The following is a 72,089-nucleotide window of genomic DNA, read 5'->3' on the forward strand; positions in this document are numbered from 1 at the left end:
TACCTGAAATGCATGGCAGGTGTCCAGACCAAGCAGCCTCGCAGCCCCACACGCAACTCTGGCTATATTTGCGTGCATGTGGGCGAGGTACTGCAGTAGGAGTGGCCTTGACAGAGACGCTGTAGAAATATTACTCCCTCGCCTTCCGATATTTTCCGACTGGTATTTCCCGCCGTCAGTTATTTCCCGCCTCCACGCCTGATATTTCCCGCCCCATTGCCTGATATTTCCCGCCCCATTGCCTGATATTTCCCGCCCACAGGCCTGATATTTCCCGCCCACAAGCCTGATATTTCCCGCCCACATGCCTGATATTTCTCGCCCCCAAGCCTGATATTACCCGCCCCCCAGCAATATTAAGGTGTATTGTGTAAAAATAAATCGCTTAGGAAAAGGTGTCACGTAGTCCATGTCAAAAACGAAATGAAACAAGTATTGTACAACGCATGCTAAGTTGCACTGTAAAAATAAATCACTTAATATAAATTGCCACGAGGGCCATATTGATAATAAGACAAGGATAACATGCAAGGCAATGATCAGACACACCATGTAAAATTAAATCGCCTAGGCAAATGTGTTAAGGAAGTCTACCACTCCAGCGAGAATACGACTCACTGTCTTAAGGTGCTACCAAGGCAAGGTCTATCGCGTCTGTCACCTTGAGAGAGAGAGAGAGAGAGAGAGAGTGTAAGAGAAAGACAGACAGACAGACAGACAGAATAATCAAATGAATGCCTTTTTTTACCTCCAGGTGTTTGCTGAATAATTAAGGGAAAATAATGGAATCTTCATCATTAAGATTTTCTCGTATCAGATGGTCAAGAAAACTGAAGGATATTTTTAAAACGGGATGGCAATTATTGTCCCCTTCAATCACCTATATAAAAATGAAGGCACGATGAGAGATGTAAATTCCCTCACTCCTCACTCCTCCTCACTCCTCCTCACTCCTTTCTACTCATCCACATCCTTTCCATTTCATCCTCTTCCTTTCCATACTCCACTTCCCCCTTCCCTCCCTTCCATTTATATGTTGCCTTCCCCATCCACACCTCACACCTCCTTTCCTCTTCTGCTCCCCTCACCCACATCCTCCCCACTTCTTTTTTTTCCTCACTCCATTTCCCCTGTTCCTCATTTCCATTTCTCCCCTTTCCCTCATCACCCCGATCCTCACATCCTCCTTTCACATTCCCTTCCTCTTTTTCTTCCCTCCCAGGTCTCGTTTGTCCCTCCTCCTTTCCTCACTTCCACTTCCCCCCTTTCTTTCCCCTCCCCCTCCCCCTTTCTTTCTCCTCCCCTTCCTCCTTTCCTTCCTCTCCTTTTCCTCCCTCCCACCCCAGCATCACCATAAACCTACGCCTTTCTCACTCACGATGGGACTAGAGTGTAAACAAGGTGAAGTCGTTAGGTAAACATAGGTGGAGACGGCAGCTGAAAAGGGTACAGGTGGAGTGATTTTTACAGGTGTACATTCATCAAAATTCATACATATTAACTTTTATACAGTTCTATACATTTGGGCACTTATACACACTCACATACACGTTCATACACATCCCTTGTCACATGAGAAGGGAAGGATGGGGAGGGATGAGAAGGGAAGGGAAAGGGAAGGATGGGGAGGGATGAGAAGGGAAAGGAAAGGGAAGGATGGGGAGGGATGAGAAGGGAAGGGAAAGGGAAGGATGGGGAAGGATGAGAAGGGAAGGGAAAGGGAAGGATGGAAAGGCAAGGGAAGAGGAGGGATGGGAAGGGACGGGGAAGGATGGGAACTGAGGGAGAAGAAAGGGAAAGAAGGAAGGAGAAAGGACAGTCACATACACATACACACTGAAAGATACAAAGCCACATACACACACAATCACATACACATTCACACATACACAAACTCATACACAGTATACATTATGCACTTCTACACAATCACAAATTCACACATACACTCAGTCACATACACAATTACACTTCGTCACAGTTTATATTGACCATGCCATGACCTTGACCTTTGACCTATTATTCTAAAAAAAACGGTTGATCAGTTCCTTGGCTGATCCTCAACCCTTCCACCAAGCTTGATCCAAATCGTCCAAACCAGTTCAAGGCTGTTTTAGTCATTTTGTTCACATACAGACAGACGAATTGAATTTTTACATTGACCTGTGATCTTGAAGTTTGACTTACTGTTCTCAAAATCAAATGTCCTCTTTCTTGCCTTACCCTCAACTAGCCCACCAAGTTTGGTCTAAATCGGAGAAAAACTGTGTAAGATGACCTCACATCAAACTTCAACCAAGCCCTGTGACCGTGACCTTTGACCTTCAGGGTAATCCTTCAGCTCTTCCATCAAGTTTAGTTAAAATCATGAGCAGTTTGGAAAACAAATCGCTTGGGGAAAGGTGCTAGGGAGCCTCCTTACCCGACGAGAATAGGGGTCATAGTTATCGATATATTCAGCTCAGGCTTTTCTTCTGTCTGACTTTCAGACTGGTACTCCTCTCAGAAATTTACCGACTGCAACTGTCTTCCTTCACTTCCTCTGTTTACCAAGCTCCACTAAGCACCATCTTTGTATCTCTGTGCTCTTAGCAGCGTCGTTTCACTGAACACTGTTTTATGTGATTGTTAGAGCACCAGAAACAAGTACTCAGAATTCAGTGACTCCAGACACCACCTGTCAATTCCATATTTTAACCCCTTTCATGTATTCCATCAATTTCGCTCGATTTCAGTGTATTCTGTCCATACTTGCTTGCCTCTCTTCCTGTGCTTGTTCTTGACTCAACCTGCTCTTCATGCCACCTGTATGTGTTATTCATTGACCTGTTATTCATTCTACCTGAGTGTGTTCTTCATTTTACGTGTCATTCATTCTACCTGTGTTTATCCTTCATTCTACCTGTGTTTGTCCTTCATTCCATTTCACTGGAAGTTTGGTGTAGTTGTGTGTGTGTGTGTGTGTGTGTGTGTGTGTGTGTATTTATGTATGTGTATGTGTATATGTGTGTCAAGGAACGTCAACCCCCACAGAACACCCCCTTTCAGTCAAGTATAGCTCGACCTGCTGTTGTCTCTGACTATAAACAACTCAGAGAAGATGCCAGAGTCTCTAGCTGAGGTTTGTGTTAATGGACGCTAGTCACCGCTGCATAAATTTTACTCTTCCACTTACTACTGCTCCACCCCACCCCTCACACATCACATCTGCCACATCACAACACCCAAACCACGATAATCGTAGCCACACTCGTCACACCTGCATTAATATTACACTGCCACTTAATATTGCATCATTCCACCCCTCACACATCACCTCTGTCCCATCACAACACCAAAACCACTATAATCTTAGCCACCCTCGTCACCACTGCGTTAATATTACAGGCCCATTTAAATCTTCTTTTCTCCGCTCCTCACACCTGACACATCACAACACCAAAACATTATAATCCTAGCCTCTCGCTCAGATAACCATTTTTGTTTTTCGTACTTGCTTTATGCTAACGATTCAAATATGAGATGTATCCAAGTGATGGAAAAGAAGGTGAACTTTGTATCTGATTTCTCCAGGTCAAACAGCCCCTCACGACCTCTATAAAACCATCAAGAGAGAGAAGGAATGAGAGACGTAATGGTAGTGAAAGGACTAATGGCGCCTGCTCGGTGCTGGCTAAACACTGCCCTAGCATCTAATTCTCCTTCACCCAACCCTCACTTCTGACACAACAGCAAAGCGACTGTAATCTTAATGGAGACTGATTTTGATCCTTGTGCTGGACGAATATATCTAACGGTAGCCTAATATATTCAGAAAAACAATATATATTTTAAATTTAGCTAACATCAGACGCGTCACCTGAGGGAAGACCTCTAGAGGTGAAAGAAACACCTTCACTTACCTCACTGTTGAAATCAAGTTATACGAAGGCCTACAAAAATTATAAGACTTCCTCTCTTTTCTTCCTTTCCCTTCCCCTTTCCTTCCCTTCTTTTCCATTCCCTTTCTCTTCCCTTCCTTCCTTTCCTTCCCATTCTTTCCTTCCCATCCCTCCCTTCCCTTCCATCTCCATCCCATCCCTTCCATTCCCTGCACACCCTGTCGCCCCCAGCCTGTGTTTTTCCCCACTCGTTAGGTCCAAGCTGAGATAAGCACATGTAGTTATTCCCAAAATCATTCTATTAACTAATGTCACTAGCCTTACCTCGAGAAACCATTGTTAAAAATAACGTGATTCGGGATGAAGGATATTTATCATTGCCTGTGTATGTTATTCTTATTTGTCAATGCTGTTAACAAGTGATTTTATTCATTTTCTTGGAGCAGCCTGGGTTTGGTTAAGGAAGCTCCCTAACACCTCCTCCTTAGCTATTTATTTTTGGATATGGTTGGTTAGAATCCCTCTGTACTTTATAAATGCAGAGTATGGCAATGTTAGAAGGGTTTATGCAATACAGAAGAGGACAGCAAAGTTTAATAAGCAAAATAAATCGCTTAGGAAAAGATGTTAATGACTGACAAGAATATGGACCATAGCCTTCACGAGTCCATCCTATACTTTAAGTCCTAAGTCCAGTATAATCATCAACTTTATTTCCAAGGGGTAGAAACAGAATGCTACTCAAGGAAGAGAGACTGGTACCCCTCTTCTCATCTGTAGGAACTGATTTTCATGGAGTCCTGAGCCTTTACACTCCTAATGGGGTAAAGAAAAATTTGGTGTTAGATGAATGAATGTAGATTATTAATATATATGTGTATATTTCATAAATTGGAGCCTCTGTGGTACAGTGGTAAAGCGTGCGTTTTCGTACACTGAAGAACGAGGGTTCGCGCCCCTCCAGGGTAATAAACTTTGGGAGCGTTCTTCTGGCCACGTACTGCTTGGCGGACATCAGGGGTGCTGTGGTTGAACCAGTGTCGCATACTATAAAGTATGCTTGCAGCCAGTCGGCTTGCGCGGGCCGATGACACTTGGTTCACAGACTACACACACATCCAAAGCCACTCCAGCACTACAATTACACTTACAAGCACTTCACACCCTACATACAATCTCTACCAGACAGCCTAAGCCACATTGTAGAGATACATTGGCTGTATCGTCCCCACTTCGGTAGGGATAGGCCGGTCCTGCAGTGGATACTCAAACGGCTGATGAGATGAGATGAGGTATTTCATAAAATAAAAGTATGTATGTATGTATGTGTTTATGTATGTATGTATGTATATATGTATGTATGTAGTATGGATGTATGTAAGTAGTCTGTATGTATGGATGTATATAGTATGTTTGTATGAATGTATGTATGTATGAAAGTATGTATATTTCCTCAATTAAAAACAGATGTGTATGTATATATGTATCTTCTGTGTACCTTTGCCAGTGTGTAGCCTGTGTATGTATTTATGTATGTATGTATGTACGTATGTATGTATGTATGTGTGTGTGTATGTCGTTAATTAACCTGTGTGTTGTGTATTGGACGCTATGAACCAGCTTTAGTATTCATGGTTGCAAAGTCTGTGCCAGAGTTAATAAAAATTGGATTTATACCCCTGCCATTCCCCACTCCTTTCCCTTCCCTCCCCTACCCCTTCCTCTCCATCCCTCCATCCCCCAACTTTAAACTCCCCCTTCTCTGACCCCTACCCCTCCCTTCCCTCCCTCCCTCCCTCTCTCTCTTTTCACCTTCACCTTTCTCTCTGTTGTGTTATTCTCTTCTACCTCCAATCCCCCTCTCCCTCCCCCCACTCTTGTCTTTGACCCCCACCTCCACCGCTAATCCCTCACCTCCTTCATTTCTCCCCCCTCCTTCTCCTTATCCCCCTCCTTCACCCCCTCCCCATCCTCTAATCCCCCCCTCCCTATATTCATTTACTTCTATGCCATCCTCCTCTTTGACTCAACCTCCCCCCTCACATCCTACCCCACAGTCCTTCACCCCTCCTATATCCCCTCCCCTTCACCTCTCCTTCACGTTTCCCCTCCACCTCTTTTCCTTCTCTCACCCCTCGCCTTCCATTAACTTCTCTTTACTCATGTTATTCCCCTCATTGATCTTTCCCCTCCTTCAAGTCCTCTCCTTCCCCTCACCCATTCCCCATATCTTTCTGCTCCTCTACCTCCCCCTCCCACTCAAACCCTCCTCCTCCACCTCCATCCTCTCCCCTGCCTCACTTCATCTTTCTCTCCCACTTCTTTATCTCCTTCAAAGAAAACAAAAAACAAGAACAAGAGCATAAGAAAGCAACCGTCTTACAATCCGCCTTGAGCCAAATATTTTCTTTCTCCTTGGTTGTCCTCCTCAGGTGAATATCCAGTTAACCTGTCGATTTTCTTGTTAACTCACCTGGTTCTTGAAACAGAGACTCAGGTGTTCTGTGGATTCATAGTTGTGTGTGTGTGTGTGTGTGTGTGTGTGTGTGTGTGTGTGTGTGTGTGTGTGTGTGTGTGTGTGTGTGTGTGTGTGTGTGTGTGTGTGTGTGTGTGTGTGTGTGTGTGTGTGTCTGTGTGTCTGTGTCTGTATATCTGTATGTGTATTTGTGTGTGTGTATTTCTTCAACGCAAAAAATATCATACTACCCAATATCGCCCTCATTGCAACCTTGACCCCCCTGCTTCGTCACCTCGTCACGCAGCGTCACACAGCACCAAGAGCTGTCAAATGCGCGTCACCTAGGAGGCATTTTGCGTCACATGTATTTCCTAGAAGATAAATTTTTGCTAACAGTCCCAAGCAAACGGTGTGTCATGACTTTCGTTTTTACATTTGTCCTTGAACGTGAGAGGGTGTCCTTCCTTCATCATCATCATCATCATCACCCTCATCATCACCAACTTGTTAATGATCCTTTTCCTCCTCATCACCCTCATCTTCATCTTGTTAATGATTCTCTTCCCCTTCCTCCTCCTCCTCCTCATCTTCATCCTCACGCTCCTCATCAACATCAGCATCAGTATCTAGACCTCTTTTCTCACCTAAGGATAATGCTCAGCTTAGAAAGACTTATGCGCAGTTTGTCAGTTGTCCTTCACCTGTGGGCCTGTGACGCACCTGGCTGATACCTGGTTTACAAACAGGAAGGTGTGTATATTGTGAGTACTCGCTCTGACCCTGTTGCTCACTCACACATCGTCATATTGCGCTCATACTGTAAACTCTCACGTTCACTCTACACCTTCACTCCCACCACCCAAGCTCCATCCTCACACTCCACCTCCATCCTCACACTCCACCTCCATCCTCACACTCCACCTCCATTCTCACACCTCACCTCCATCCTCACACCCCACCTCCATCCTCACACTCCACCTCCATCCTCACACCCCACCTCCATCCTCACACTCCACCTCCATCCTCACACTCCACCTCCATCCTCACACTCCACCTCCATCCTCACACTCCAACCTCCTCCATCCTCACCCTCAAACTTCACTTCCACCTTCACATTCCACTCTTATACACCCGAAAGAAAGTATCACAATATAAAGATGTTAACTAATAAAAGAGTAGTAGTAGTAGTAGTAGGAGTAGGAGTAGCGGGTATATAATTTTAGGAACTCACAATAGTAGTAGTATTAGTATAAGTAGTATAAGTAGTGCAAATTTCTTATAACCAACATTAGTAGTTGTGGTAATAGTGGTAGTAGTGTGTTTATGTTGTTGTTGTTGTATTTGTAGTTGTTGTTGTAGCCCCAGGTTCATCTGAAAGTGAACCCCGTGGACTGCAGGCTGAAGTTTCCCCTCTCCTGAAGCCCACCATCGTCCTTTTGGGGGAACAGGGGGGAAAGTGAGGGACGTTTGCATAACCAGACAACTCCAACGCTCAGTTATATCAGTGCCATCACTTGAAGGCTCCCCTCATTAGCACTTAGTAAAGGAGTGAAAATAGTGATTGAAAGAAAGTAAATGTAGGAAATATAAAAAGGAGTTTAAATACAAGAATGGTCACTTATTAAAACTTAGAGAGAGAGAGAAAGAGAAAGAGAGATGCAGGTACTAGGCACTCTAGCATGTTATATTCCTCTGTAACAACCAGGAACACACCTGTCCTAGTCCTTATGTCCGGGGTACAAATTTTCATGAGCTTAGTAGGCTGTCTAGAACTTCCGCTTAGTGACGTGTGTGTGTGTGTGTGTGTGTGTGTGTGTGTGTGTGTGTGTGTGTGTGTGTGTGTGTGTGTGTGTGTGTGTTATTTCAAACAGGTAGCATGCATATCAGAGGACAATATTTACGTGATATATGCATAGATAAACCGGTAAATGAAAGGTATTAGGGAACTTCCATTAACAGGCAAGAATGGGGTTCTAGGAAACACGACACCCCATTATCTCCATCCCCATTATCTCTCTCAGCAATGAATTAATCTCTAAATCTCTGGACGTAACTAAGAAATAATCCCCATCTTAGGAGAGGCACTATAACTTACGAAATGATTGCATAGTCTTCGCAGTCTTCAAAAAAAATCTTACTCAAACCAGAACAGTAAGAGGGTTTAAGAAATACAGGAACTGGTTATAACTTTTGCTTTACGGTGATTAGTAATAGAAGACTGAGCATTTATAGGTAGTGGTAGTGGTTGTGGTAGTGGTTCTGGTAGCAGTGGTAGCAGTGGTTGAGCTGGAAAGAGTGGTAGTAGTGGCAGTGGTGGTTGAGCTAGGCGAGGTGGTTAAAATAGAAGTGGTAGATTATTTTGTAAAGTTGAACGAACTAGAGATGGAGCAGGTGGTAGTGGTGGTAGCAGAAGTTGTAGTGGTGGAAATGGAAGTGGTAATGGTGCTGGTATTGGTAGTTATAGTAGTGGAAGTGATACGGATGTGGTGGCGGTGGAAGAGTCAGTAGAGGTGGTGGTGGAGCCTGCCTCTTCCCCCCCTGAGCCTCAATAATTCCACCCCTCGGTCATGCAGTCAGGCTCACACAGCGACACTTCCGGGCAGGTGAGGTACGGGGTCATGCTCTCTACCTGTCCAATGAATTCCACCTTCCTCGATATTGCCACACTCGATATTCTTCCACTCACACTTAAAATCCTGCCACTCACACGATATTCTGCCACTCACACTTAATATCCTACCATTCACACTGAATATTCTGCAATTCACACGATATTTTGTCATTCACACTTAATATTCGGTCATTCACACTCAATATTCTGCCACTCACACTTAATATCCTACCATTCACACTCAATATTCTGCCATTCACACTCAATATTCTGCCATTCACACTTAATATCCTGCCATTCACACTTAATATCCTGCCATTCACACTTAATATTCTACCATTCACACTTATATATATATTCTGCCATTCACACTCAATATTCTGCCATTCACACTTAATATTCTGCCATTCACACTTAATATTCTGCCATTCACACTTAATATTCTGCCATTCACACTTAATATTCTGCCATTCACACTTAATGTTCTGGTATTCACACTTAATATTCTGGTATTCACACTCAATATTCTACCATTCACACTTATATATATATTCTGCCATTCACACTCAATATTCTGCCATTCACACTTAATATTCTGCCATTCACACTTAATATTCTGCCATTCACACTTAATATTCTGCCATTCACACTTAATATTCTGCCACTCACGCTTAATACTCTGCCATTCACACTTAATATTCTGCCACTCACACTTAATATTCTGCCATTCATACTTAATATTCTGGCATTCACACTCAATATTCTGCCACTCACACTTAATATTCTGCCACTCACACTTAATATTCTGCCACTCACGCTTAATACTCTGCCACTCACACTTGATATTCTGCCACTCACACTTAATATTCTGCCATTCATACTTAATATTCTGGCATTCACACTCGATATTCTGCCACTCACACTTAATATCCTGCCACTCACACGATATTCTGCCACTCACACTTAATATCCTACCATTCACACTCAATATTCTGCCATTCACATAATATTTTGTCATTCACACTTAATATTCGGTCATTCACACTCAATATTCTGCCACTCACACTTAATATCCTACCATTCACACTCAATATTCTGCCATTCACACTCAATATTCTGCCATTCACACTTAATATCCTGCCATTCACACTTAATATCCTGCCATTCACACTTAATATTCTACCATTCACACTTATATATATATTCTGCCATTCACACTCAATATTCTGCCATTCACACTTAATATTCTGCCATTCACACTTAATATTCTGCCACTCACACTTAATATCCTACCATTCACACTCAATATTCTGCCATTCACACTCAATATTCTGCCATTCACACTTAATATCCTGCCATTCACACTTAATATCCTGCCATTCACACTTAATATTCTACCATTCACACTTATATATATATTCTGCCATTCACACTCAATATTCTGCCATTCACACTTAATATTCTGCCATTCACACTTAATATTCTGCCATTCACACTTAATATTCTGCCATTCACACTTAATATTCTGCCACTCACGCTTAATACTCTGCCATTCACACTTAATATTCTGCCACTCACACTTAATATTCTGCCATTCATACTTAATATTCTGGCATTCACACTCAATATTCTGCCACTCACACTTAATATTCTGCCACTCACACTTAATATTCTGCCACTCACACTTAATACTCTGCCACTCACACTTGATATTCTGACTCACACACACACACACACACACACACACACACACACACACACACACACACACACTCACACTATGCACGGACATTTGCGCTGCGATATTTCTCTGTATTCCCCTGATAATATTTTTCACTTATACTACGACGCGTCACACCGGTGCTGGAAAAGACGAAGATGAAGAAGGTGAATCCCTTTTTAGGAGTCAGGCTTCTCAACAGCACTCTCAGGCGGGGAACTCCTTTAGTTATATATAAAGACTAATGAAGAACAAACACAGGTAGAATGAAGGGCAAACACTGATAGAATGAAGAACAAATAGAGGTAGAATGAAGAACAAACACAGCTAGAATGAAGAACAAACACAGCTAGAATGAAGAACAAACATAGGTAGAATGAAGAACAAACACAGCTAGAATGAAGAACAAACACAGCTAGAATGAAGAACAAACACAGCTAGAATGAAGAACAAACACAGCTAGAATGAAGGGCAAACACAGCTAGAATGAAGGACAAACACAGCTAGAATGAAGAACAAACATAGGTAGAATGAAGAACAAACACAGGTAGAATGAAGAACAAACACAGGTAGAATGAAGAACAAACACAGGTAGAACGAAGGACAAACACAGGTAGAATGAAAAACAAACACAGGTAGAATGAAGGACAAACACAGGTAGAATGAAGGACAAAACACAGGTAGAATGAAGGACAAACACAGGTAGAATGAAGAACAAACACAGGTAGAATGAAGAACAAACACAGGTAGAATGAAGAACAAACACAGGTAGAATGAAGAACAAACACAGGTAGAATGAAGAACAAACACAGGTAGAATGAAGAACAAACACACGTAGAATGAAGAACAAACACACGTAGAATGAAGAACAAACACAGGTAGAATGAAGAACAAACACTCCTTTCTACTTCCTTCTTCCTCTTTTGCACTTTCTTTCCTTATTTCTGGACGCTTCTTGGCCCTGTCCTTACTAGGGAAAAAGGTCGTGATGATGATGATGATGATGATGATGATGATGACGATGGTGATGATGATGATGATGATGATGAGGAGGAGGAGGAGGAGGATGACAGTGGTGGTAGGAAAGAAGATCATGATAACGGTGGTGATGATGGTGGTGGTAATGATGGTGGTGGTGATGGTGATGGTGGTGGATATGATAGTGCAATCTTTACTCTTTCAATGTCGATAAAGTTGCATCAGTGACATACACAAGGTTATAAAGTTGCAACAGACAGAATAAGTCGCAAAGGAAGAGGTGCTGCGAAGGATTAAATGCCAATAAAAATACGTTTATTAAAAGGTAGAAAGGAAGTGAGAAGATGGGCGTGTGTAAGGAAGTGTGTAGATGGGTTGGTAAGATGTGTAGTGGGGGTGTTGTGATGAATGAGTAGGTGAGGGTTGTGTATTGGTGAGTCAGGTGTGTGTTGGTGAGTAGGAGTGTGCATTAGTGGGGGAGTGTGTATTTGTGAGTCAGTGTGTATGTGTAGAGGTGTATTTGGTGTGTATATACTGATGGGTAGGTGGGTGGGGTGGGATGGGCCGGGTGCCAAAGATGTACACGTGAACATGACGTAACGCACATTAATCTCCCTCTACACACACACACACACACACACACAAACCAAACCCATCTAAACCAAGCCGAACCTAAGCCAGTCAACAGTAACCCAACCCAACACATCCCATCCTAACCTTACCGCCTTCACTCATCCTTCCAACCAAACAACCTCAATTCTTCCTAACCAACCCTACCAATCCTAACGTAACCCAGCCTAACCTAACCTAACCTATCTTCCCTCCTACCCACCCTGCTTCCCCTGGTGACCCTAGCCGCCCTGATACCCTGGGATAGTTCCGGAAGTTGGCCATGTGCCTGTACCCCTGATTCCACCCCTGCCCCCCTTTTCTCCTCCCCCCCACTCCCCTGCCTCTCCTCACTTCCCTGCCTTCCCACCTTTTCCCCCATCTCATTCCCTGCCCCTCCCTTTTCCACTCCTCCTCTCCCTGTCTTCTCACTTCTTCTTCCTCCCATGCCACCTCCTACCCCTCTGCTCCCCTGTCCCCTACTCCCCTGCCCTGCCTTCCCACTACTTCACCCTATGCCACCCTCTGCCCCAATCCCCCTACCCTGCCAGATAACTCCCTCTTCCTCCCCTTTCCCTTCCCCCACCTTGCACCCTTCCACTCCCTTCCCTAATGCTCTCTCTTCCTCCCTCCACTCCCCTCCCCTCCCCTCCCTAACGCCCTCTCCTCCTCCTCTCCCCTCCCCGATGCCCTCCCCTCCTCTCTCTGGCTCTTCACCTACTCCCTCGCTTTTTACGTTTTTTGGGGGTGTGGGGAGGGGGTGAGGGGGTGAGTCTGAGCTGAGAACTATATACAGCGACCAACATCACCCACCCACCCACACCCACCCCACCCTCCCACCCACCCACCATCCCATCCACCCACCCCACCCTCCCACCATCCCATCCACCCACCCCACCCTCCCACCATCCCATCCACCCACCCACCCACACCCACCCACACGCCATCCCATCCACCCACATAACTCTACACTTTCCTATCTATCTATCTGTCTATCTATCTATCTATCTACATACATTCTTACCTACCTATCTCCTATCTACCTACCTACCTACCTACCTACTTACCTATCCTATCCACTCACCTACATATCTACAAACATCTCCATTTACTAACCTCACCAGATACCTACCCAAATACCTAGCTACCTACTCATTTACCTACTCACCCACCTGCCTATCCACCCGACCTGCCTGCCTACCTACCTGCCTACTTGCCTACCCACCTATTTACCCATTAAGCAGCTATTCACACCCTCTCTTCCCCACATACCCCCTTGCACAATAACTCACTTGCACACCTATCCACTACTATCCTACCCACCTACTAACCTCCACTACCTACTTGCCTACTTGCCTATCCACCTACCAACCTATCCATTATCCGCCTATCTGTTCACCCACCTATAACTCATCAAACACCCATACATCCATCTACACCCACCCACACACCCACCCACCCACACACAGACACACACACACACACACACACACACACACACACACACACACACACACACACACACACCTATATATATCATCCCATTCACTTTCATTCATGCCTACTTACCTATCTATCTACCTACCTATCTATCTACCTACCTGTCTACCTACCTACCTACCTACATACCTACTTACCATACATACCGCCCACCCCCCTATCATAATTATAAATCGCCATTGAAAGGAAGAGATTAACAGAACGTGGCCGACAGTAGATATTATTTTCCCGACCAAAATAAATAAATAAAATATATAAAACATGTCTCTGTCTGTTTATCCATCCATTTATCTATCTGTCTATCTATCTTTTTATCTCTCTGTCTACCTGTCCGTCTGTCTGTCTATCTCTGTCGCTTTACGCGCGTGTGACGTGATGGAGTGAAGCGATGTGGCTACTGATGTTACAGTGTCACTCGTTTGTCACACACACACACACACACACACACACACACACACACACACACACACACACACACACACACACACACACACACACACACACACACACACACACTTAACCAGAACACACAACACACCTTTCCATCTTCTCACAACATTTCACAGTTTCATACAATGCTCCCTTTTACTGTATATTAATTTATTTATTTATTAATTTAGGTCTCCGTTACCCTTACTAGGAACTATATTTAGATCTGCATTACCGAATTTATATCACCAGCATCTACAAATCCACAAAAAAATATATATATACACCGCCGAAAAAAGGTCGCTCCCAATTTTTTCCATACGGGACGTGACGAGGACAATCGCTGCTGTGTTTCATCTCTAAAATTTTGTCTCATCTCTCCCCCTCCTGTCTAGGATATAGTGTTTGTTTGTTTGTTTGTGTGTGTGTGTGTGTGTGTGTGTGTGTGTGTGTGTGTGTGTGTGTGTGTGTGTGTGTGTGTGTGTGTGTGTGTTTAGGCTTCATGCCACTAGTCATTTACACTGTTAATGAAAGACGGGTGAGGAAGCCTAAGTATTGTTCAACATTCAAATGAACAAATAGGAATGAATAACACTCACATCCTTTCATTTAGTAGTAGTAGTAGTAGTAGTAGTAGATGTAATGGTTGTAGTAGCAGTAGTTGTTGTTGTTGCTGTTTAGTGGTAGTAGTAGTAGAGGTAGTAGTAGTAGTAGTAGTAGTAGAAATAGTAGTAGCAGTAGTAGTATGGAAGATTTTTCGCACCTGAAGCCTTTCATTCATCCCTTCGGAATAAAATGTATATCTTAAGTGAGTATTATCCTCGACCTTGGCCTTGCGTGAGCCTTAATCTTGCCCTCGGTCTTCAATCAACATTAACCTATGAAGTTGAGTATGAGTTTGGAATTCATGAAGCCTACTAAAGCTCTCTCTGACCTTAACCTTGAGTGAGTCTTGACCTTGGCCTTGAACGAGTCTTAACCTTGGCCTTGAGTGAGCCTTGAGTCAGCCTTGAGTGAGCGTGTGGTAAGCTTGAAGCCGTCTCAGTGCAGGTGGTGTGAGGGACGTCCTTCCACCTAACTCAATCACTCCAACGTCTCACAATGGCGTCTTGGGGCTGTATGTCTGGCAATATTAAGACGTAGATTAAGACGTAGACACCTTTGATTCCCTCCTAATTAAATCGCATCACCTGACGTTACCTGGAAGTGTAGAGTTATCGCGACCGTGAGAGCGTTAACAGTGCCAGCTTAACACATGGACTTTTGCGACTCATGGAAGGATGACTAAGAGAAAGTAGACTCCTTCACTGCCCTGGCGTCTTCTTTGCTTCTTTCTCCCTCCCTCCAGACAACTTTCTTCGTCTTAGGAGAGACCTTTCGAAACAGAGAGATTATATACTGTCCTCATTAATCTCTTCTTCACTACAGTATATCTTCCCAAACATGAATACAATCATACAGTAACCGGGCCAGATCAAGCATTTTTGGAAACGGGTGCCGGGGGGGGGGAGGGATTACTAGCATATTTATCGTTCTTTTAAATTCATGTTCATTCGCCCCAATTGCCTCAAAATTCATTTCCAAATCCCTCTTTTTACAGACATGATTCAATGATAAAGTTTATGTAATCTATATTTTTTTAATGCATTTTAGTGATATTATTGTGTTATTGCAAGTACTCAAAGGTCTGCTAGAAATGGGTAAGGGAAAGGAATCTCTCTCCTTCACCACATCATTAGGCTGCTGTTGTTGTTAATCAGCCCCAGTATGTCTGACCTAGCAGACTCATTAACTGCAAGCAAGCAACCACCCCGGCAGGGCCATTCCGTGATGTTAACTGGAAAAGTGTGGAGGTCTGGTTCCCGGATGGACGCCGTGTTTGCGTCACTCCACCCAGTTAACAAGGGCACAATAGCAGGCTTCATATCACCCGTTATCTGGCTATATGGTTACCACCCAGCGTTATAAATGGTTTCCAGGGTTACAGGGAACCATTAAGCTTGTCACTCAGAGTAGAGCCATCAAGTGGAAAGAATAGTATAAAGGTGACAAGAAAGAAAGAGAGAAATAGGAAGAGAGGAGGGCAAACGCAGAATGATAAGGGAGAAAGACGAAGGAGGCAGCACTACATCAAGTGAGTCAGAGATGGAATGATAAAGGTGAAGGAAGAAGGAGACAGTGCTACATCAAGTGAGTGGATGACAGTCGCCACCAATTTAAAGGCTAAATATCAAACTGGATTATATCACTTGGCAGCAGTAAAAATTGAGTTAGTAAGTCGCCTTGCACACACGGGTATATTCCTGACAACAATATATGCACGTGTTGCTCTCACTCATGTGTCTACCTCTGTGGAAAATATAAAACACACACACACACACACACACACACACACACACACACACACACACACGTTCTTTTGCGTCGATTTCCTCAATAAAAAATTCTAGTATTGGAGCTTCAGTCAATACTCCTGCTGTGGATGACTGGCAGGCCTCAGGAAACAGACTAGGTAATCAGATAATAATGATAATAATAATAATAATAATAATAATGAAGATGATGATGATGATGATGATAATAATAATAATAATAATAATCGTAGTAGTAGTAGCAGCAGTAGTAGTAGTAGTAGTAGTAGTAGCAGCAGAAATAGTAGTAGTAAGGGTAAACTTTATTCCTTCTGCCACCAAAAGACATCTATATACGAAAATCCCAAGGTTATAATGGAATATTTCTCCTTATAAACTATCCTTGCCTTATCATCTAACTCTACTCACAGGCGATTTTATTCACCTACGGAAAGCGTCTGGGTATGAATGGATTTTTCCCTTTCTTGATAAATTCTAGTTCTTACCTTATCACTTTTGGGTGGCAGGTAGAAGTGTTCCCAGGCTTTACGTATCAGTCGCCCTTCCGGAGCAGGAAAACGTGTCTTGAACGTGTATTGCAGAGCTGACAATAATGCAATCAGGCCAGCAGAGAAAGTTGTAAAGAAAGTGTAATCCAGGCAGTACAGGTTATCAATTTAATCACCTTATCACCAGCATCATTATCTTTCAAAACACTTGGGATGGAAAAACAAAACTCGAACGTGAATAAAACGGGTCCCAGACGTGTTCAGTTCTTTCTTACACGTTCTTCATTTATTTCTCTTACCATCACACTCTATCTCTTATCTTACAGCCACTCGAAACGTCCCACTCCAATGTTCAGAAATTTTTGGCGCCTTTTCGCAGTATATCAACTACCTTCTTCGTTCAGGTTGTGCTTTCATCTTTAAAATGTTCGTAAGAGGTTCAGTGACTGTGTGTGTGTGTGTGTGTGTGTGTGTGTGTGTTAGTATATCATTTACGTATTAATCTCCTTTTTGTTCAAGAACTTTTTTTTTTCCATTTCGTCTTGACAATAAACTGAATATTTCATACACATATCACTCTGTTCAGTAAAAGTTCAGTGGCTCTTGGTATTCTGTTTTTGTTAATTATTCATGTGCTCTTAATTCTCACTTTTTTCGTCGTATTTTTGAAAGTATAAAAAATCGGAATATGCCACTATGTACTGTACACAAAATCGGACTACGCCACTATGTATCTGTAAACAAAAATCATTGACTGCTGGTGCTTCTTTTACTGTAACATATGTGTGTTCATTATTTTCTATTAAATTTCATCTTTCGAAAATATAAAACTTTGAGACATACCACTATCCATGAAAGCTATTTTTGCATCCCATATCATCTCAGTTTCATTTATTTTCGAGATAATTTTCATGATACTGTACTCTTTAGACAATGTATTTTGGAACATATCACTATTTATAAGCTTCTGATTTCTTTTTTTCGTCTACCGCCAATTTACTTTTTATTTTTCATTGTTATTTTCAACCTGGTTTTAAAATACACATCATTTTTTTAACATAACACTCAATTCTTAAGAAATTCAGTGACTATTGATGTTTATTTTCCTGAGTCGTCAATGGACCAGTTCTTTTCAGATGTTTTTCTTCGCTAGCAACACTTTAACCCCTTTGTTCTAATTTCCTTTTTGTTCTTCCTTCTTTCAGACGACACTGTTCACGGTAGAAAAGGGGCCTCGTTCTGAAGGGGTTAATAAGGGATATATAGAACTTCCAGGTGTCTTATAAATTGAATGTACCTTCTGAGAGTAGCAAAAAATATTATAGGAATGTCATTGAAGTGAAGTGGTTGATTAGTAGTGTAGTTTTATAAAGCCAATGATTAGAGAGAGAGAGAGAGTAGGGACCGGGGAAGACGGGACACTGTCAGGTAGAGACTGGGCATAAGAACAGGTGAGTGAGGTTGGCACACACACACACACACACACACACACACATTTCACGCCACCCTGCCCAGCCCTGCCCTGCCCACTCCATCTTGCCTACTCCACCCCATTCCACCCCATCCTGCCCTGCCCTGCCCACTCCATCTTGCCTACTCCACCCCACTTTCACCCCATCCTGCCCTGCCCTGCCTTGCCCTGCCCACTCCACCCCACTCCACCCCATCCTGCCCTGTCTGCCCACTCCATCTTGCTAGCTCCACCCCGTCCTGCCTCACAATACACTCCACCCTGCCCCCACCTTGTCTACTTCATTCCACGCTATCCACTATACCTCACACTGTCCACTCCACACCATCCATCCACTCCACTTCTCGTCTTTACCTCATGATCCTCCACTCTATCCACACCCTCATGCACCCTATTCCACCCTCCTCATTCTGCCCCACCTTCTCCACATCGTACACTCCACCTCATCCTCTCCACTCACCCTGATCCATTTCATAATCACCCTGTTATAGCTTCTTCAATCTCCCTTCCCTAGTCCTTGTTCTCCCTGCCACACCCACACTTCATCAACCCTGCCATCCTCTTCACCCTTGCCATACTGCTTCTACCTCCATCCATCCATCCATCCATCTATCCATCTATACATCCATCCATTCATCTATCCATCCATCCATCCATCCATCCATCCATTCAACCTTCCATCCATCTATTCAACCATTCATTTGTCCATCTATCCATCCACCCATCCATCCATCTATCCATCCATCTATCCATCCCGTATTACCTCATCATGAGAGTAGAGACTTGAGGTTAGACTTAAATCCTGACTTCTAAAGCAAGAGTGATCGGTTACTCGTCCCCACTCCCAACCCTCCAACTATCGTCCAATTGCTTTAACGTCCTGTATTTCAAAAGTTTTTGAGTCAATTCTTAATAGAAAAATTTTAAGGCATCTTTCCTATCGCAACCTTCTTTCCGATCGTCAGTATGGGTTCCGTCAGGGACGCTCCACTGGCGATCTTCTCACCTACCTTTCAGACTCCTGGTCATCCTCCTTTCGGGACTTTGGCGTAAGCTTTGCCATTGCACTTGACATCTCAAAGGCTTTCGATCGAGTCTGGCATAAATCTTTAATTTCCAAACTGCCCTCCTACGGTTTCTATCCTTCTATCTGTGCCTTCATCGCTAGCTTCCTTTCTGGTCGTTCTATAGCCGCTGTTGTAGACGGCCATCGTTCTTCTCCTAGATCTATCAACAGTGGTGTTCCTCAGGGCTCTGTCCTATCACCAACTCTCTTCCTTTTATTCATCAATGATCTTCTAAGCTGTACATCTAACCATATCCACTCATACGCTGATGACTCCACCCTTCACCTTTCCATTCGGTTCCCGCAACGCCCATCTCAACAGTTACTTCAACAAACAAGGGATGAGGCTGTGGCACACCTAATGTCTGACTTGGCTCGTATCTCTGACTGGGGTAAAAATAATATGGTTGTTTTTAATGCATCTAAGACTCAGGTCGTACACCTATCAACCCGACAAAATCTTCCACAGGTATACCCACTAATGTTTAATAATATTCAGCTTAATCCTGCATCATCCTTGAACATGCTTGGGGTTTCATTTACTCGGGACTTATCTTGGAAAGATCATATTACATCTCTTGTAAAATCTGCTTCCAAGAGATTGGGTGTGCTAAGCCGACTCCGCTCTTTCTTTACCCCTGCGCAATTGTTGACTCTATACAGGGGTTTTATCCGCCCCTGTGTGGAGTACAACTCTCATGTGTGGGGTGGCTCCCCACATACAGCTCTTCTCAATAGGGTGGAGTCAAAGGCTTTTCGTCTCATTAACTCTCCTCCTCTTACTGACTCCCTTCAACCTCTGTCTCTTCGCCGCACTGTTGCATCTTTATCTCTTTTCTATCGCTACTTTAATGGTCACTGCTCCTCTGAACTGTCTGCTTGCATTCCTCCACCTCTACGACGGGCGCGTAGCACCCGTCTGGCAGCAAACTCTCATCCTTTTTCTGTCCAACTCTCTAATGCAAGAGTTAACCGTTACTCCCAGTCTTTCATTTATGCAACAGGTCAGCTCTGGAACTGTCTCCCTCTGTCTGTATTTCCTGCTGCCTATGATCTCCAGTCTTTCAAACGCAGTGTGTCCAGGCATCTCAAAATGATCGGATCTTGAATTTGGCTCTATATTGTATTTTGTTTTTCTCTTGGAGGGAACTGTTACTGCGGGCTCATGGCCTTTGGTTCCTTCTTCCTCGCATAAAAAAAAAAAAAAAATTACCGCAACCACCCTGACGGTCCACATCCATCTGAAGCGTCTGAATCCACTAAACCACGAAGCATACATGTATTTTAGATGGATATCACCTAAGTTGTAAATGGTTTCTTGAAGCACATGAGAAATTCTTTGGTTTATCCCCTGGCACTACATCGAGTGAGTGGATGGTGGACGTTCCCTACCTACCAACATCCGTATAATTCGCTGACCCACTTCTTGTCCACACTTTTCGTCTTATAACATCCTCTCTCTCTCTCTCTCTCTCTCTCTCTCATTCTCCGAAATAGAAGTCTGGTCTCAGCCACATAGACTCTCTTCATGAACTAGTAGCAGAGAAAAAGGTAATTTCAAACTTCATTTTTAAACCTTTCACTTCTAGGATTGCTCACAGCTGAAGTAAATCGTCTGTCTTTTTTTTTTTTTTTAAATAGAATTGCATCAGTTACATCGAAAAAGTTAATCTCCCTGTTACACTCCATCCTCACCCTGTCACACTCCATCCTCACCCTGTCACCTCATCCTCACCCTGTCACACTCCAACCTCACCCTGTCACACCTCATCCTCACCCTGTCACACTCCATCCACACCCTGTCGCACTCCATCCTCACCCTGTCACACTCCATCCTCACCCTGTCACCTCATCCTCACCCTGTCACACCTCATCCTCACCCTGCCACACTTAATCCTCACCCTGTCACCTCATCCTCACCCTGTCACCTCATCCTCACCCTTCCACACTTCTAATTCACCCTGGTCCGTATTCTCGTCGGGTAAGGAAGCTCCCTAATACCTTTTCCTTGGCGATTTATTTTTTGGTATGGCTGGTTAATATCCTTTTGTACGTTCTTTATTCACAGTATGACTACATTGGAAGGATTTATGTAACACAGAATAAGACTGTAAGGTGCACCAAGCAAGATAAATCACTTAGGAAAAGGTGTTAGTTTGTCTGCTCTTCCTCTGCTTCTGCTTCACACTTCCACGCACATCACACTCCTCTCCGCAGCATCACAGCAGAGAGATCTAAAGGCAGAGAAACATACCAAGCCTCTCGCAGCTGAGGAATGTTATGGTCACCAGAGGAAAGAGAGAAGCAGAAGGGAATTATTAAGCAATCATGACATACAGTACCAAGCCACACGTTGTTTGGGAATATTAGCAAGCAGAGGAAAGTATATTGTAGTAGAGATGAAATATTAGGCTAACTTTTGTCCCCGAATAAAACTCCACCGTTCATTTACCTCACTGAGTACGTGTTTTTCTCCGTCATCCCTAAACACTTCTGTCTCATTACTTACCCTGCCACACCCACCATCATCACCCTGCGCCTTCCATCACCCTGCCACGCAACCTCTCATCCTCTTGATACACTAAAACCTCCCTGCTCCTTTACCTACTCACCCTAGCACATCCATCCTCATCTCCCCTGCTAGTTTCTACACCTTACTGCGACGTGTTTCACCCTCTGACACACTTAACTTTCTTCACTCTTATTACACAATGTTTGTTCCGTCCTCAGAAGAATATATTTAGCACCAAGAAAACTTTACGAATTGGAGAGGCGAGATACAGAATTCATTACCCACTCCAGCACAGATCTTGGCAAATTGAATAAAAGAACTTGTATCATAAGACCATTGCGAAAGACGTCATCGTAGTGAAAGGGTTCATCTCCGTGTTCCACTTCTTACTCACCCCTCCACATTCACCCTCTGTCAACCTTGCCACACGGCGTCACATTCTTTGGCACCATTAAATCTCCTAATCCACCCAGGCACATGCACCCTGCCGCCTCTTTCACCCTGTCGTCTCGCGTCACATTTAACCTCATCTATTTTTCGCCCTGCCCTACTTTCTATTTTCATCCTGCCACACCCTTCCATCCTCCTCCCTGCCACATCCTCCCTCCATCCATCCATTCATCTGCGCTGTCACATCCTCCATCCATCCACTTTGCCACACATTTCCACCCTCTTCCCTGCCACTCGCACCCTCCCTCCCTTCCCTCCATCCATCCACCCACGCACCTTGCCACACTCTCCCTCTTTCCCTGATCCATGCTATATCATCCCCTCTCCATCTACCCTGTCACACCCTCGATCTCTCCACGCTGTCGCACTTCATCTTAGTCACTTTTTTCATTCTAAGCTTTTACGTCAAAAATGTACGTTATCCTTTTCTTCTTCATAGTCACAATTCTTTTATATATTTTTTGGCGTCACCGTTTTTTTTTTTTTTTTTTTTTTTTCTCTCCTACAACTGCAGTTTTCTTTCGCCACCATTCTTACAGTTACTATTTCTTCTCTATTACCAAAAGTTTAAATTTAGCTTTCCTTTCTTAGTCAAAATTTTTATACATCACTGCCTTTCTTCGTCTCAATAATACATGGTTTCTTTATATCACAAGGTTACTTCTTTTTCACCCTACGTCGCTCATTCTCACCCATCGCTCCCTCAACCACACCCTTAGTTCATCACCCTTCTGCATCATTCAATCTACCTCACCCATCACCCTTCTGCGTCATTCAGTCTACCACACCCTTCACCCATCACCTCTCTGCGTCACTGATCTGCTACACGCTTCACCCTTCAGCGTCACTTGCCCTACCACACCCAACACCATTCTGCGTCATTTGGCCTACCACGCCGATCACCCTCTGCGTTAGGCTACAGTATTGCATCTTGCCCAACCGGACTCATCACTCACTCTTTCAAACTCACCACTCACTCTGCCAAACACATTACTCACCCTGTGAAACTCATCACTCATCCTGTCAAACTTTCCTGGTTCATTATCCCTTCCAGTATGGCGACTTTTTTGCTTTATTCTTGCTACCATCAGACGATTTTATAAAGCTTAGATTTTACAGAGGGTTAGATAAAGCCTTCATGAAACCACTGATTAAGAGGGTGTTTTGAGATGACAAAAATCGATTGGTAGTATTTAGATTAAAGAAAGAAATAAAAAAAAGGTTTCTGAAATGAAGGGATTTACCTATCGGCATTACTCTCTACCATAGTTTTAATTCTCCTTGCTCGCTTTCTCACCCGGTCGCACTCGATCACTCACCCTGCATCTTATTATTGTTGCTGTTGTGGCCTCAGGTTTATCTGAATGCCAATTTGATCAACTGCATAAATTCGACCACTTCACCTAGGCGCTCCCTGAGATCTTTTGCTGAAGTTGTGTTGAAGGATTGTCAGTTTTGCAAGAGTGAGACAGATGAGATAAATATCAGGGTTATGGTGACAGAAGTGCACCACAGTGAGGTCAGTGTGTATTGTGAGAGTAACATGCATGAGACGAGTAAGTGTGCTGTGGTGTGAGAGGACGCATTACAGTAAAGGAAGCATCTGTTGTGAGAAAAGGAAGCATCTGTTGTGAGAATGAGGTGCATGACATGTGTAAGCGTACAAGTACTTCAGTCCGACAGTCCCTCTTACTCTTTTAGCCAAAGACACTAAATCCAACCCTGGCCCACACATAGTATATCCTACATACAACACAAACATTATCAGCAGGCAGGCACTGTTCTGTCAAATACAACTGCCACTAAAACTATTTTCCTTTAATACATCAGACCCTGGGCATAAACATAACGGCTCATTCTCTGAGGCCCAGAAGTCCTCCTATACAGTATTCCATATGTCTCTTCATGTCACCACTTTGGTACCAACATCCATCATCCATGCTGATTACAGTCTATAGATGTCTCAAATATAACTGGTGTACTGGTATTAGCATTTCTTGTAATAACGTGTCAGTGGGTCTTAGGGGAAATCAGTAAAATCTGCTTTAAAGAAATTCATCCCCTTAAACTATTTCCTGCCCAGTCAGGAAAAGAACTCACATCCATTAGGACAGCAGTCCACTTTTCTGTCAACTCAGCCATTTTGGCTGTACCAGTCTGTCAGTATACAACCACTAAACCTCCTGATCTCAAACTCCATTTAAAACATCTCATTCTATAGTCATACGCTTTCTCAATGAAATGTTCAGCTTTTACTGGATTCACAAACAGATTCCTGTTACCTCAAAGAAAGCAATAGTCATCCCCACATCCTGGCCCCATAAACCAATTAATAGTCTTCATCAAGAATAACTGATCTTAGGGAATATCACTCCCCATATCCCTCTGTACAACTCCCAACATGGGTTCCAACCCAAGCACTCACCATACACCTTTCTATGTTGACCTAGCTCATCTTAAATGGTTTCAGCAAGAAACTGTCCCCATCAAAAAACCACACTAGCAGCAGTATACACAAATAGAACTTTCAATCAAGTACCAAGACATAACTTGTAACACAATATCTTACAAGATAAACAGGGAAGACAGTGCCAAGAAATGGCTCGCCTACTTCCTCTCAAGCAGAAAGTCCCAGGAACTTTGTCACAACCAAAGTCCAAAATTCAGAATACCATCCAGAGAAGTTGCACAAGGCTCAGACCTTTCACCTTCACTTTTTACCTTTCCCTCCATGACCTGCAACCCCTCCTCCTCTACAGCACCTGTACTGTCCTATGCAGATAAGCTAACAGTACCTTGACAACACTCCAAAGCTCACAAAGCATCAGGCAAGCCCTAAAAGCCCCACATAAACATTAGCTTGGTCAAAATAGAAGGACTGCTTCATCAACCAAATCAACGATTACATCTTCACTTCTGAGAGATGAGATATGAATCTCAAGACACACCCTCTGCTTTCCCTCTTCAACCAATCACACTCACTGGGAAGTCAGCCTGAGATTTGGGACTCACTTTAGATGCACACATGACATTTTCTCAACAAAGAAACAATATCAGTGAAAGTCATCTCATGGACTTGATGCTTTGAAAACATTCACAGACACTACATTCACACAGAAGAAATCTAGAAGCACACTGCATACAGTACATTTCACTGGAACAACATTTAATTATGCAGACCCAAGTTGGGCTCCAGTATTAACTGCCACAAACATGAAGTTTCAGTTTGCACAAAACAAAGCTATAAGAATAGGAAAAGATGCACAAAATCCATGAATACAAATACTTGCACACAAATCATCACTTCAGATAAAGATTCATTCCATCCATGTAAGTGCATGTTGCATCACTCACAACAAAGAAACAAAACACAAATAACCTTTCAACACTATACAGAATGCCTTCATACCATCCCTCTTCTTACATCCAACATTCAGCTTCACAAATGCATGCACAAAAACACAGCCATGCAAAATCTCCAGCTAAACAGCATCCTTCATGAACCACCAGCAGACATCCACCCCTAGAAACTACCCTACCTTGAGAGACATGAATGTGCCTAGCCACTACTATGATGTGTCCAACATCCTTCCTGGCCTCCATGCCTACACAAGATACAAATCAAAAACAATACCAAGTGCCCTGCGACCATTCTACAATGCAACCACCCACACCACAACGTACTGACTCACCTGATGCACTTATTTTCACAACACAGACTTCAGCAAAAGATATCCTGGAAACCCCATTTGAAGTGGCCAGTTCCCAGCAGTCAATAGGGTTCACATCACAATAACCTTGGGGCTGCAACAATAACAACAACCTGATGGTCAATGGACTGACTATTTGACTAGTGTCTGTGGTGAAAAAAAAAAAAGGAAAAAAAAAAGGAAACGATTAACTTATGAGGTGAAGCCAGGATTCCGGGGGCCCGAATGATGCACGAATGATTGACTGGCCCATTTAACTGGGGATGTTGTTAACAATTCTCCAGCTTTCGTATTTGTACCTTCTCCTTCCCCGGTTTCTGAATCCTACTTCACCCCATCCTTGAGTGGGCAATAGGGTCATAATAATGATGATGAGAATGGTTTACGTGTGTTTTTTCTACGTCACAAAAATCAAAGGGAAGCCTGGCTGTATTGTATGATTTACATATTATGATTTACATTATATTAGGCTCCGGTTCAGGCAGTAGGTGGATGGCTACCAATGACCGTGGGAAGTACAACCATGATAGTGACATGTGGTCACAAGCTTGGTAACTGGCCTCACAGTCATCACTCCAAGGCAGGAAACATTCTGCACAATCACTCAGTGATCTTTCTTCCAAATGACTGTACACTGAGTCAAAGTTCAAGTCAAAACTCTTATATTATCACAAATAATATATATGATATCGTAAATTTCTTTTTTCCAACACCTTCCAGCAATTGCTGGGAAGTAATTTGCTTATTTGGAATGTGATTTAGATTCCACTAGATAGAAAACATTAGCTGTATTATGGCCACCTCCAGTATAAGGAATCATTAATAGGAGGCTTGGTGTCATTTTTATGTACGTATGTGTACGCTACATATTAGGCACTGTTGAGAAGCCTACATACAATGGCGCTGTACACCCTGGGTGAAGCAAAGCAGCTGCGGCCTTCACCCAAGAGCCATACCACCTAATTTTTCCCTGCACCTTGTAGTGGGAATGAACCCTCATCCAGCTCTGGCAAAACACTGTCTGCCACAAGGGGGCGCTGGTTCCCTACATGGTGTATGCACTATAGTGTACCTGTAGGATGACCTCACATAAGTTGCCTTCCTGGGGTCAAGAGGTCTGCTCGACCAGACAGACTGAAGATAAGCAATACAACAACATTTAACCCTTTCATTACTAGAACTCTCTCAACTGAAGAGTCATCTAGTGTTTACCTCAGTATAATCCCTAGGTAAGCTACTAATAGGGAACGGGTCACTTAAGACATTTTTTGATGCTCCAGACTGTTGATTCTCTCAGTTGCACAGAATCTTCTAGCATGGGCCAAAATAAAATACCCAAGTGCACTAGTGCAGCAAATAGCTTAAAACACTTAGCAGTGTTATACCATCAAAGTTATATACATTGTCATATGTTATTTCATAATGCCCTCTACCTGCTGCCCAGTATTCTTGCTTGGTGTCAAGATCATCAGTGTCTCAATTTTGTCTGTAAGATAGCCTAAACATATCATTCAAATAGTAACAATATCAGGAGCCTGGAGGCTTGAATAGTGAAAGAATGGGGGTGTGGCTCATTCATTTGGGTACACTTTAGTTATCAAATTTGTTCTGGCTCTATGTACCCAGCCTAGAAAGGAGGTCTGGATGATGATGCTAAACAACATCAATAGCTACCTTAGGTAACCGAAGAACACAATGTACAGTATAAGTACACAACCTAGTGAACCATGGGACATCTTCATTTTATTACTGCTTTCTCCTAAAGATGTTATTCAGCTTAGATCATACTTCTTGAACTGTAAGGCTTAGATATAACCTTAAAAAACACTTTCAAAACAAGGAGGTTTTCCTGTGATGAATAAAATAACTGTGTACAAGCACAAGATTTCAGCCAGATTCAAAGGGTTAATACAGTTTTGCACAAAAAAAATAAGCTTTGTATATTGCTGGTTAGATAAAACACATGCATAGCACAGCATTCCACTATACTGACAAATACAAACAACCATCAATGCCATCAGTCTGTATTAATTATATGGTATGTAACATTATTTTACATTTTTTAAAATATGTACAGAAAAGCACTGTACTGTTGTTGCTCCAGTCTCATGTGAACAGGCATCATGAAATACCATAACAGTGGACTACAGGGTGAAACTGGTCTTCCCCTGTAATTCACCATCCTCCTACTTTCAGATGACTGGAGGGGAATCATGGAACATTTGTATAACTGGGCAACAGCTCTGGTCATGTCAAAGCCACCACATGAAGGTGTCCCTCTCCAACACCTAAACTGATATTGAATCATATAAACAACCACCTATGACACCATTTAACATTATTTATAATGTATACAGCTATAACACTAATTTACCATTTCTACAAGTACAAATACGGTACTTATGTACACAGGGGTACAGTATGAGCATGAGGTAATTGCATCTGAAACAGTAGTTTACCACAGTCTGTTTTGTTGTAGTAAAATTTAATTCTGTTTACACACTAAGAAAATCCATATTATTATTATTTATATTCGTTTCTTGGTTGTACGATTACAAAAAATGGTAAAATTAAATGAACGTCTTTCCTTAGATGTACTGAAGTCTGACATTTGTGAGGAACAAACATGCCTGAATACAGTACACAAGAAATGGAAAAACCAGTCCCTAATGACTTCAGTACAGTCAGCTCAACTACAACACATTCTCCCAAAACAAAAATCATATATAAAGTGCCAGACACTTGTTCAGGTCCTCAAAGCTACTGTAACTCAGTTATATCCACCACAACATGGATCACAGGCTCAAATATGCCCAAATATGGCATTATCTGTCACTGCATAGATGTATCTCCCACAGGATGGTACTGTATACAACTGCTCAGAGGCTCACTGGTGTGGGATGATGATTTGAGTCATGGTGTGGGGTGATGGTGTGGTAACTTTTTTGCACATTTAAGGCCTGTTAGTGGTGGTCACAACTGGCTGGGGAGGAGGGGGATGTCATTAGGGATGGTTCTGGAGAAGCTCTTGACAATGAAGCAGCTTTCTGACCAAGTGATAAATAAATTTTATGTATACTGAAAGCAATTTCATTAAGTATTTCAGGCTTTTATAACAATCACATTTAATTCACTTGCCATAGTTTAACAAGATCTTTACTCTGCATTTCTAAATCATGAACTGATTTCAATAATGTGAATTATGATTTCATTAATTACTGTAGCTATCTTGATCAAATTTGCAGTTTATAATAAATTGCCACTAATCTCTTATTGCTGCTTGAATATTTGCATTACGGTGTGTTCCATCACAAAAAGGAGGATTTCTGGTCTGTTTACAGTTACAAAGCCACACTTCCTTTGTTTCTGGTGCCTTAAATACTAAACATTTCTGCTTAATTTTCAGCTGTGTATTCAAGTGGGTTCCATCACACATTGGCTGAAAAGGAAAAAGACAACATTAGTGCTGTACTGCAATAAACATGATTTATTCAAAAATATACTTTTCCTGAGTAATAAAATAATTTAATTACTACTTTCAACTTAATAATTTTACCAATGGTTTCACTGAATCAGGATAATAAGGAACAGAGATGCAAGTAAATCATCAGCAGCAGCAACAAAAAAAAGTGGCAGCAAATAAGTAAATCTTATTGATCTGTGTAACTAAATGAACACAACAGTCAGTCCCTTACAGGCAAAGTAATACTGTCTCATGGCAATGGAATATTTTTAGAAAACTATCTATCTATCTATAGCTCGACGCCCTAATCCCGCAAAGGGTGGCCGCAGACAAAACGCCTCCAAGTCGCTCTGTCACCCACCATTTGACTACCCTCCCCCCAACTCACCCCCCCCTCTCTCATATACCTCTCTACTCCATCCCTCCACCTCATCCTTGGTCTACCCCTCCCTCTCCCTCCCTCCACCTCACCTACATACACCCTCTTAGTCAGTCTTTGATTCTCCATTCTCTTCACATGTTCAAACCACCTCAGTGTATTTCTCCTAATCCTCTCAACCACATCCACATCCACCCCACAACGTTCCTTCACTTCTTCATTCATTAACCTGTCCCTCCACGTCATTCCACATGCTCCTCTCAAGTACTGTAACTTATTTCCACTGCTCTCACTCCTGACTTGTTCCCCTCTTGCAAAGGTCCACGCCTCGCTTCCATACGTCAGGGTAGGGACTGTATTTTGCAGACGTAAATACTGATCCACTCCATAATGATATATAATAAGACAATAGGCTAACAACTTTTCAAACCCAGTGAGGGAATCTTCGGAGCCCAGCAAACTTTCCAAAGTATAAGCTAATCTAATATAATCTAAAGATGCTGCCATGTTTCCTCTTGAGGAAACCTCGTACTGGGGTTCGTCATAGTAGCGTTGATGTTTTCTATGAACTGAAAGCTAAAACAAATGCCAAAACCAGCTAATTTACTTCCCAACAGTTCCTGGAAGCTGTTGGGAAAAGAATATGAGATGTGTAATGAGACATGTAACAAGGTGAGAGTCTCAGCTTGGACTTGGACTCCATGTAGTCACTCAGAAAAAGGATCAATGAGTGACTGTACTTGTGGCTTAATGTTTCCTACCTAAAAGTGATGATTGTGTGGCCAGCCATCTAGCCTGTAACCACATTCCATTCTCATGGTAGTAACTTCCAGGGTCAAAGACAGCCACCTTCTACACCCTATTATGTATCAATTAAAAGTTTTATCTGTCTCCCTATCTACTGCCTGACTCCTTAATCCCATGATCTCGTACAAAATCCCCATATAGTATTGAGACTGGCTGTAGTATAACTGAAGTTTTCTATGGACTGGATGGCAAAGCTAGGGCTAAACCAACTAAACACTCCCATCAGTTACTGGAAATTGGGGGGGGGGGGGGAAGGAGGTGCACTGGTATAATAACATCTACAGTGGGGCACCAATTTTCGCACCTAATTGGGTCCAAAAATAATGCGCGAAAGTGGAATTAGCGAAAGTTGGGGCATTGTCTTTATGGCAAAAAGGCTAATTGGTTCCCGGTTATCCTAAAGTAACATCAGATTTTCATTTTCACTTGCAATACAGTACATCAAATCACTATTGTACATTGCATTGTGAGATACAAACAATAAAAACTGTACAGTACACATTATATGAGGAGAAACATACCACAGAGACCAGGTTGAGGTGTTTAATGGATGTTGGGGGTAAGTATCCGAGGCGCGTGGCAGGCTTATTTAGCCACGCCAGACGTATTGGTGCCACCTCTTGCTGCCTCGCTACCACCATGCTGTTTCCTCATACTACGCACTGTCGATTCTGGGATGTTAAATATACGGCAGATTTCACTGTTTTTTGCGCCCTTGTCCATGTGCTCAACTATCTTCCTTTTCATTTCATTATTATACTGCCGTTTCTTCACTCCAACACGATACTCTCTTTTAGCCTTGGCCTTTCCTCCCGACTTTGAATGTCCTGGCCACTTTTTATCACCACCACTGCCTCCCGGCCCTCCCCCCACACCACCAGGCTCTCCCCCCACACCACCAGGCCCTTTCCCCACACTACCAGGTATAGTAGAGGCCACTGAACCGTGAGAATCCAACACAATGGAGCTAGCACGCTCGTACACAATGGCGGGAATGGGTGGACAGAGTGTTGACATGACGTCATTCAAGATGGCGGTGGGTTGCGGGTGGGCGGTGCAGGAAATTCAAAGTTCAAAATATTGTCCCAAACCCAAAATTTGTGCACGAAAAGTGGAAGTTAGGGAATATTTGGTGCATGCCGCGAGAGTGGATTCCGCGAATCCTGCTGTAGCGAAAGTTGGTGCACTACTGTACAACAATGCTAGAATCTCAGCCTTTAACTCTTTTCTATCCAAAGATGTTTTGCTCACTTTATTCTTGTTATAAGCTTTGGACAGATATGAACTGCAGAGTTATATATGGCTTTTATTTACCTTTTCACTAGATATATACAACATTTCTATCTATCTCTCTGTAGCCAGATACCATAATCCCATAAGAGGTGGCTGTTTTTGTTTGAGTTTGTGGTTTTGCGGGGAGGAGCATTAACCTTCCACCAACAGACTTGTTGACACATAGGGAACAAGCATGGGTTGGTTACCATATATGGATACCACCCAGCACTGTAAATGGTTTTCTGGCTTATAAGAAACCATCTGGCTTGTCACTCAATGTAAAGCCACCTGAAAAGGAAGGAGGAATAATAATGTGACAGGAAAGATGGGAGAAATAGGAAGAGAGAAGTGCTGACACAGAAAAAGAATGATAAACGTGAAGGAAGAAGTAGGCAGCCCTGCATGAAGTGAGTGGATGATGGTCACCACCATCTACCACAATACAACATTTCCCTGGAGCTAAATAAAATTTCTGAGGAAAGGGAGAATAAAACACTAAACTGAATGAGCTAATACTGCCACATTCAACTACAAATATCAGATTATGATGATAATGAGAATGAGCACAACAAAATGTGTCCCTTGTTGTACGTCTGCATTCTGCTGCACTTCAGAAGCCAGGCTTGTTAGCACTGATTTCTTGGCAATATATTCTGAATACTATATAGCACTGATTTCTTGGCAATATATTCTGAATACTATATCTTAATATTCTCTTGTATGCTACTATATTTACCTTTTATTACTGTCAAGTTTGCATCAGTATCATATAAGAAAATATGAATATACCATGAGCAAATATTGTATGAAAGAGGTGTTACAGAGCTTCCTTAACTGACAAGACTAAAGGCCTTAATCTCACCTGTGATTTACTGTGTCCACAAGCACACCACAGATACCGCTGCCCTTCCTTCAATGTTATCCTGAAGGGCTTCTTGTCATATATCTTGCCCTTCTCCTTCTGGTGGAATTCCCTCTGCCACATTCTCTCCTGTAGCACTATATCTGGGGCCTTGATTGCTTTTGCATGGTACACTGCACTCTGGAAGGGCAAATTATCTTATTTCCTATTCATAATCTTTCCAAAACCTAGTACCAATACCAGAATATTATGCAACTAGTTATACAGAACAGTAAATGTAATTAAAATCGACAATTAGCAGCAGTAGCACTTGTAACCCAGCAATCTATCATGTACAACACAAACCAAACCCAAATGAACCTGTCAAATTACCGGTAGGCTAACTGTTAAAATAAAATTTGTTGGTTCTGGCCTTTGTCATACTAGGTATTCCCGCAGAAATTAGTGCTATTCTTTAATCACATAAGATATAGTCATACACTTTTCTACAATCAGCTTATTAGAGCTCTCCCAAAACAGTCAAAAATCACAGCCACATATAAGCACGTCACTGGAGGGGCCAGGATGAGTGTGCTGTTGGTTACGACGCCCATCAAGGACACTGGAACAAAAATATTACATTACATGAAAGTGTGAGTTCATTGTGACCTACCGGTACAGTTTCACTACAGAGCTGGTTTTGCTTTACATAACTTCAAGGACATTTACTGAAGCACCAGTGGCCGAGTGAACTGGTCCGGTAGTGAAGAACATATCACATATTCCAGTTATCCAGCTTTTTATTTATTACTAATATAATATTACCGAAGAAAATGATCGCGAAAGCCGTAGACACGGTAATCTTGCCGCAATCCAGGAGGCTGCCATGTTTTGATTGTTTGTTGTGGTCGCTTAGTATTAGAAAACGTATGGACAAGAGGCTGTATCAAAGAAAACGTTCATCAAATCAATAACTGTGTTAAAGATGACCATTTTTGTTATTCCTCGAAGGCCAGCGTATCCTACCTTAAACCTTTCTTTTATATACTTCATATTATTATCTATGCCATATACAGTTATTTACATAACACCTTACATCACCACAACGAGCCAGGAAATGTCGGCGTCCTTTTGATTGTGAGAGCACGTTCCAGAACTGCATGCTTCTCTCACGCTTTCAGTCTCAGCTTTAAGCTTCCTCTTCCTTCCGTCGCTTCGGCTGAGTGCTTAGCATCGCTGACTGCGATGCTTCCAGCCCATTAGCGCCAGGGTTGATGAGGGTAGCTGGCACTACTCGACTTGTGTCCAACCACCCTCTATGGGTTGTAGGTAAAATGAGTGCTAAGAGTAACACCACGGAAGTTTACTTTGGTAACCTTCCGGACAATGCAGTGGCCTTGTATCTCAGGATTGTAAACAAATAACTCAACACAGACTCAATTACGGATATGAACACCGCTGCTCAAGCCTTATGACGTCTCCCCCACCTTTGCTTTAACTTTGCTTTTTTCACACTAATAAGCCAGCTGTTAACGTGCCCATACTGTCCATAGCATTTCTCAACCCAGCCAATAATGCCACATATTCCACTTCTAAAAAATCAAATCCGGCTTACGTCTGCAGTTGTATCAAAAAAGATTATTCTGTAGCCTTTTAATCTAGGCGTTTTCATCCACTACCCAGGTTGTCTTCATATTTCTGTTCTGAATTAGGTTACCACATACGCATTACAGGAACTTATGCACCTGAATTTGAATTTAATATACTGAACACAGGCTTATTGTGTTCTAAAGTCGATTTGTCACATGCTTAAAGTGTACATACCATAACTGAAAAAAAAAAAATATTTATATATATCTTGTGCTTGTGTGTGTATGTGTGTGTGTGAGAGAGAGAGAGAGAGAGAGAGAGAGAGAGAGGAAGGGATCGCCAGTGACTAAAAAAACATATATATTTTGTATAAAGCTACCTTGTGTCGAAGTTAATATTATTATCGTGTATTATAGACGGATAGATGGATAGAGTAGATATAGACCTAAATAGATAGATTGATAGACATTGTAGATTGATAGAGAAACAGATACAGGTCAGTGAACACAAAACCAGGAAAAAGTACAAAAAAACATGTTCATAATATGTTGAGGCGTCCGGCAATAGATAGATAGCTAGATAATTAGTAGGTATATACACTCTGCCCTAGATAGATACATATGACTGATAGATTAACATTTAGAAATACATAGAGGTCCTTAATCAAATTCACTCCGAGATATAATACTGTGTTCTTTATATGGCAGTTCATTTACACACTAGGCATCATGAGATCAATATTCTACATGGATTCTGTGGCACTCTTTAGGTTTTAACTCTCTCTCTCTCTCTCTCTCTCTCTCTCTCTCTCTCTCTCTCTCTCTGGAATTAATCGTTCATTCCTTAGATCCCGTGACGTATTCTAAGTTACTACATTCTTCCAATCTTATGATAATTTTCCAAACGGTAACTTACGAGATATTTCGAAGGGAAGGGGTTATGCACAGCCTTCATTAAAATTATCTCTTTTTTTCCATAAAGAGAGGACACAGTATAAGAAATAATTAATAATAAAACAAATCACACCAAATACTGCACTTAAAAGGAAAATTGTGTTCATTTAGGAATTAATTTCTCCACTAATTCAACAGCTTCCTATCCCTTTGAATTTGGGAACATCATTTTCTAATTTCATTTTTGACATCTCGTGACAATTTTTTTAATGTCTAAGAGAATTTTTAAACTATTGAATTTATATATGGCCTTAATGAACTTCAGTTTGAATGAGGTGGTGGAGAGGGACTCCTTCATGTAGTGGCACTAACACTGCCTGGCTATACAAGCGTCCCTTAACTCCCTCCCTGTTCCCCCAAAAGAGGACGGTGGACTGTAGAAGGGAAATTTCAGTCTGTAGTCCACTGGGTTCACTTTTACATGAGCTTGGGGTTGCAACTACTACCAGTACTAGTATGAGAGGCCTTCCTAAATTAAGTAAAACGTCCATTAGTAGCAAAAATAAACAGAATTCAAGGTGTAATTCACTAGAGCTGGAGGATATTAGCCGATTCTAAGTTTTAATATCTGTTCATTAATTACAACATTAACCCGTTCTGTCTCATGATCTATTTTTCACTATTTTCATGCCTCCAGACGATCTTTCTTTCTCACAGGTACTCTCTACATTATTTTTCAGAAGAGTTCCTGTATACCTGAACTCGTAATGGCAGGAGGGGCTCGATTAAGGGTTCTCCACAATAACAGCGTCCTGAATCTCCTTCCTTCGGTGAGTACCATCGCAGTACGGGGGATTCTTGGTTTGTTTACACAGGCACATCGACGCCTTCATGTCCTTGGGGGCCTTGAAGAAGACTGGATGCTGTTTGATCTTGAGACGGAAGCGACTCCACAGGTGCGTCCCATCACAGAAGGGCTAAGGGAAGAAAAAAAGGGCTGTATGAGACTGACTAGGAGAGAGAGAGAGAGAGGAGAGTGAGAGGAGGGGAACCATGGAGGAGATGGAATGATGGAGTGGAGAGACATATGAAAGGGAGGGTGTGAGTTGGAGGGAAGGCAGACAAATGGCAGGAAGAACAAGATACCGGTACATGGGGAGTTTATATTTGCCTGTCTATCTGTCTGTCTGTCTATCTGTCGATCTATCTATCTATCCATCCATCCATCCATCCATCTATCCATTATCCATCCATACACCAACCCACCCACCAGCCCTCCCATCCATCTATCTATCTGTCTATCTGTCTGCCTATCTGTTTATCTATCTATCTATCTGCCTATCTGCCTGCCCCATTATCCATCTATCTATCTACCTGGATGCAAAATAACTCGCTAAAACAATTTTGCTATGAAACTTCCTATACTAATAATACGGAAAGCTAAGCGAACATGCACGGCCCCATGGCCCCAGTGAGGTGGCATATACAGACGGTTCGCAGCATTGTTCCTTAGGCGATTTACTTTGCTCAGTACTCCTTAAATATTCCTTTATTCTATGTATATACTTTTAATATCAACTTTGCAACAGTAACATACAAGAGAATACTGAGAATAATTTGCAGAATAATTCGCCAACTTAATGGTGCTGCGAAATCTCCAGATCCATTTGAAACACGGCCTTGAAATCATAATTGTCACTCTCTCTCTCTCTCTCTCTCTCTCTCTCTCTCTCTCTCTCTCATGTATGTCGATGTATAAAAACTAGGTAAGCATCACAATGGTGACTAGGTGCAATATGCAAAATAAATCGCTTAGGAAAAGGTGTTACGTAACTTCCTATGCGACTTGGCCACCCAATAGCGTCAGCATTTCTTTTTTTTTCTCTAGACTTTAGTGTGACTGGGCACAAAGTATCCATCCATCCATCATCCAGTCATATGTCGCCCCATGAGGAGCGTAGGAATCCGGGGCTAGACAAGTTGGTTCTGACATTTAAGATGAGAGTGACCAGCCTCACTCATCCCTGAGTGGCATTACGTGAGCAATAAACCCCAACCACCCCTTGGATATAAACCTACACTGGCTCAATCCGATCGGAGCGCCTTAATTACCCACTTAACCACCAGGCACAAAAACTTGGTTATATGGTTACCACCCAACGTAGTATATGGTTTCCTGGTGTACAGGAAACCATTTGGCTTGTCACTCAGTGTAGAGTCACCCATAGGCAAAAGGAAGAGGAAAGAATGAAGGAAAGAAAGACAAGAGGGAGTGTAAAGTCACCCGTAGGCAGAAGGAAGAGGAAATAATGAAAGAAAGACAGAAGAGGAAGGAAAGAAGAGAGGAAAGGCCAGACAACCAAAGCAGCACTACATCGAGTGAGTGGATGGTGAGCTCCCCCACCTACCACGAAATAAATCTTGTTAGTCACATACCTAATTCTTCCTGTAACCACACAAAGTCAAAATTTTAGCCACACAAAGTCCTTTTTTTTTTTTTTTTTTTTTCCACAGTCAATTTTTTTTTCCACACAGTAAAATTTTTTGCCACAAAGCCAAATAATTTTACCACAGCCAAATATTTAGCCCCAAAGTCAAAATTTTAGCCACATACCTGGTTTTTGCTGTATCCACACGCACACCACAGGTACCGCTTGCCTCCCTTCAAATCCACCTTCATGGATTTCTTGGAGTGGATGCGTCCCTTCTGCTTCCACTCCGGGTCCACTGCTTCCTCCTTTTGGGGGTTAGGGGGGTCCTGCGTTGATGTAAATCGGACGGGGTTCTGAAAGGGCGAAGAGCAGTACGTTCTTTATCATCATTATCGTCATCATCATCATCATCATCCATCATTATCATCATCATCATCCATCATTATCATCATCAGCATCATTATCATCCATCATCCATCGTCATCAGCATCATTATCATCATCGTCATTATCATCATCATCATCATCATCATCATCAATCTGTCTCAGGTTTGACTTTGCTCTGTGATCTTGACCTTTGACCGATTTTCTTAAGGACGACTTATTTTATCCATCCCTGACACTTAACTCTTCCTCCAAGATTACTAAAAACTGGATCAAGACTGCCTGAGATGACCTGACCTATAAATTTGACCTCTGATCCTTCCCTGTGACCTTGACCCTCGAGTGATTATTCTCAAAATCGAATTCCTTCGTCCTTGCCTTACCTTCAATCCTTCCACCAAGTTCGGTCTAAATCGAATTGACCACCACCTATTGCTAAAAAAGTCAGTCCCTTATTTGACCCTCATCCCTTGCACCAAGTTTGGCTAATCTTATAGAAACTTGGAGTTGTTTCACACACACACACACACACACACACACACACACACACACACACACACACTGAATACTAAATTACACTCCATCCCTTCGCAGACGTGGGTCTAATCATTCATCACACTGAAGCGATTAAGCCTACCGTGTGTGTGTGTGTGTGTGTGTGTGTGTGTGTGTGTGTGTGTGTGTGTGTGTGTGTTCATTTGAGGCCTAATCATGTACCCATTTCAGGCTCCACAGATCAATAAAATCGTCTGACATTAAGTGGAAAGTGATACCAAAGCCTCGACTATGAGAACTTAAAGTGGTGACAGCATCAACACTCGGACTTTGTAACTCCCTTGGCCAAATCAATAATCATCCGACGTTACGTGGACCATGACTGACAGAAATTAAACTTCAGGTTGCTACACTCGCTTTCCGCTAAATAAAATCGTCTGGCTTTAGCAGGAACAGACTGCTAGAGTTGTACGAACATGAGATGGTTAATGACTTAGAAAAATGAAAAATATTAACACGTTTAGGGAGAAGGAGGGAGCCCCCCAGCTATGTTTGTAATTCCCGCCAAAGACATGTGTTTATGCTCACAAGGTTCCAAGGTCTGTGGCTATGCATAAACCTTCTGAAATTAAATTGTGTATAAGAATGCATCTTTATAGTCTTATCTTCACTGATACTGCTATCACCTACTTAACAACCCATCTTGAGTGAATGATGACATGAACGCCGCTACATGACAAATTTATTCACGATAATATCCAGATGCTGAGTGGACTTGTTTAACGTATATATGGGCTATAAGATCGTTCTTGAGATGGCCTAATCCGGGTTTCAAAGTTCTCTCTCCCCTGCACCTCCTAGACTATTGATTAACATAACCCATACGTAACCGCAGTCTCTAGCATTCACCTCTCCTCTCCGTATACAGTAAACAGCTCCTTACCGTGGCTAGAACCCGTGATGATAAGAGGAAGGGCAGCCTCAGTACGGTTCTCACAGAAGCCATAGCGATACCTCCGTTCTCTCACCTCTCCAGAAGAAAACTGACGATTCATACCCTTGGTGACGGACGGAGGCTTGGGCAAATTCGCACACGCTAGTCACTTCGATAACATTTTGCTCTAGTGTACCCCTTCCTGCTTGGCCTTCTGCGGCAGTGTTCCCTAGAGGTTGGGTTTGTACTAAATGATAAATGAATGAACAGATAAATGAATAAAAACAAGTGTCAATTTGATGACATTTGCCCCTCGTATTTGTCATTATCCCTTTGCTCTCGTGTGCCTTTTCCTGCTTAGTCTACAGCAGCAATGTTCTCCATAGTGTTTGGGTTCGTACTAAATCAATCAATAAATAAACAGATCAATAAGTACAGAAATTAATTAGCGAACCCCCTGCAGGCAAGGACATACCAGTGGTCCCTCTCACATCCCTTCCTTAACCCTTTCCACACAGTGATTTAGGTTTCATTTAAGTTACTATCTCACAACCTTATTCAACCTGAGAGGGTCTGTGGCTAGGGAGAGGGTAATAAAGGCTGCATCTTTTACCCCAGTTCGCAAATCCCTGTTACTTGGCTCTCGCTATCTATCATCTGTTGGTTTCTTTGCTGGGGAGTAAGATCACACACAGATTTTTAAATTCTTCAAGATTTTGCGTGTCATCTTGAGCAGGAACCATGAAAATCTCCGTATCCTTCCAATCTTAGTATATGTACTGTCGAAGCAAGAGTTTCTTAGATTTTGATCCCTTCAGGTGATTTTATTCAGCTTAAGGAAGAGAGCTCGAGGTGAAGGAAGAGATCTCGTAGCGAAGAATGTGATCTCGTAGCGAAGGATGAGATCTCGTAGCGAAGGATGAGATCTCGTAGCGAAGGAAGAGATCTCGTAGCGAAGGATGAGATCTCGTAGCGAAGGATGAGATCCCGTGGTGAAAAGCTTTTACTACAAGGCATTTTTCTTTCTCCTCAGTCTGCCTCCCATCGATTATATTCAAGTTAAGAAGGACCTGTGTTTGTGAAGGGGTAGATGGACCTGTTAGTGAAGGGTAGATACCTTTTTGCTGTCATTAATATCTAGACGTTTTATGCAAATTAGACACTTTATTTCAGTCGAGGGAATTCCTGGCAGTAATGGAGAATGGTTAAGATACTGTCTGTCGCTTCCATGCACTCTATTTCGAAAATATTACCAGCTGGAAGAACACTATATCTCAGTATTCCCAGTTCTTTACACACGTCATTAAATCAACCAGTATATGGAAAACCTGTAGATAAAGATACAGTGGTGAGTTTTAAATTAGTGCCCCCAGGAAACACACCTTGTCGAAGATGTATGCGCCATGAACTATTAGGTAGTATGCATTCATGTCCTCATGGTCGACTTTTTTGACGTGCCTGTGAAGAGTATGGTTTGGGAAAGGAGTTTTTAGCTTATGTCCACCGTTGGATACACAATATATAGATACAGATATAGATTTAGATACATACATAGATAGATATACGGTATAAACTCTGATTGCAGTACGTGACATAAAATCTAGACGCTGAGATCTGACCTTCCTCTAAGCTATAATCTATGTAAACCAGGTGACGTCCAGGCCATGCGTCAAGAGCCAACAAAACCACACAGTCTGACAAATTCCTGGCAAACATATAGTCCTTGTTTGGGTACAGTTTGGTAGAGAGACGTGAAGGAGGGGGGAGGGGGATAAAAAGAGGAGGGTGAATGGAGGGGGATGGAAAGAAGAGGGTGAAGAGCAGGAGATAAAAAGAGGAGGGTGAGAAAAGGAGGGGTAGAAAGAGAAGCGTGAAGGTAAGCAATGGTTATACTTCATCTTCCCTTCTCAGGCTATGCAATATTTACAAAACTCAGCTCTTTCCCATGCAATGTTTATTAATTTAGACGCTTCACTATAATTTATACCAAAGAAAGAAAGCTATTATCACTCGTGCAGTCTTTACCATATAATTATCTTCTTTAAATATGATTACCACACATTCCTTATGCTTTTAAAATTACGAGACTAGCCTACAGAGGGCAGCACTAAGACTACCCACACATGGCCTCGCTAGTTCTATTTTGGCGCGAGGGATGGTGGTCGGTGTTTGCGTGTGCGTGAGTGTGTGTGAGTGGGAGTGTGTGTGCCGGTGTGGTGGTGGGGGTACACTCACCAGCTACACTGACACCCTCTCCACAGGTACACAAACACACCCATCTTCCGTAAACCATAACAAAGTGTATTTGTCCTGTTCCTCACCGCTTAAAGAGCCACGGAAATATTATCACACAGGTCATCTTAAGTGAGTTATAGTGGCAATTTATTTTCCTAGACACAAACCTTATTGGAAATCGCCTTGAGAGGAAAAATCGTCTAAGTATGCTAAAATTTTATTCCAAAGTGTGTTAACAATGGAAAAAAAAAAAATAGAGATAACTCGAAAAAAAAAAAATACCCTTTTGTGTTGGCCGAAATAAAATTCACAAATGCACGAACGGCTACGAGATTATGAAAATAAATAAATAAATAAATAAATAACTTCAAGGTGGAACGTGAAAAATATTTGGAATTTAAAAAGAATATGTGAAAAAAATGTGCAGTGTGACAAAAAGAATGTGAGGGAGTTCAGTTATTATTATTATTATTATTATTATTATTATTATTATTTTCGTGATCTGGGAATTTTCATGAACTCCGGCTGCATCAAATTCCTCCCGACATTACAACACAGTGACCCGTATTCTCGTCGATTGAGGAGGCTCCTTAACACCTTTTCCTGAGCGATTTATGCTGTTTATTACACCTTATTGTCCTTTTCTACGTTACATAGTCTTTCCATAATCACCATACTCTACATAAATAACGTACAAAAAGATACTAACCAACCATGTCCAAAAAATAAATCGGTAAGAGAGAGATGTTAGGGAGGATCCACATACATAAACAAGATACTAACCAACCATGTCCAAAAATAAATCGGTATGGAAGAGGTGTTAGGGAGCTTCCATAACTGACAAGAATGTGTCAAAAAATAATATCTTAACTCTATACGTTAAAGCCTCATTTTTTATTTAATTTCAACTAAAACCAGACGATTTTATTCAGCTGGGTGGGTCAGCAAAGCCAGAGAGTGTTAATGAAGCCACCGAGGACGAGATGGAGGGATGAAATGGAGAGGTATATGAGAGACGGAGGGGAAGACCGAGGATGAGGTAGAGGGATGGAGTGGAGAGGTATATGAGAGAGGGGGGGGTGTGAGCTGGGGAGGAAGGACAGAGAAATGGCAGGGGACAGGGTGAAATGGAGACGATTTGTTTGTGGCCACCTCTTACGGGATTAAGGCGTCTGGCTGTAGATAGATAGATAGATAGACGGATAGATAGATAGACAGGTAGATAGATAGAATTATGATCTATTACCAGACAAGATCAAGAACACAGGGATATTTTTCTCTCTCCTACCCTTGTTCGTCCTCCAAATAACAGACACAGCCAAACTTACGATAATTTTAATCTGGTAACTAAGATTTCTTTTCGTAGGAGGAACAAGGGATATGAGGAGTCTGTGCACCGTTTTTTTTTTTTTTTTTTTGTTACATTTAAAAATCAGAGTTACAAGAAATTAATTGTAAGTTTGCTTGTGAAATTTTGCCTTGCCAGCACATATATAGAGATGTATGGAGGCCACGTGTGTATGTGTGTGTGTGTGCGTGTGTGTGTGTGTGTGTGTGTGAGAGAGAGAGAGAGAGAGAGAGAGAGAGAGAGAGAGAGCTGTGGAAGCGTTTATGAATCATGTAACTATTTGTGTGTAAAGAGTAAGAGGTCTGGAGGCACTGTTTACTTTCTCTCTCTCTCTCTCTCTCTCTCTCTCTCTTTAATAAGGCTGTTAGACCAAAAATTATATTAAAATTAGGATGGATTTTTGATGGTGAAGAGCCTGAAGAATTAATTTTACCCCTTCAATCCAATGACGTGATTTTTTATATTTTTACTATTTTCAAGCGATTTTATCTATATATATATATATATTTTTTTTGAGTTGGGATTTTTTTTTTAGCAGAGAGAGAGAGGTGCTGATGTGCTGGAGAGGGACGCCTTCACGTGGTGGCACTGATATGACCGTGTGGCTCCACTGCCTGGTTATACAAAGGTCCCTCAGTCCCCTCCCCATCCCCCAAAAGGAGGATGGTGGACTGTATGAGAGTAGTTTCAGCCTGCAGTCTACCGGGTTCACATTCAGATGAGCCTGGGGTAATAACAACAACAACAACTACTACTACTACTACTACTACTACTACTACTACTACTACTACTGCTACTACTGCTACTACTATTACTACTACGTCTACTACTACTACTATTACTAACGGTCTCCTCGGTGCTAAGGAAGCTCCCTGACACCTCTTTCTAACCGATTTATTTTGCCTATTACACCTTACTGTCCTCTTCTGTGTTATACAGTATGAATCCTTCCAATATCGCCATGGTCCGTACAAATAACATATAAATGGAAATTAACCAGCACTCAAAAATAAATCGCCAAGGACGAGGCGATACGGGCCCAAGAGTGTTCAGACGCTGCTTTTGAACTCTCAGGGGTCATTCCTCAGCTGAGTAAAATCGTATGGCGTTAGACTGAACAAAAGAGTAATTACAGGCATGTGCAAAAGTTTACCGATAATCATTTATGAGTACAGTGTCTCGCAGTCTACATTTCACGACAGTATCCTTCCTTCTCGTATTTTTTTTGCTGTTTTGCTTTCCATATTTAAAGGCAGAGTATCCTTCCATCCCTTACTCCTTTGTTGTCTTCCCTTCCTTACGTATTACACTGATTTTAGGAACTACGTGAAGAACAGGGGTAACGGTGAGTGTGGTGGCGATGGGTGGTGGTGGTGTGTGTGCGGTGTGTGGTGGAGAGGCGAGCCAGTGGTGCGGTAGGTGCCACAACACCGCCTACTGTGGCAAGGAACACCAAAAGGAGCACTGGAAGGAACACAAACCAAACTGCAGTCCTTACAGGTACGTGTGAACTAAGATGTTACGTGTTCTCTCCTTAATTTACTTCCTGTACTATAGCTTATTACCCTTAGCTCAAATATTCTCATTTTTGCATATTATTCTGTTGTTATTATTATTATTATTATTATTATATTTTTTGCAGGATATGTGAGAGTGAGCAATTGGGTCGCTACCTGGAGGCTACTAGAGATATCAATCCAGGTGAAATAATTATGAAAGATCTGCCCATTGTTTTAGGACCGCGACAGGTAAGCAGATACACTCTGTCTCTCTCTCTCTCTCTCTCTCTCTCTCTCTCTCTCTCTCTCTCTCTCTCTCTCTCTCTCTCTCTCATATATTCATACTTAGTCACTTTCATTCATTCATTCATATACACCCATTTTTATTCTTAGTTCTCTTTCACTCACACATTCACTCACTTCTACTCTCTCACTCTCTCTTACTCTTCCTCCCAGGTACTCTCTCTCACTCACACTCACTCACTCTCACTCACTTTTCTCGGGACATCATTCTTATATTTAGACTCAGTTCTCACTCACTCTCACTCTAATTTTCACTTCTGATTCACTCTCACTATCACTCAGTCTCACTCTCACTCACTCTTACTCTCTCACACTCTCATTCTCACTCTTACACTCACACTCAGTCCCACTCTCACTCTCTCACATACTCAATTCTCACTCTCGCTCACTCTCACTCACTCACACGCTCACTCTCACTCTCTCATACTCAGTTCTCACTCTCACTCACTCTCACTCTCACTCTCACTCTCCCATACTCAATTATCACTCACACTCTATCACTCACTCACACTCACTCTCACTCTCCCATACTCAATTCTCACTCACACTCCCTCACTCACTTACACTCTCTCTCACTCAACAATAAAGGAATCAATACCAACTACTCTTCAGCCAGATTATTATTTTTTTTTTTTCAGCCTCAAGACGATTTTACTCAGCTTAGGATGGATTTATTGAGTGTTAGAAAAAGCCCTGCCCATACCCGTGAGAATAGTTCCCGCCCCGTGAGAATAGTTCCGGTCCCCGTGACAATAGTTCCGGCCCCGTGAGAATAGTTCCGGTCCCCGTGAGAATAGTTCCGGACCCGTGAGAATAGTTCCGGACCCGTGAGAATAGTTCCGGACCCGTGAGAATAGTTCCGGACCCGTGAGAATAGTTCCGGACCCGTGAGAATAGTTCCGGACCCGTGAGAATAGTTCCGGCCCCGTGAGGGTAAAAGAAATCATCTGTGCTGAGTAAAATCGCATGGAGTGGCTGGAAGGACGTGAAAAAACCGTCTTCAGTGGAGTTGATATTTCCACCATAATCCCTCTCGGTCAAAACGCCTTTAAAAATCTAGATCACTTAAAACCAGACGATTTTATTCGGCTGAGAGGGAGTCATGGGAGCCTGAGAATTAATGAGAATGTGAACAGTAAAGGTGTATTCTTGCTGGTTATGGAAGCGCCCTAACACCTCCTCCTAAGCGATTTATTTTGCTTCTTACCGTCTTGTGTGTTACTTAAGTCATTCTGCTATCACCATACTTTGCCTAAATAACGTACAAAATATAGTCATACGCAAAAATAAATTGGTAAGGAAGAGGTGTTAGGGAGCTTCCGTAACCGACGAGTGTTAATGAGATCTTATGTGTCAGGTAAAGGTGTATTCAAGGTTTAATCCAGGTGAGCATGAGTAGCAGGAGCCTGAGATTTTTTTTTTTTTTTTAATGCAAGGAAAAAGGAACCAAAGGCCAGATGCCCGCAACACTGTTCCCTCCAAGATAAAATAAAAACAAGATAACGGAGAGCCAGATTCAAGATCCCTTCCTTTCGAGATGCCTGGACACACTGCATTTGAAAAAGAGATCATAGACAGTAGGTAATTCAGAGGAAGACAATCCCAGAATTGACCTGTTGCATACCTGAAAGACTGTTAATGAAAAACAACAGAGAGTTAAATCAAGATCCATTCCTTTCGAGATGCCTGGACATACTGCGTTTGAAACAAGAGGTCATAAACTATAGGAAATTCAGAGGACGCCAGTCTCATAGTTGACCTGTTGCATACATGAACGACTGTTAATGAAAGAAAACAGAGAGGAATTACAGACAGAGGAAGACAGTCCCAGAGTTGATCTGCTTTGTACATGTAGAACTGTTAATGAAAGATAACAGAGGGGAAATACAGACAGGAAATAGTCCCAGAGTTGACCTGTTGTATACATAAATTACTGTTAATGAAGTGTCGTTTCTACAGGTGACGGTGGCTGTGTGTCTAGGATGCTTTACACCTGTCAATGGGTCGTACAAATGCGTCCTCTGCGGCTGGCCTTTGTGTGGACCCCAATGTCTTCAGTCCCCCATGCACCTGCCCGAGTGCCACATCTCAAGGAACAGGTGGGTTCAGTACAGACGGTCAGGTATTGGTGTCGAAGTGGTGACATGTGTATTTCATTAATGGTGATATGTTAGTGCAGGAGCAGTGACATGTGAAGGTATGTGATTAGCTTATATAGTTAATAGTTTGGTTTTAGTGCCAAAGTAGTAACATGCAAAAGTTCGTAACAAGTTCGTATGTGAGAAGGATGACGAAGCAACAGATGGATGCACGTGTGATTGGACCTCCCTGTGAATGTTCAGGAAAGTGCTTTGAAAAAGTTGGAGCAGAGAATGTGAGGAAAACTTTTGAGAACTCTTGGGGTTTGAAAGACCATAATGCACACTCGAACTACCTACATAGTCGTATAACATCCATTGGTGTGAAGAGAAGTCGAGAGAAATTAATTTGGTCTTTTTAGATTGGTGAGTGTTCATTATATAAAGGTATGCTAAAGTAATGTCCATGTTTCTATTACACATAACATTTTCAAAAGTACGTCTTACAAAAATCTTAAATTTCAAGATTTAGAAATTAATTTAAGAATTAATAAGAATAGGCTAATAAAAATTTTACAGTTTACTGCTTTCATAGGATAGCTTTTTCTGTTAAACTATTATCGTCGTACATTAATATTTTGTGTGGGTCAAAAAAGTAGGTATACCTATTTTTTTTTTAGGATGTCATAAAATATTTGTGATTTTTTTTATTTTACCATGAGTAAACAGAACTCATCAAGAACATTTAATTGATGTACACTAACCATCACTGCAGCCGTGAAATTACGTCACTGCAGGTTGTTGAGCTTTAACCTTCATTTGGCTATTGGTGTTTTGGCGCTTGAAACCCAAATCGTTATACTCTGCATCAGTAACGTACAAAAGTATATCAACTAGCCATATTCAAACATAAGTCGCTAAGGAAGAAGTGTTAGGGAACTTCCTTAACCTACGAGAGTACGAACCTGGGTCTTAAGAAAATTAATTGCTTTGGAAGACTGTGACTTAGCAAATTTGACTGACTGAATGAGCTTCTTACTGTTAATGAGGATAAACTTAAGACATTTCTCTCCTCCTTCAGAGGTTCCAAAGTAGAGGTTAAGAAGTTCATGCAGGTCAACGAGATGTACGAGTGCATCACGCCACTCAGGTGCTTGTGGCTCAAGGAAAAGGACAAGGCCAGGTGGAACGCACTGTGGTCCATGGAGTCCCACTTGAAGGAGCGCCAGTCCATCGCAGAGATCCAGGAGCACAACCAGAAAAATATCGTGGACTTCATCAACAAATACCTTAACACCACCTGCTTCACGGACGAAGAAATCCACACCGTCTGCGGTATTATTGACGTGAATGGCTTCGAGATCCCTGGACCCAACGTGGTGGGGTTATACGGGAAGGCGTGTATGCTGGAACACAACTGCATCCCTAATTCCACCCGCACCTTTGACCAGGAGTTTAATATCGTGATCAGGGCAGCGGTGAAGATCCCTAAAGGCAGCCACATCACCACCTCCTACACGGATCCGATGTGGGGCACGGCGAATAGAGAGATGCACCTCCTTACTACCAAGTTCTTCAGGTGTGTAAGAAGTTGTTTATCATCATCATCATCATCATCATCATCATCATCTACACGGATCCAAAGTAGTGCACGGCAGATAGATAGCTGTACCTCCAGTCGAAAAAAACTAATAGTAGTAGCAGAAGTAGTTGTAGTAGTAGTAGTAATAGTAGTAGTAGTAGCAGTAGTAGTAGTAGTATTAATAATAATAATAATAATAATAAAAATAACAAAAGCATAGCAGTAATAAAAACTCCCGACAATACCTGACAACAATAAACACATTACATATCGTCCAAATGAGTTATAATCCAACCTGAACCTTTCCCCAGATGTACCTGCACCCGCTGCAAGGACCCCTCTGAGCTAGGGACGCACCTGAGCAGTCTGAGATGCTGCCAGTGTGGGAGTCAAGCTGTCCTCCCTTCACCCTCCCCGCAGGACATCCAATTCTGGCAGTGTTCCACCTGTCCAGGCAGGCTCACTGAGGAACAGGTATCGTTCTCGTCTTTGCATTATTTTCCCAGACGATTTTTATGTGAGAGAAACACATTGAGGTGGTTTGGCCATGTGGAGAGGAAGGAGAGTGAGAGACTGACGAGGAGAGTGTGTGTGAGTGAGGTGGAGGGGGGGGAGAGGGAGGGGAAGGCCAAGGATGAGATGGAGGGATGGAGTGAAGAGGTATATGAGAGAGGGGGGGGGGTGAGCTGGGAGCAGGGCAGTGAAATGGCGGGGGACATGGCGACATGGAGGCGATTTGTTTGTAGCCACCTCTTACGGGTTTAAGGCGTCTGGCAATAGATAGATAGATAGACGATTTTTATATAAAGCTCTAGAAAGACTGAATAGAGTCAAATAGAGCCTCGAGAAGCATCCCTCTATTTTTTTTATTTTTTCATTTATTTATTTATTTATTTTTTTTTGCGTGTGAGAGAACTATGCCACTTATATAACTTAAATTCTTCGTCAGGGTTGCGTGAAATGTGATAGGTCTTAGTTACGAGGCAGGAATGAGTCTCCTTGGTTGCTAGTAAAATTTATCCACCAATCTGACTACATCTGACCATCAACGGAGCAGGAAGAGGTTATGGATGACTAGACTAGGTGAAACAGATTATAGTGATGAAAATGGTTTGGCAGCATCAAAAATAAAATGAAAATAAAAACAGAGGCGAAAGACAAGATGGTGATGAGGAGGAGGAGGAGAAGGAGGAGGAGGAGAAAGGGGAGAAGGAGGAGGAGAAGGGGGAGGAGGAGGAAGAGGCAATGACGATAATAATGATGATGATGATGAAGAAAATGAAAGTGATGATAATGATGATAGTAATAATGAATATGAAGATGATAATAATGATGATGAAGATGATGATGATGATGATAACGATGAGGAGGAGGAGGAGGAGAAAGAGACAATGATAGTAATGAATAAGATGATAAAGATGGAAATGATGATGATGATGATGATGATGATGATGATGATGATGATAAGCTCTCTCCCTCAGGTCTCGTCGTACCTGAAGGGCACAGGGGAGAAGCTAGTGACCCTGAAGGACCTGCCTCTCTCCGCCTCTGAAGCCTTCCTGAAATCGACAGCAAACAGACTTAGCGAAAACCACTACTACCGGAGCGACGTGAAGCTGGCCCTTGCACAGATGTATGGCCGCACCGGAGGACCCAAGCAGCCCGACCTCAAGGAACTGGCCAAGGAACAACTCGAGAGGAAGGAGGCGCTGTGTCGAGAGGTCCTGAAACTCGCTACCGTCTTCTGCCCAGGTGAGAGAGAGAGAGAGAGAGAGAGAGAGAGAGAGAGAGAGTGAGTGTTTATGACCTTCCTTTAGGGGATAGGTGTAAAAATAAATCTTCTTTTTTTTCCTAGGAGAGACACGGCTATTGTATTAGAGGAGTTTAGAGTGAGAGAGAGAGAGAGAGAGAGAGAGAGAGAGAGAGAGAGAGAGAGAGAGAGAGAGAGAGTTTATGACCTTCCTGCAGTTCATAGGTGTAAAAATAAATCTTCTTTTTTTTTTTTTCCTAGGAGAGCCACGGCTATTGTATCAGAGGAGTTTATGATTTCTTGTACTGGACAGGTGTGACAATAAACCTTCTCTTTTTATTCCAGGAGAGACACGGCTGCGAGGGCTTCTTCTCTACGAACTTCAGGCTTCATGCAGAGAGAAGCACCGCAGGCAGCCCAAGAAACTGAAGTACACTGAACAGGCCAAGACAGTGCTGAAGGTAGGAAGTTCAAGACCCCTTTCCCCTCTGTTAAGACTATGCTAAGGAAGTGTAGGCCTGTATGTAAGACTATGCTCAAGGAAGAGGATGTAGACAAGACTGTGATCAAAGTAGGAGGTTTAGGTAAGACTATGCTCAAGGTAGATAGTCTAAGTATGACTATGATCAAGGTAAGGAGGTTTAGGTAAGACTGTGATCAAGGCAGGAGGTTTAGGTAAGATTATGCTCAAGGTAGAAAGGTTTAGGTAAGATTATGCTCAAGGTAGATGGTCTAAGTATGACTATGATCAAGGTAGGTTTAGGTAAGACAATTCTCAAGGTAAAGATCAATTCTAGGAAATTTAGTGAGCATATTAACTCTCTTTGGCTCCTATGACTCACTTAGATGAATTTTATCGTGTCACCTGGAAGAGAAAACAGAGAAAGAGTTGCTCCGACGACGAGAGGGGTGCTATACTACTCCTTTTACTCTATCTTGGCTTAAAATTGGTATCCCTCTAGCTTGAATACTGAAGTGTAGCAACAGATTAACAGAACAAAATGGTGCAAGTCACGAAGAAGTGCTGTGGAAAGGATGTAGAGCCACAGTATTTTTCTCTGCCAATATACTAAGGGAAGAAAGCAGTGCAGGGATAAACGTTAATGCAAGAGTTAACCATTACTCCCAGTCCTTCATTTATGCAACGGGTCAACTCTGGAACTGTATCCCTCTGTCTGTATTTCCTACTTCCGGTGATCTCCAGTCTTTCAAACGCAGTGTGTCCAGGCATCTCGAAATGAACGGACCTTGAATTTGGCTCTTCGTTTGTATTGTTTTTGTTTTGTTTTTTTCATGGAAGGAACGGTCTGCGGGCTTGTGGCCTTTGGTTCCTTTTTTCTTGCATTAAACAAAATAAAAAAGTGTAGTGGGTGATGAATTTTTTGGTAATTTTCAGGAGTGTGAGGATGCACTGAGAGAAGCCAGCAGAATACTTCAAAGGGAATCGCCTCTACAGCAAGAATACCACATAGGTTTGCAGGCTGAATCGGAACTGGCAGAGGTTACGGCACAAGTTGCCAAAATGCGGTGAGATGGAGAAGGGGGGAGAGGAAACTGATGACGAGGAAGAGGAGGAGGAAGAGGAAGAGGAGGAGTTGGAGGATATGGGGGATGAGGAAGATGATGAGTTGGAGGATAAGGAAGAGGAGGAGGAAGAAGAAGATGTTGACGAGTTGCAGGATAAAGAAGAGAAGGAGGAGGAGGAGGAATTGGAGGATACGGAAGAGGAGGAGCAGGAGGAGGAGGAAGATGATGGCGAGTTGGAGGATATGGAAGAGAAGGAGGAGGAGGAGGAGGAGGAAGATGATGGCGAGTTGGAGGATAAGGAAGAGGAGGAGGAGGAGGAGGAAGGAGAAGATTACGAGCATAAGGAGGAGGAGGAAGGAGAAGATTACGAGCATAAGGAGGAGGAGGAAGTAAAGGAGAAGGATAATTATGAGCACAAGCAGTAAGAGGAGAAGAAGCAAGAGATGAAGGAAGAGGAAGACCAGCTGGAAGGCAAGAAAGAAGAGGAAGGGAAAGATTACGAGCAGAAGGAGGAGGAGGAAGTTTACGAGAAGGAGATGGAGGAAGAGATTTGGAGGAAGAGTGAAATTTGAAGATGATGATGATGATGATGATGAGGAAGAGAGGGAGGAGGAAGAGGAGGAGGAAAAGGAGGAGGAGAAGAAGAAGAAGAAGAAAAAGAAGAAGAAGAAGAAAAAGAAGAAGAAGAGGAGGAGGAGGAGGAGGAGGAAGAGGAGGAAGAGGAAGAGAAAGAGAGGAGGCGCAGGAGGAGGATTTATATGCCCTAGTCTCTGATAATGGACCCCTTCAGTACGGTGACTTTTTTCATTTAATTTCGGCTCCTTTCAGACGATTTCGCTCAGCTTAGGAGGGATTTCAAGAACTGAAGGGGTTAAATACACTCTTCATTAACCCCCTCATCACCACAAAAATCTTAATAAAAAAAAAAAAATCGTCTGAAGGAAGTGAAAATAAAAGATAAAATTGCATCACTGAATTGAAGGGACTAATTCAGAGGAAAAAAGTATATTGCATTTTTTGGGCCAAAATTTTTGCTTTTTTCGGAGTCAAAAAAAAAAAAAAAAAAAAAAATCACACCTTTTTCAAAATTCTGCCTTACCTTCAATGGACATAAATTTTTCGATACCTTTATATTAATATTTTTATTCCATTAATTTTTTTTTTTTTTTTTGGATAATTTTTTCAGGTGAGGAATTTCAGTAAAAGTTAAAAATTTATGTGTCCTTTTTTTAGCATTTCCTCAAATGCGTCAAAATACAGAGTCAGTCAAAAGTAGTGTGGGGATTGGGTGTAGGGATTGGGTGTGTAAGGATTGGGTGTAGGGATTGGGTGTAGGGATTGGCTGCAGGGATTGGGTGTAGGGATTGGGTGTGTAAGGATTGGGTGTAGGGATTGGGTGTAGGGATTGGCTGCATGGATTGGGTGTAGGGATTGGGTGTGTAGGCATTGGGTGTGAGGGATTGGGTGTAGGGATTGAGTGTAGGGATTGGGTGTGTGAGGGATTGGGTGTAGGGATTGGGTGTGAGGGACATTTGGCATATCATAAAGGCTTAGATCAATTATAACTCGATTTTTTAACATTCTTCTTCATCTTCCTCCTCCTCCTCCTCCTCTTTCTTCTTCTTTTTCTTCCTCCTCCTCCTCCTCCTCTTCCTCCTCTTCTTTCTTCTCCTTCCTCCTCCTCTTTCTTCTTCTTCTTCCTCCTCCTCTTTCTTCTTCTTCTTCCTCCTCCTCTTTCTTCTTCTTCTTCCTCCTCCTCTTTCTTCTTCTTCTTCCTCCTCCTCTTTCTTCTTCTTAATATGATTTTAAAATATTCAGAATTTTTTTAGTAATTTGAATATAGTTATGATTAAAAAATAAAATCATTCAGGACGACAATGGAATAATAAGTCAATAAAGGAAAAATTGTTTTATTTTCCCATTTTCTTTTGGGAATTGAAGCTGGAACTGAAGAAGACCGAGAAAGCCTGGGGTTGGGTTGTAGAGTAGGGTGGAAGCGAGTTAGAGAAAGAGAGAGAGAGAGAGAGAGAGAGAGAGAGAGAGAGAGAGATTATGACTGTGTGTGTGTGTGTGTGTGTGTGTGTGTGTGTGTGTGTGTGTGTGTGTGTGTGTGTGTGTGTTATAAATCAATATTCAAAATGCTGAGATGTCAGATTTAGGCCAAGTTAAGGTGAAAAAGGTATAGTCAGAATGAAAGATAAACACTAAGCATAATCAAAAAACCATTCATTTATCTCGAACTGGAGCTCAGTGAACCATAGAAGCTTCGAATCCTGTCAGTCACCCTCTAGCCGCGAGAGGGGGAGGACGCAAGAGCTCTGGGTCTATATTTTCTCAGTGATACAATAGAGTGTAAACAGCATCGCCAACTTCCTCAGATGAACAAAGGTAAGAGAGGATATTGTTCGTTCGTCCATTGGTAGCTACGATTTCCTTCAGCTGTGCCAAATCGTCTTTATAAATATGATAAAAATTAAGAAATGGTGTGGTGCTGATGTAACTGTACTGACGAAAAAATCTGATTATTGGGAGAGAAAGGAGAATGAGTGATCGACTGGGAGACTGCGTGTGAGCGATGTGGGGGGGAAAGAGTGGGAGGGGAAGACCGAGGATGAGGTGGAGGAATAGGGTGGAGAGTTATGTGTATATGAATAAGGGTGATGTGAGATGAGATGGGGCGGTCTGATGCTGTGGACAGGGTGACATGGAGGCGATTTGTTTGTGGTCACCTCCTTCGCAAATAAAACGTCAGGTTGTAGAAAAGCACAGATATCTATAAACAAATTGAGAGAGAGAGAGAGAAAGAGAGAGAGAGAGAGAGAGAGAGAGAGAGAGATTCACACATACGAGTACCTACATACATACGTACATAAAGACAAAGATAGTGGTTGAGGAGACAAAGGGGAAGACAGGAGGAAGCAACTCATGTGAGAAGAGTGGAGAAATTGCAAGATAGTGAGAAAATGACAGAGTATAAGAGCATAGTGGAAGAAAGACTGGGAAGGTATGAGCTAGAGCAGATGGAAGGGGTGGAAGACGTATGTAAGATATTCACGGAAGAGATAGGCGCAGCGTGTGAGGCGGTTTGTGGAGTGAGGAGGAGATGCAAGGGTGTGCAAGGGACAGCATGGTGGAATGATGAGGTGAAACGAGCTGTGGAACAAAAGAAGAAGGCATATAGTGAATGGTTAGCGAGTAGAGGTAGGGGAGAAGATGAGAGAGAGAAGAGAGAGGTATATGTGAGCAGGAGAAGGGAGGTTAAGAGACTGGTGAAGGAGAGTAAAAAGAAAGTGGATGAAGAGTTTGGGAGGAATCTGAGTGTGAAATGGAGGGAGAATAAGAAATTGTTTTGGAAGGAGGTAAAGAAAGTAAGGCAGTGTGAAAGGGGAAATAGTAGGGGAGTGAAAGATAGGAATAATAGATTGTTGGTGGAGAAGAGAGAGAAACTGAGGAGATGGAAGGAGCACTTTGAGGATTTGTTGAATGTGGAGAGTGAGAGCAGTGCGAGTATAAGTGGTTGGGGAATGGCTGGGAGAAGAAGAGATGAGAGGAGGGAGGAAGAGATCAGCAGGGCGGAAGTAGTGGAAGCGATGAAGAATATTAAGTTGGGAAAGGCCCCAGGAATTGATGGAGTGTGTGGTGAAATGCTTAGGTATGGGGGTGAGATTGTTGTGGAGTGGATATGGAAGTTGTGTAGATTGGCTTGGGAAGAGGGAAGGGTTCCAGAGGAATGGAAATCAGGTATAATTGTTCCTTTATACAAAGGAAAAGGAGAGAGAGAAGTATGTGGTAACCATAGGGGTATTTGTCTACTTAGTGTGACTGGTAAAATATATGGTAGAATACTCATTGATAGGGTTAGGCATATGACAGAGGAGCTAGTTGGAGAAGAACAAGGGGGATTTAGGAAGGGAAAAGGGTGTGTAGATCAGATATTTGTTCTAAGATGTTTAGTGGAAAAGTATCTAGAGAAGGGAAGGAAAGTGTATGCTGCCTTCATGGACTTGGAGAAAGCTTATGACAGAATAGATAGGCAAGGTATGTGGAAGGTATTAAGAATATATGGAGTGGAGGGGAAATTGTTGAGTGCTGTGAAGAGTATGTACGAGGGAGCTAGGGTTACGGTGCGAGTGGATGGTGAGCTGAGTGAGTTCTTTGATCTCAATGTGGGACTGAAACAGGGTTGTGTGATGTCTCCATGGCTGTTTAATATATACATGGATGGGGTTGTAAAGGAGGTGCAGGGTAGGGCAGTGGATGTGGGGGTGGCTCTAATGAATGAGGGTGAGATTTGGAAGCTTCCGGTGTTGCTGTTTGCTGATGATACAGTACTGTTGAGTGAAGATGAATGAGAGTTGCAAGGTTTGGTGAATGAATTTGGGACAGTGTGTAGGAGGAGGAATCTGAAAGTTAATGTAAACAAAAGTATAGTTATGGTGTTTGAGAGGAATGAAGTCACAGAGTGTGCAGTGAGGTTGGATGGTGAGGATATGGAGAATGTGAGTGCATTCAAGTACTTGGGTAGTGTGATGAGTAAGGATGGAACTTTGGGGGATGAAGTGCGTGAAAGGGTACAGCAGGGAAGGAAGGTTGTTGGTACACTGAAAGCAGTGATGAGAAATAGGGAGGTGAGTATGGAAGTTAAGAAGTCACTGCATGATAGTACTGTGATCCCTACCCTGACGTATGGAAGCGAGGCATGGACCTTGCAAGAGGGGAACAAGTCAAGAGTGAGAGCAGTGGAAATGAGTTACTTGAGAGGAGCATGTGGAGTGACGTGGAGGGACAAGTTGACGAATGAAGAAGTGAAGGAACGCTGTGGGGTGGATGTGGATGTGGTTGAGAAGATTAGGAGAAATACACTGAGGTGGTTTGGACATGTGAAGAGAATGGAGAATGAAAGACTGACTAAGAGGGTCTATGTAGGTGAGGTGGAGGGAGGGAGAGGGAGAGGTAGACCGAGGATGAGGTGGAGGGATGGAGTTGAGAGGTATATGAGGGAGGGGGGGTGAGTTGGGGGGAGGGTAGTCAAATGGCGGGTGACAGAGCGACTTGGAGGCGTTTTGTCTGCGGCCACCCTTTGCGGGATTAGGGCGTCGGGCTATAGATAGAGAGATAGATAGACATAAAGACAGACAGACGGACAGATGGACATCCTCCATCACATTGCTCTGAGCTGAACTACCACACAGATTAAGTCTATGATCACCAAGTCTGTAACATTTAGATATCAATGCAAAGTATAAGGAACCAATATTATAAAGAGTACAGGAAACAATTACATTTTTGTGTGAGTCGACCAAAAGGTAAGAATTATCATCATTATTATCATTATTATTTCTATTATTGTTATTATTATCATTATCATTTATAGCTTTTTAGGGTTTTTATCGAACAGAAATGAAGATGCAGGGAAGGAGTTGCTTTGTTGATGAATGAAGTGTGGCAGAGTGGAATGAGAGATTACAAATGTGTCAGCTCGAGATGTATGTATGTCAAGTTCAAATTTGAAAAGGTGAAGAGGGAGTGATTGTAGAGTATGCACCGTGTGAGGACTGGAGTGAGAAAAAGACAGGTTTTAGGATGAGCTGGATGAAGCAGTGGGAGGAATGCCCAAGAGCTATAAAGTGATCGTAATGGGCGATATGAATGGAAGAGTAGGCATTGGTCCTGAGGATGACATAATGGGTTTTAATGGTGTACCAGGAGAAAATGATGATGGGAAGCGACTGAAGAATTTTGTGTCAGGAAAGGAGGTTGTGTATTTGTAACTCGTATTTCAAACACAAAGATGCACATCAATATACATGGTATAGAGGGAACGGAGATCGTGTTGAAAGGAGCCTGATTGATTACGTGCTCGTAGAGAGGTCGATGCTGGGAATGGTTGCTGATACGAGGGCCGTGAGAGGACGACGTGGAGGTCTGTCAGATCATATGAGTGTGGTATGCATGATCAAGCTGAGAGGAGTGAGGTGGAGACTGAAATATGGTGAGAGTTCAAAATACCTGAGTACAGTGATAGAAAAGAAGGGGAAATGTACAAAAGAAGTGGAAAGTAGAGTGACAAAAAGAAGGAACGTAGCCGATGCTATGAAGGCCTTGATAAGAAACAGAGGCTTGAGTGTTGCAGCTGAGTGAGGCTTACATGAAGGAGTGTTAGTGCCAACTTTAACATATGGATGTGAGACTATCGAGTGGCATGAAAATGAAAAGTCAAGAGTGAGAGCTGTGGAGATGGGACTACTGAGGAATGTATGTGGAGTACAGAGAGTGGATAGGATACGAAATAATGTGATTCGTGAAAGATGAGGAGTAAAGAAGTCTGTGGACACCAGAATCGATGAGAGTGTACGGAAATGGTATGGTCATGTGGAGAGAATGGATAACAACAAAGTGGTGAAAAAGGTATATCTGAGCAAATTTGAAGGAAGGAGGAGACAAGGTAGGCCAAGGAGAAGGTGGAGGAATATGGGTTGACGACTGTGCGAGGAAGAGAGGTATGGAAGTCGGTGAAGCTAGGGAAATGACAAGAGATCGAGCTGGCTGGATGAATGTTGTGAGAAGAAGTGGGTGATCAGGGATTTAGCATCCTTTTTTAACGTGACAGCGTTCGGATTGACTCTATCAGATACATTTATGTGAAGCTACAGTGTGGTGAAAGTTTTTGGCATATCAGATAGAGCCAGGATTCCGGGGGCTTGAATAATGAGTGAATGGAAGCGTGGCCCATTGGGCTGGGCAAACTTGGTCTGTCTAGATGTTGCTACTCCTCACCCTGCCCTAGGGTAGGAAAAGATGATGATGATGATGAATGATGATATATATAAGGAAAGAAAGCTAACAAAATGGTCAGAAGTTATCGATTATAAGGTTATTATTTTATATCTCCACTGTATTCATAAGCTTGGAGCATCGTGTGGTCTAGTTTGTAGACCGTGTGCGAACCACTTTTCCAAACCTGGGGACAATCCCAACCGGAGGCTGACATTTAAGTGGGTACAATAATGTACGAGAACCTTTCAAGATTTTTAAGTACGCACCCTGTCGAATATTTCCTCCATGACATACACATGTACAATTATTAACAGTTACATTACAAATATCCATATATATACATCGTACATATACCTGTACATAAACGAATTCTCTCACTCTCAAACACAGCTACTCCAGCACAGTTTCCACGTACTCTGTCTCACCCATCACTAAGAAATCCTTCCACCTACAGGGTACCGAGGCGTCAAGCACTGGGTGGAGGGATGTGCCTTTCCCAGACACATAAAGTGGTGTTCCTCGGCGCTGCGGTTCAGCTGCCTTTCACGCCACCTAAAACACGTCTTCACCCTGTATGATACACCTCCTCATCCATGTCAGGCCTGCGTATGCCGACCGACATAGTGCATAAGGTAATAATTTGTGGTGCAGTTTAACTTTTCCTAACCTACCCTCCTCTAGTCCATCTCATACTGTAATCTTCTCTCTTTTATTCTGCTCTGCACTACTTTATTCCACTCTACCTTATCCTACCCTAACCTTCCTTCCCTTACCCTACCCAAATTTAAATTACCACTCCCTACCCTGACCTAATCTAACCAGTCCTATCCTTACCTACCCTAACCTCCCTATCTAATCCTAGTTCACTTTGCCCTGTCCTGCCATTTTACTAACCCTACACTGCTCTAACCTAGCCTAAACTAACCTAACCCAACATAACCCAACCAAACCGAACACAATATAACCTACCCTTCCAAAAGCTTACCTAATTAATTTTACCTTAACCCTAACTTACTCTACTCTATCCTACCCTACCCTACCCTACCCTACCCTACCCTACTCTACCCTACCCTATCCTGTGCTGCCCTGCCCTACCCTACCCTACCCTACCCTACCCTATCCTACTCTACTCTCCCCTGACCAACCGTGCCCTACCCTTACCCTACTCTACCTTACCTGACAACATATCTAAACTTACCCAACATCGCTTCCCCAGCCACTCCATAACGCACGCAGGTGATAACATTTTCATATCATCCTCTTTTAATATTTTTTGAAGAAATTTTTTGGAATAAAATTTTCATAGAAGTCAGGAAGCTGGACACATTTCATAACTTGTATTTTCATGTATATATTTTGATTTATTATTAGTGTTTTTGTATGCATTATTTGTTTACTCTTATCGCTTTAACTTGACCTAAAAATACCGTCACTCCATCTTGATTGCTGAGTTGAAAGATTAACACTGGAGTATGATGCCGGTCACGAAGAAGTGCATTAGAAACAGTACTGAGATTCCGCTGTCATTCCATTATGTGTACTGCCTTGTAACGAAAGATTAACACAAGAATATGATGACTGTAAAAAACGAAAGTCCATGAAAAGGATTATAAACTCGTAACACAATCTCTGCCACTGAGATATGATACATGCTCTTCAAAGGGAGAAAATTCTGCGTCTGGGTACTGTGCAGTGGGGTAATGGCGGTGTTGGGTGGGTACAGTGGGGTAGGATTGGGGTTGGGTGGGTTGCAGTGGGGCAGAATCGGAGTAGGGTGGGGTGCAGTGAGGTAGGATCGGGGTTGGATGGGGTGCAGTGGGGTAGGATCGGGGTTAGATGGGGTGCAGTGGGGTAGGATCGGGGTTGGGTGGGGTGCAGTGAGGTAGGATCGGGTTTGGGTGGGGTGCAGTGGGGTAGGATCGGGGTTGGGTGGGGTGCAGTGGGGAAGGATAGGGGTTGGGTGGGGTGCAGTGGTTTTAGGATTGGGGTTGGGTGGGGTGCAGTGGGGTAGAATCGAGGTTGGATGAGGTGCAGTGGGGTAGGATCGGGGTTGGGTGGGGTGCAGTGGGATAGGTCGGGGTTGGGTGGGGTGCAGTGGGGTAGGATCGGGGTTGGGTGGGGTGCAGTGGGGTAGGATCGGGGTTGGGTGGGGTGCAGTGGGGTAGAATCGGGGTTGGGTGGGGTACGTGGGGTAGTATCGGGGGTGGGTGGGGTTCAGTGGGTTAGGATTGGAGTTGGGTAGGGTGCAGAGAGGTAGGATCGGGGTTGGGTGGGGTGCAGTGGGGTAGGATCGGGGTTGGGTGGGGTACAGTGGGGTAGAATCGAGGTTGAGTGGGGTGCAATGGGGTAGGATCAGGGTTGGGTGAGGTGCCGTGGGTAGGATCGGGGTTGGGTGGGGTGCAGTGGGGAAGAATCGGGGTTGAGTGGGGTACGTGGGGTAGTATCGGGGGTGGGTGGGGTTCAGTGGGTTAGGATTGGAGTTGGGTGGGGTGCAGAGAGGTAGGATCGGGGTTGGGTGGGGTACAGTAGGGTAGGATCGGGGTTGGGTGGGGTGTTGATGGTTGGAGTGGGGCTGGGTAGTTGCAGTAGGGGAGGACCGGGGTTAGGCGGGGTGAAGAGAGGTAGGATCGGGGTTGGGTGGGGTGTTGATGGTTGGAGTGGGGATGGGTGGGGTACAATGGGGTAGGATCGGGGTTGGATGGGGTGCAGGGGGTTGGAGTAGGGTTTGATGGGGTGCTGATGGTTGAAATGGGGTTGGGTGTAGTAATAGTTTGAACAATGTTAATAAGTCATCCTCAGTCTGGGAGTTTACGAAGACTGTTTCTGTCCCAGCATCTTGAGTCTTTTTTTCTTTTTTTCTAAGCTATTTTATATCGTTTCAAGCCTAGCAAAGAGAAAGAGTAAAAAAATGACGTCAGCAGATGGAATGCACTGGTCTAGACGCCAAGGATCGAGTCCAGGAGGTGGAAAGATGTTTTTATATCATGTAGACGTTTTATGTTTTATTTTTGACATCTCCAGACGATGTTATTTAGCTTTAGGTAGCCTTGTCTTATGGAAGGACTCAGTGAAATTTTTATCTAACCTGTACATTTCGAAAAAAAACAGATATGCGTCCTCGTACTGAAATGCCTGAAATTCTCGCATTCCACGCATAAGATGGAGCCACCTCTGCACTGCTGCGACGGGAGGAAGTCAAGCGAACGACGTCTCTCTTTTTACTCTAAATTGGCCTAAAACTACCATCTTTCTCCATTTTAAATGCTGAGTCGTTACAATTGATTGACTGGGTGGATTTTTTTGTCCTTTTGTAGGTTATTTCCCGTAGCTCAGAGGCAGAGTGAGACAATACTACGGCCCTGCAGCCTTTCCACAGCATTTCTTCGTTGACTTGCATCATATTCTATCCTTAATGTATTGCTACAGGTCTGAAATCAAGATGGAGAAGTGGCAAGTGCATTTTGAACCAAGTTAAAGTGAGTAAAGTATCGTATTATCTCTCTCAGGCTCCTATGACTCACTCTCAACCCAATAACATCGTCCCCCCCGTCAGCTGGACATAGAGTACGTCCGATCATAAAAGGGTTAACGCTGGCATTTATTAACCCCTTTATGTTCGGGACAATTCCAGTGTCATTCCAGTTAAACCAGACGATTTTACCGAGCTGAGAGTGAGTCATAGGATTCCTAGAGAGGTTATGCACCATCAGCATCAACCCCTGCATGACTGGAACAACTCTACCATTTCTTTACAGCTGATAACAGGTGATTTGGTCCAGTCGACTGTCATAGGATCCTGAGGGACTCGGTAAATAAAAATAACAGTGAAGGTGAGGAAAATATTGTAAATTAATAAATAAAAATACTGAGCTCCAATTTTTATTTGCTCCTTATACTGTATTTAAGTCGATACACGATACTCTTCTTCGTGACTAGCATTAAATTACAGTCTTTTGTATTCTAAGAGGTTCTAGATCGTAACAACTCTTCTTTAGCAACTTACATTGCATGCTACACTCTATTTTTTTTTTTTTTTTCAGATAATAATTAAGGAAAATACAGTAGAAGTTCCGGACGAGTACTAGATGTGACCGTGATGGCTGAGTCTGTATAGACTTGGCTTGTTACACGGGAGGACCCGGGTTCGATTCCCGGCAGATAGAGGTAAAAACAATTAATAAATATTGTGGCAGTGTCCGTAGTGACCTGCAACACACACGTGCTTACACTAACATAGACACACCACAGGCATACACGTACATGAGACACAGAGGACATTTACAAAAGCGTGGGGCGTGGAAGGAAGGGGTGGGGTGTTTTATTTCGAAGTCCAAAAAGTCCATTAATGGGTTTTTTGGACTTGGAAATAAAAACCCCCGTCATTCCACGCCCTACCCTGATGCATATGTTCTGTGTGTATGTCTGTCTTCGTATGTGGGACCAGTGTGCGTGTGTGTGTCTCGTGTATGTGTGTCTTGCGTATACTTTTACATTCCCCCCTAAGGCAGGCCAACTACGTGACTGCCCAACACCCCCGCCACACCCCAACAGGCAGACCATTAAGTGACTGCCAAACTGCCTTAATTAACCTCTAAGTCAACCGGGAGTCGAACCCGGGGCCAAATGACAGGCCACTACGGACACTGCCACATTTTTAAATACCTCCCGGGATTCGAACCCGGGTCTTCTTGGTGGCAAGCCACCACCATACTCACTCGGCCACCACGGCCCCACTAACGTTGCGCCCAGAACTTGTACTGTATTTTCGTTATTTGGAGTCAGTAATAAACAAGGGGAGACTGAACTGTATTGCATATATTAAGTCGCTAAGGAAGAGTTGTTTCGATATCCCCAGACCCACTTAGAATATTAAAGACTAATTTAATGCAATGCTAGTCACGAAGAAGTCGAGTATCATGTACCTGGGCCACATTTAGAGCTGGTAATAAGCTTTGATAAGGGGACAGTTTCTACTTAATAGCAAAACCCTGATGGATTTCGGCAAGGATGACTATGACAAAAGCTTGGAACTTAGAATTTCTTTGATAATAATGCAAAAGGTGTCAAAGGAATCGGTATTTTGATCTCCTTTAAGGCATATGTCAAAGGAATCGGTATTTTGATCTCCTTTAAGGCATATGTCAAAGGAATAGCCATTAAGTACACTGATAATGGCTTGCATAAAAGGACACCGCTTGTAAACTACCTACAGTGGGTTTGATAACATAGGCAGCCCTCCTCCTAACACAGGCAGCCCTCTTTCTAACACAAGCAGCCCTCCTTCTAACACAGGCAGCCCTCTCTCTAACACAGGCAGCCCTCTTCATAAGTCTTAATCTATCTCATTCTCGTTCTCCTCCTCTCTAACTCACACTTCTAGTTAGTCTCTTACGCTCCATCTTCCACACATGCCCAAACCTTAGTGTATCTCCTAATGCTATCACAAATCAGGAAATTGTCCCTAAGTAGCAATGGAAGTTTTAATAGTATTTTTGCTCCACTATAGGCCTAAATTATGAGGACTTCCTCTATACATTTGTTACATAAAATTGTTAAACTGGAGGAAGCTGGCAAATCTGTTCCATAGGCAGCACTGGAACTTTTAACAGTATTTTGCTTCACTAAAGACCAAAGTTACGAGGACATTCTGCATACTCTGGTAACTGAAGAGCTTTAAAGAAGAGCTTTGATAAACATATAAGAAACTGCTAAGTGTCCGGATAACTAGACATTGCTGATATAAAGGTATAAATAGTGCTGGTATGTAGTAGTACTGGTATGGAGCAGGACATAAATAGTACTGGTATGAAGTGGTATTATATAAAGCATAAACCTTAGTAGTTACAGATAAATGATGACCTGGAGGACTAGTCTACAGGGGCATCACCAGGTATATCTCCTAAGCTGTAAGAAGTAGCCTGGTAGTGGCAAGAAATACCTCAGGTACGAAAAAAACTAGCACTGTGGAGGGTAATGGATCCAGCCCAGTTCCAGGCACTTAACATGGCAATAAACACCATGCTCCATAGGGTATCATGCTCCACAGGGTATCATGCTCCACAGGGTATCATGCTCCACAGGGTATCATTCATGCTCCACAGGGTATCATGCTCCACAGGGTATCATGCTCCACAGGGTATATCATGCTCCATAGGGTCTCAAGGATGTTGAAATGTGGGCTCTATAACCTTGGACAGTTACCCAGTTCCAAATGCTCTCAAAACTAAGTTGGTGGGTTATTGTGGCACTAGAGTTTATATGAAGCTCTGGATCTCGTTAGTTTCCTGCAAATATTGTGTATTCTCTTGTAATTCACAGTTTTTTTGTAACCATACCATAAAAGGTCTAATAAACTTAATGTGCACCTTGTTCTTTTATTATCTTTCCCTTCAAGTGTTCACATTTGCACATTTACAAAGTATATTAGTAGCTATGGCGGCAGCATCTAAAGTTACTCTGGAAGGAGGTGGTGTTATCTATAAGGATGCTAAAAATGTATCGCTAAAAAGTTCCAAGTATGTCACGAAAGGGTTCAGGTATTAGCAGAGTTTATCATTTTAATGCAGTTAGCTACCTCCTCCTCCAACTCGCTTGCTCCCCTACCCTTCTCTGCCCTGCTCTCCTGCTCCTCTCTGCCCTGCTCTCCTGCTCCTCTCTGCCCTGCTCTCCTGCTCCTCTCTGCCCTGCTCTCCTGCTCCTCTCTGCCCTGCTCTCCTGCTCCTCTCTACCCTGCTCTCCTGCTCCTCTCTACCCTGCTCTCCTGCTCCTCTCTACCCTGCTCTCCTGCTCCTCTCTACCCTGCTCTCCTGCTCCTCTCTACCCTGCTCTCCTGCTCCTCTCTACCCTGCTCTCCTGCTCCTCTCCACCCTGCTCTCCTGCTCCTCTCCGCCCTGCTCTCCTGCTCCTCTCCGCCCTGCTCTCCTGCTCCTCTCCGCCCTGCTCTCCTGCTCCTCTCCGCCCTGCTCTCCTGCTCCTCTCTACCCTGCTCTCCTGCTCCTCTCTACCCTGCTCTCCTGCTCCTCTCTGCCCTGCTCTCCTGCTCCTCTCTACCCTGCTCACTCTAGAACAATACACACAAATCACAACCTAAAGGAAAAATATAAAGAAAAATACACCTGTAACCTGTCCTGTCTGGTGCTCTTTCTCACTTGGCTTCAATCCTCTCTCTCTTCTCTCTCCCTAGCATCAGTCTATAGCCTGGAAAAATACGGGATTATAAGTCTCTCAGCCGCCTCCAATTCTCTCTCTCCTCTCTCCCCAGCATCAGTCTCGCCTCTCCTCTCCTATCCCAAGCATCGATATCTCCTCTCTTCCTGGCATCAGTCTCTCCTCTCCTCTCTTCCCCCTTGTATCAATATCTCCTCTCTCCCTAGCATCGGTCTTCTCTCTCCTCTCCTCTCCTCTCCTCTCCTCTCCCTAGCATCAATCTCTCCTCTCTCCCTAGCATCAATCCTCTCCTCTCCTCTCCTCTGCTCTCCTCTCCCTAGCATCAATCCTCTGCTCTCTCCCTAGCATCATTCCTCTCCTCTCCTCTGCTCTCCCTAGCATCAATCCTCTCCTCTCCTTTCCTCTGCTCTCCCTAGCATCAATCCTCTCCTCTCCTTTCCTCTGCTCTCCCTAGCATCAATCCTCTCCTCTCCTCTGCTCTCCCTAGCATCAATCCTCTCCTCTCTCCCTAGCATCAATCCTCTCCTCTCTCCCTAGCATCAATCCTCTCCTCTCTCCCTAGCATCAATCCTCTCCTCTCCTCTGCTCTCCCTAGCATCAATCCTCTCCTCTCCTTTCCTCTGCTCTCCCTAGCATCAATCCTCTCCTCTCCTCTCCTCTGCTCTCCCTAGCATCAATCTCTCTGCTCTCCCTAGCATCAATCCTCTCCTCTCCTCTCCCTAGCATCAATCTCTCCTCTCTCCCTAGCATCAATCCTCTCCTCTCCTCTCCCTAGCATCAATCCTCTCCTCTCCTCTCCCTAGCATCAATCCTCTCCTCTCCTCTCCCTAGCATCAATCCTCTCCTCTCCTCTCCTCGCCCTAGCATCAATCTCTCCTCTCTCCCTATCATCAATCCTCTCCTCTCCTTTCCCTAGCATCAATCTCTCCTCTCTCCCTAACATCAGTCTCTACCGCCTCGGGAAATGCAGAACATAAAAGGTGCCTAAGAAGTGGATTGCCTACCAGAGAAGGATATGCAAGTGCCGCCATAACTATTCCCATCATCCCTACTACATCATCACCTACAAATACACACTACAGGCTAGTAATCTGTACGGCTTTGTTGGCTTCATAACAACCCTTCCTTAGCGATTTAGTCTACACATTTCATTTCAGTCTCGTTATGATGCAAAGTATCGATCTTAAAACTATAAACAGCGTGTGAGAGAAACTTGGGTGTAAAGGAAAGTAAATCGCTAAGGGAAAGGTGCTACCAAGCCTCCTACGCCACTATTGACCCAGACGCTGATGGCTTCTCTTGGTTGTCATTCTTGCTGTCCAGGGTTGTCATCTTGTTTTCTTGAGTTTTCTTCTATTGTTGCCATCTCGCCGTCAAAGGTTGCCATCTTGTCTTTGGTTGCCGTCCTTCTAATATTGCGGGGTTGATTTTCTGCGGTTGCCATTGGTTTCTGTGAAGGAAAATAGTAATTAAGCAATTTTTTTTTTTATTTATCTTATACGCTACGCCACATGCACTTTGCCCCAGCTACCTAGTGGTGGGACTTGATGGGAGGCCTGATGTGGCTCTGTCGGTGCAGTTAATGGACTGGGATGGGATGGGGCTCTGATCTGTGCCAGAGGGTACAGGGCATTGCAGTTCCCAGGCTGTGGCTTCTGCGCAAAAGGAAGGGGCATGAACCTGGGAGTAGTGCCCCAGGATGCTGCCCTATCATTGGCTGTATAATGGCAGGACAGCTTCAGTGCCAAGGCACCTTTGAAGGGTGCCCCTATAGCCGTCCTGGCAGGGTGACCTGAGGCCACTGCCACAGCCACTGGCCATGGCTGGTGGGCTATCGATCCTTGACCCCCTGCCTGGACTTGGAGCTGTACGGGTGGGATAGGCCTGTGGTCCATCCCCTCTTTTATTTATCGATCATGACTAAATCAAAGCTAAGCATAAAAAGCAAGCCTGAGGAATCCAAATCACCCAAGGAGTTCAAAGGAGTATCTTCTAATGTAGGTAGCTGGAAGGTTAAAGGTGGGCAAATGGTGGAGACTGACCAGGATGCAAGTAGATGTCTGCTGCTTGCAGGACGTTAGGTGGAGGGGAGGGTCAGCTGGGATGATTGTTGGGATGGATTGCAGATATAAGTTATTTTGGAAAGGAAGTGTGGACGGATATGGTGGTGTGGGTGTGCTGGTCGAAAAAAATAAGTGGAATATGATATGGATGTAATGAGAGTAAAATGAAAAGAGTTATATCACGAAAAATTTTGTTTGGAAAACTCCTGGTTACATTTATATTGGCTTGTGCTCCACAGTTGACTTGGGTGATGAAGAGAGTTACAGATTTTGGGATGATTTGATGGGTGTGGTTGGTGGTAAGGGGGATGATGAGATTATTGTTTTGGATGGGAATTTAAAGGTACGTGTGTGTAGTAGCTGATGGATATGTAGGGGTGCACAGGGAATGCGCATATGGTCAGAGAAATGCGGAAGGGGAAAGGATATTGTAGTCTGAGGAGATAATGAACATAATTGTAAGCGATATCTTTTTTAAGGAAATGAGAGAGTATGCTGATTACATATGAGTCTGGGAGTAACAGTAGCGAGATCCATTATTTCCTGGTTTAGGAGGACTGACACGTTAGTGAAGGATGTACGAGTTATAGGGAGTGAAGTGTGTGTCCTGCAACGCAGATTACTGATATGTGACATGGTGCTGAAGGAGCGGGTAATGAAGATGGAGGACCTATGCATCCAGGAGGAAAATAAAGTTGAAACACCAAGCAGTAAGGGATGCCTTCTATAGCGAGATGTGTAGAATGGTGGCTGAGCAGGGAGCTACAGACAGTGTTAACAAGCAGTACATAGCTCTGAAAAACAGTCTCTTTAAAGTTACTGATTCAGCGTGGGTGGACAACGGGCCTACCAGGACAGAGTAGCATGGTGGTGGGATGAGGGTGTAGAAGTCGCTGTTAAGGAGTAGAGAAGACTTCCGGGATTGGATAATGGGTTGTAAGAGAGAGAAATACTTGGATAGCCAAGTGTAGGGCCAGAAAGGAGGTACACAGAGCAAAATCGGAGTCTCAGATACTTCTTTTGGATAGCCTCAATAGTGCCTAAAGGAAGAACGTGGTATTTAAAGAGGCAAAGATGATGATGAGAGAAAACAAGGATATCATAGAAGGGCAGCGTGTGAAGAATGATGAAGGAGAGGTAGTGGTGAACAGCGAGAATATTGAAGACGCAGGATGCAGCTGGGGGGGGGGGCTGGGTTTATTTGGGTTGACTGTTGAGTTGTTGCAAGCTTCAGGAGATGTCGGAGTGTTTAGTTACTGTTTTAATGAATTCGAATATATATATGTGTGTGTTGTCCCAGATGACTGGCTGAAGACAGTGATTGTAAATGTGTGGTAGGGGTAAGGGTGAGGCCCTGCAAAGAGGAAATTAGAAAGGCATAAAATTTTTGAACCCGATAACGATGGTATGGAATGTCCTGGAAGTTATGGTAAGGGAAAGAGCAAATATTGATGAGACGTAGTTTGGTTTTATGTCAGGCAAAGGGGCTACTGATCAAATCTTCACTCTCCGACAGTTTCAAGAAAATATGTAAGAAGGAAGAGGGATATGTACTTTGTTTTTGTTGATTTAGAGAGAGCCTAGTGTTACGAGTTGGGATTTAAGAAAAGGTTTAGCGTACAGCTTACCCAGATCCCAACAGACAACAATAAAACAACAAACAAGGGCAATTGGACTAAAAGGGTAGACAAAGGTGATGAGTTTTTTTGCTGTGTTTACTAATCCTCCCAAATGCATAGCTAAATTAAACAAAACATTCAACTAAATATAATGTTCCCTTGACCATATTCTTACTTATACCCTTAACCGTTCCAAATCACTTAACACACAACGCTTAACCTATATATTCGTACGTATACCCGTATTCTCAACCTATACATATAAAAGTACAACATGAATCACTGAAGCAAGTGGAGGTGGGAGGTTATAGTGGCAGACTACTCAAGTGCGGTGCTGAAGTGCCTGACGTGTGGACTGGAAAACTGAAGAGCAGGGTGATAGGTATTCACTGTGCTGGAGGTATCCGTGATAGGCAATCCTAGAGTGGTCACTTCCCAGAATGAACTGCCTCTCCCAGCTCGATTGACTATAAGAATACCTCAGTTACGGAGGAGCAACAGAGGGACGAGGTAGTATGAGGGGGGTGACCAAGACAAGAAGATACAGAGAGACGAAGCCCGGGTTGAGGAGGGAGATGGGTACGATGCCAGTCCTGAGATGGCGATGCTCAGTAATTAGGTCTTCATACAGTCCATAGATGGCGTTGTTAAGAGTTGGGATGTAACGCTAGGGAGAGGGTAAAGTGGGTAATGAGTGTTTGGAATCGAGGAATGGCTGGCTAGAGGCGATTTATTCAGGCTGAGAAAGCAGTAGTGAAGAGAATGAATGCTGTGGCAGGTATTTTCTCGGTTAAGGAGCCCCCTAGCACTGTTTCCTAAGCGATTTATTTTGCCTGCCACTCCTTACTGTCCTGTTCTTGGCTATACAAATCCTTCAAACATAGCCATAGTCTGCATAAATAACGTGCAAAACGATCTTAGTCAGCCTTATCCAAACAAATCGGTAAGGAAGAGGTGTTAGGGAGCATTGAATAGTCTCTCTCTAGCTGAATAAAATCGTCCGGAGATAAATAATTAAATGAGAAAGCACTGAGATGATACTAAGGAAGCACTGAGATTATACTAAGATTATACTAAGATAGCGATTAATATTATTCCTACAAACTCAAGACGATTTTATTCAGCTTTTTTTTTTTTTTTTTTTTAAGATATAGGCATGTGTTCTTGTCTGGTAAGGAAGCTCCCTAGCACTTCTTCCCTAGCGATTTATTCTTTTATATATACCAGGTTAATATCCTTTTGTCCTTTATCTATGCAGAGTATGGCGTTATTAGAATCCCTTAAATAACACAAAAGAGAGCAGCAAGGTGTAATAAGCAAAATAAATCGCTTAGGAAGAGGTGTTAAGGAGCTTCCTCACCCGACGAGAAATGGGCTTAGAAGTAACATTGTAAAAAAATAATAATAATAATAAAGCTGAGAACAACTATTTAATTTATTCCTGTTCAATCCTGTTCATTTTACTCAATTTGGGAGAAAATGATTTGTTTTGGGAATGAAATGATTGTTGGAGATGTAGCAGAAAAGGGTGTAGTAAAAATGAAGAACTAAAAGAACAAGTTACATTCAGTCCCCCCTATTCCAAAAATCTATCCTGGTGGGACTAAAATCGTATGCAGATACGAATGCAATATAGATCATCGGGGTGAAGGGATGAACAGGTAGGCAGGTGTGTATGGCAGTGAAAATATTGATGAATGGAAAGGCATAAGGATGAACGTGTGTATCCGTGTGTATGTGCGTATGTATGTGCATGTGTACGTGTGCATTTACGTGTACAGTATGCATGAAGTCAAGTGTATATATGGAGATGTTCATAAATGTATGATTGTGTGTAGGTATGTGTGTGCCTGCCTACGTGCATTTGGGTATGTGTATGTATGTAAGTACGCAATGATTTGCATACAAAAATATATACGCATATATATCCATGTGTTCATATGTGTATGTGTATATGCAGATATGTGTGTGTGTGAATTGATGTGTATAGCTACGTGTGTATTATGTACGTATGTTTTTATGTATGCACGAACATATGTATTTGTTCAAGAATATATGCATTTATTTATACCTTAATGCGTGCACGTATGTATGTACGTATGTATGTACGTATGTATGTACCAGTGTACAGTACTTATGTTGGATTATATGCATGTATTAAAGAAGGTATATATGAATGTGGCAGGTGTATGTGAGTATGTATATAAGAATATATATGTGATTGTGTGGATATAATTATATATAAAGGTGCTTTTGTTCGTGTATGCACGTATGGTTGTGTTTGCGTGTACGTTTATATTTGCGTATACATGTAATTTATGTGCGGCACATATGTATTAAAATATGTATGCAAGCATGTCAGTGCGTGTTAGTGTGTTTGCATATTGATACATG

At 42.9% G+C, this 72,089-nt stretch overlaps 3 protein-coding genes across 5 annotated transcripts; 1 reads left to right on the forward strand and 2 right to left on the reverse strand.

Annotated features, from left to right (window-relative positions):
* Window positions 1–28,242: 28,242 nt before the first annotated feature.
* On the reverse strand, window positions 28,243–33,915 carry LOC145416415 (uncharacterized). The gene is made up of 3 exons (XM_080285362.1): window positions 33,846–33,915; window positions 33,042–33,221; window positions 28,243–29,694 (listed from the first exon to the last, which is right to left on the reverse strand). Exons 1-3 carry the CDS (start codon window positions 33,906–33,908, stop codon window positions 29,518–29,520), a joined length of 420 nt encoding a protein of 139 aa, XP_080141488.1. The 5' UTR covers window positions 33,909–33,915; the 3' UTR covers window positions 28,243–29,517.
* A 1,392-nt stretch (window positions 33,916–35,307) lies between these two features.
* On the reverse strand, window positions 35,308–39,833 carry LOC145416418 (uncharacterized). Its single transcript, XM_080285366.1, has 3 exons — window positions 39,757–39,833; window positions 38,118–38,288; window positions 35,308–36,480 (listed from the first exon to the last, which is right to left on the reverse strand). The coding sequence occupies exons 1-3, from the start codon at window positions 39,817–39,819 to the stop codon at window positions 36,289–36,291; spliced, it is 426 nt and encodes a 141-aa protein (XP_080141492.1). The 5' UTR covers window positions 39,820–39,833; the 3' UTR covers window positions 35,308–36,288.
* Window positions 39,834–41,507: 1,674 nt separating this feature from the next.
* LOC145416529 (SET domain-containing protein SmydA-8-like) lies at window positions 41,508–53,286 on the forward strand. Of its 3 annotated transcripts, none has more exons than XM_080285494.1 (9): window positions 41,508–41,623; window positions 44,650–44,830; window positions 44,973–45,078; window positions 47,092–47,231; window positions 48,292–48,789; window positions 49,104–49,266; window positions 50,274–50,544; window positions 50,888–51,003; window positions 51,939–53,286. In XM_080285494.1, exons 2-9 carry the CDS (start codon window positions 44,691–44,693, stop codon window positions 52,071–52,073), a joined length of 1,569 nt encoding a protein of 522 aa, XP_080141620.1. In that variant the 5' UTR covers window positions 41,508–41,623; window positions 44,650–44,690; the 3' UTR covers window positions 52,074–53,286. The 3 variants fall into 3 exon arrangements, with proteins under 3 accessions (XP_080141620.1, XP_080141618.1, XP_080141619.1); XM_080285492.1 differs by lacking the exon at window positions 41,508–41,623 and adding an exon at window positions 41,918–42,008; XM_080285493.1 differs by lacking the exon at window positions 41,508–41,623 and adding an exon at window positions 41,981–42,111.
* The last annotated feature ends 18,803 nt before the right edge of the window (window positions 53,287–72,089 follow it).

This window comes from Coenobita brevimanus, chromosome 106 (assembly GCF_032717465.1).
Source record: "Coenobita brevimanus isolate Jiangsu-jjx chromosome 106, ASM3271746v2, whole genome shotgun sequence".
In the NCBI taxonomy this organism is placed as follows: domain Eukaryota; kingdom Metazoa; phylum Arthropoda; class Malacostraca; order Decapoda; family Coenobitidae; genus Coenobita; species Coenobita brevimanus.

Excerpts from the sequence above, each read along its gene's own strand:
- LOC145416415 (XM_080285362.1), bottom strand. The coding sequence starts at position 33,908 with ATGGCAGCCTCCTGGATTGCGGCAAGATTACCGTGTCTACGGCTTTCG. Across the intron at positions 33,222-33,845 it reads TTTCGCGATCATTTTCTTCG|AGTGCAGTGTACCATGCAAA; the intron begins GTAATATTATAT and ends TTGCCCTTCCAG. Across the intron at positions 29,695-33,041 it reads GTGGACACAGTAAATCACAG|CCAATGTGTGATGGAACCCA; the intron begins GTGAGATTAAGG and ends TTTCCTTTTCAG.
- LOC145416418 (XM_080285366.1), bottom strand. The coding sequence starts at position 39,819 with ATGGCTTCTGTGAGAACCGTACTGAGGCTGCCCTTCCTCTTATCATCA. Across the intron at positions 38,289-39,756 it reads CATCACGGGTTCTAGCCACG|AACCCCGTCCGATTTACATC; the intron begins GTAAGGAGCTGT and ends TCGCCCTTTCAG. Across the intron at positions 36,481-38,117 it reads GTGGATACAGCAAAAACCAG|CCCTTCTGTGATGGGACGCA; the intron begins GTATGTGGCTAA and ends TTCTTCCCTTAG.
- LOC145416529 (XM_080285494.1), top strand. The coding sequence starts at position 44,691 with ATGGGTGGTGGTGGTGTGTGTGCGGTGTGTGGTGGAGAGGCGAGCCAG. Across the intron at positions 47,232-48,291 it reads TGCCACATCTCAAGGAACAG|AGGTTCCAAAGTAGAGGTTA; the intron begins GTGGGTTCAGTA and ends CTCCTCCTTCAG. Across the intron at positions 51,004-51,938 it reads AGGCCAAGACAGTGCTGAAG|GAGTGTGAGGATGCACTGAG; the intron begins GTAGGAAGTTCA and ends GGTAATTTTCAG.